The following is a 72,089-nucleotide window of genomic DNA, read 5'->3' on the forward strand; positions in this document are numbered from 1 at the left end:
AGGCCTTTTTCCACTCATTTTGGTGGTTAACTAATTCACAACTCTGGAGTTGTTTGCACAAAAAAACAATGGATGGTAACCGAGCAGAGCTGAGTGGCCAAACTGTGGTATTAGGCCAAAACTATTGGCTGGGTTAGATGCAGAAAAAAATTATTTTTAATTTGCAACCTGATGGAGGTCAGTATAGATGGACTAATAGACCAAGTCCCACACACCGCTAGAAGCCCAAATATTTTTTCAGAGCTAGATGCAGAATTTTTTTTTATTCAATTTGCAACCTGATGGAGGTCAGTATAGATGGACTAATAGACCAAGTCCCACACACTGCTAGAAGCCCAAATATTTTTTCAGAGCTAGATGCAGAAAAAAATTATTTTTAATTTGCAACCTGATGTAGGTCAGTATAGATGGACTAATAGACCAAGTCCCACACACTGCTAGAAGCCCAAATATTTTTTCAGAGCTAGATGCAGAGAAAAATTATTTTTAATTTGCAACCTGATGTAGGTCAGTATAGATGGACTAATAGACCAAGTCCCACACACTGCTAGAAGCCCAAATATTTTTTCAGAGGTAGATGCAGAAAAAAATTATTTTTAATTTTCAACCTGATGGAGGTCAGTATAGATGGACTAATAGACCAAGTCCCACACACCGCTAGAAGCCCAAATATTTTTTCAGAGCTAGATGCAGAAAACAATTATTTTTAATTTGCAACCTGATGGAGGTCAGTATAGATGGACTAATAGACCAAGTCCCACACACTGCTAGAAGCCCAAATATTTTTTCAGAGCTAGATGCAGAAAAAATTATTTTTAATTTGCAACCTGATGGAGGTCAGTATAGATGGACTAATAGACCAAGTCCCACACACTGCTAGAAGCCCAAATATTTTTTCAGAGCTAGATGCAGAAAAAAATTATTTTTAATTTGCAACCTGATGGAGGTCAGTATAGATGGACTAATAGACCAAGTCCCACACACCGCTAGAAGCCCAAATATTTTTTCAGAGCTAGATGCAGAAAAAAATTATTTTTAATTTGCAACCTGATGGAGGTCAGTATAGATGGACTAATAGACCAAGTCCCACACACCGCTAGAAGCCCAAATATTTTTTCAGAGCTAGATGCAGAAAAAAATTATTTTTAATTTGCAACCTGATGTAGGTCAGTATAGATGGACTAATAGACCAAGTCCCACACACTGCTAGAAGCCCAAATATTTTTTCAGAGGTAGATGCAGAAAAAAATTATTTTTAATTTGCAACCTGATGGAGGTCAGTATAGATGGACTAATAGACCAAGTCCCACACACCGCTAGAAGCCCAAATATTTTTTCAGAGCTAGATGCAGAAAAAAATTATATTCAGTTTGCAACCTGATGGAGGTCAGTATAGATGGACTAATAGAATGATGCTATGCCCAAAAGATTTTACTTCACTAGGTGCAGTAAAAAAATTGGTATTCTATACACAGGTGTTATATCTTGCAACACAGATAGGCTACTCCACTGACTAACACACTCTGCAATAGGCCAAAAAGGATTAGCTTTGCTAGATTCAGCCAAATGCTGTGAAAAAAACTTGCACAGCACTGGCACAGACCTGCCTGGCAAAAACTGATAGGAACTCATGTAACCTAGTCCTGAAAAGGACTCCAATTACAATTAGTCTTTACTCCCACAACCTATCTATTTAAGAGCACAGACCTCCCTGATAAAAGTCGTAGGAAATGCTGTAACCTAGTCCTTAAAAGGACTGCAATCACAACTATTCCCTACTCCCAAGCTATCTGTATATTTGTGCGAAAATTGGCTTGAAATTAACAAGGTATAGCGCACACAGCAACAGCGGTGCCGTCTAACACGCAGCTGCAGCAGTGAGAAAATGGTGGCGACGGGGAAAATGGCTTGGTCTTATAGGGCAAGGACATGTGACATACACTGCCAATCACACATGCCCTTGCTTGTGTGAAAAAAAGCACTTCGCTCCGTGTGTGCGCTGCTGATAGGCTGACAGATTGCACCTCCCCACTGCAAATGCGGGAAAGAGAAAAAAAAATGGAGATCTTCATTGTTCCTGCAGAGATCCATCCCCTGCCCCTCCCCCCGCCCCGCTGTACACTCAAACTGCGTATTAACATTAATTTTCATCATTACTGAGAAAAAATCCAGTTATGATTTTGGTGCACGAACAGTTATCGAACATAACCTCGAACAGCCGAATTTTTCTCAAATTGTTCGTGTTCGCCGACCGGCTCGAACACCGCCCAAAACAGCTCGAATTTGAGATTGGCGAACAGTTCGAGTAGAACAACGCTCATCTCTAGTCTTCAGTAAAATGGCACCGGATAGCACGCTATGCGCATGCGCTGAATCCGATGACGCGCCCCCTGGGCCGTGGGGTACCCAGAGCTGGGCCTGTAGATGCTGGGGGTTGTAGTCACCGTGGTGGTGACCCGGTCCGTGATGTGTATAGATTGTATAATGTCCGACTACGCCACCTGTGGAATGCCGTTATTGGGAACCGCCGCTGCGGAGCAGTCCGCTGAAGCTGGTGGTATGTGCAGCAAGGTGATGTAACTCCCCACAGGAAGAGTGGAGTTTCAGGGAAGGTGGTTATGGTGCAGGTAGTCAGTAATGACACGGAGTCAGATAATGCAGTCCCAGGTCTTTTACTCACGATTGTAGCAGTTCCAGATACAGGGCCAGTGTAGGGGCTACCGGCGTCCTGTGTTCACGCAGTGAGGGGCTCGGTCGACCCTGAGGTAACTCCGGAGCATATTACAGGACCCCCTTCTGTGTGTCCTCTCTCTGGCCTGCTCCCTTCACCTCACACCCAGCAGCACTTCTATCCGGTGTCCTCGGGCCTTGGCGGGCGACGTGTGTTCCGTCCCCTGGGTCCTATGCGGCTACCTTCTTAGTGCACTGGTGTGGACTTGTGGCCTACAGTACTTGAAATGCTGCAGCCTCCAGTTTCCCAGTTGAGCCTTGTAGCTCTGTGCTAGTTGAGGGACCAGTTCCCCTTTTCTGGCCTGACCCCTCTACCTCCTGGTAGCAGCAGGCATACGGGTGGCTTGCTGCATGGCCCGTACCCCTAGGGTCCCTTCGCTCCTCGTTCCTGGAGCCTCCCGCTCCCTCTCCTCCTCAGGCTCAGGCCTCCTGACTAGGCCCGCCTCTGCTCCTGTCACTTCTCCTCAGTCTGTCTGACTGGAACTGAACTGAACACTGACCTAAGATGGTTTCTCCCTCTTATACCTCCTTCTACATGTGCTCCCAGGATCTATGTCCTCCACCCATCCACTACATAGTTCCCCCTCTCTAAGTGGCTCCTCCCCACTCCAGACAGGGATCAGGGACTGTGCTCTCCCGTAGGAGCAATCTCGCCCTGTCCCCCGGAAATGTGTTGTAGTGGATGTAGTGTTAGGGTCCTGAGCCATACTCCTTCCTTACCTGAGAGTGACGCACTGTGGCGCCCCTGAGGGTTCAACCGCAACAGGGATGCCGCACTTCTTTAATGGAGTGTGGTGTTCCTCCTCTGAGGTAAGAACGGTGCAATGGTCAGGACCCCACCTCCACATCCAACACCACACTCCTCCCACCAGAGGGGGCTAGTAGGCACTAGAGTGCTGCCCCTACTGGAAATTGGGAGACTGGGGAACCGAGAGATAGGGGGAACCAATTAGTGGGTGAGGGTGGAGGACTCACATTTAGTGACACTTAATATTTGATATTTAATAAACAGCCATCTTGGCTCATGGTTCTTTGATTGTGATCTCCCTCCCTGAACGTGGCTTCTGGGAGAACCTGCAGCGGATGGGGACACGGCCCTCGTACCCTGGTCTTGGGTCGAGGGGCAGGTTGCAGATAACATATGTCTCAACCCGGTCAAGGACCATGACCAAGAAGGCCCAGAGCTTAAGAGTGCAGCTCCACTGCAAAAGGACCCCAGGGGAATGCAGACGGAGCGGTATACGCCACCTGTCCTCGCTATTTTGGCCCAGCCAGGGGGATTCCGGCTGCAAGAGGGGTACCGGCCCCTGACACCTGACCTTGCTACTCTACGTCCTGGTCAGGGAAGCCCGGTAGGCCCAGAGGATCCCACCGGGTAACGGACGGAGCGGAGCTGCCACCCGTACCCTTTTTCTGAGCTTAGTCCAGAGGGAGACCCGGCCTATCTACACACACACAGACAGGAAAGGACCCGGTCTGAAGTCTAGGAACACTCTGGTGTGGGGTCCTGATTGAGCACTTGCATCACTCGGAGGTTGTTGGACCCCCGTTCCTGGTGACCGCAGAACTCCACGAGGAGCAGGGAGAAGCCTTGCAGCTGTACTCTCCACCGTGAGTAAAAACCCTGAAAGTCGACCCCTATGGCCTCCGGACTCTTTATTCTGCACTGCACCGCACCACTTAGCACCAGACCTCCTACACTACAACCCTCTCCATCCTTGTCGCTGCCCTGAGGCCCTGCTCCGCCTGTGGGGAGTAGTATCAACTTTTGGCTGCCATAACACCCCGCCTCAGAGGACTGCTGCAGCGCTGGTGGCCTTCACCAGGCACCACAGGTGGCATAGTCGATAGCAACCACTCAGCCCTGATAAGCCCGTACCACCCTTTTTAATGTGAAGGCCCTTGGGCACGGAGCGGGACCGGGCCACGGCTGCACCCCATCGACAACATAGGACCCGGCTCCGAGTCCCCCATCTCCCAGGGTAGGGCTGCGAGCATCACACAGTACCACATCTCTGGATGAGATGTAATAACTCTGTGGCGACCGAACCCTCAGGGGCGCCACACCGACGCCTCACTCCTGCCCCGGTCTCCGGCGAAGAGAGGCGCCGCGGCAACACTCTTCCCGGTCAGGTAAGTATGTAAGTATGGCGTCGGAGATCGCGGTATGCGTTCAGTGTCTACGAATACCATGATCTCCGGCGCCATACACTCCTCTTACCTGTAACGGCTCCATGCGGTCTTCTGTCTGGAGCCAGGCTGCGCAGGCATGTTGCACTTGCGCAGTCTATAGAGGCTTCAGACAGAGACACCCATCTCCCATTATATTATAGATTTGTGAGTGTGTTATAGGTTGCATGGTACATAAATGGTTAATGCATAAGAGAATAGGTTTGTTCCGATCACTCTGGGAACTGCTCTTTATTGCCCTCTTTACAGTATCTCAAATATGAGAAATCACGATGAAAACATGGCCTCATACATTACATTGTGAAAAGAAAAGCTATGTGAGCAAAGTGATTATTAGATTGCTCTCTTGGTTACACAACAAACCAGCTTGAAACGTTACATTGCATGCATCCCTTGTTGCAACCTCTAAGACCCCTGGACCACCGTCCTCAAAGTTAAATTTCTGTTTGTCATCATATGAGGGAACAGGACATCTATGTCCAAACTCTTTGTTGTAAATGTAAACACATAAACCAAAGTCTCTTGCAAAATCTATGAAGAACCACAATAGTTGGGTAAAAGGTGCAGTTAGCACATATTCCAGAAAACTCAGTTCCTCTTTAATCCCTTTTTTATCCTTGCAATATTTGAATAAATAGAAGCATTAAAAAAACTTTCTGTTAAAGTAAATCCCCAATGGTCACTGAAATAACTTGAAACTGACAAAGTTAATTTTCAACTTAAATTTACTGAATGTCAACCAATGAAAATCAGACATTGCTTTTGAATTGTGGTTCAACAGAAAACTATTAAAAAAGTAATTAAAATGACCTGGGCAAAAATGATGGTACCCCAAGAAAAGATTAAAAAGAATTTGACCATAGAAACAAGTTATATTAAGATGTGTCCTGTAATTAACATCACAGATGTCTAAAAATTTGAACTCGGTCAATTTGCCTATTTATAGGGTGAAAAGTAATCACTGTGCTGCTTGGTATCATGATGTATACCACACTGGCCATTGACCAAGAAAGCTGAGGAGAGAGTTGTCCCAGGAGATTAGAAAGTAAATTATAGACAAACATGTTAAAGGTAAAGGCTATAAGACCATCTCTAAAAAACTTGATGTTCCTATTATTACAGTTGTACATGTTATTTAGAAGTTTAAGGTCTACGGGACTGTAGCCAACCTCCTAGGACTTGGCCGCAAGAGGAAAATTGATGACAAACTGAAGAGATGAATAATATGACTGGTAACCAAATGGTCCAGAACAATTTCCAAAGAGATTAGAGGTGAACTCCAAGGTCAAGGTACATCAGTGTCAGATCGCACCATCCGTTGCTGGCTTGACCAAAGTGGACTTCATGGATGACGACTGAGGAGGAAACCACTGTTGAAAGCAAAATCATAAAAATGTGATGCTGGAATTTGCCAAAATTAATATTGACAAGCCACAAAGCTTCTGGAAGAATGTCCATTGGACAGACAAGATAAAACTGGAACTTTTTGACAAGTCACATCAGCTCTATGTTCACAGACGCAAAAATGAAGCATATAAACATTGTACAAGAACATTGTACCTATTGTGACACATGGATGACGCTCGGTTATGTTTTGGGGCTGCTTTGCTGCATCTGGCGCAGGATGTCTTCAATCTGTGCAGGGTATAATGAAATCTCATGACTATCAAGGCGAAATGTGCTGCCCTTTGTCAGAAAGCTTGCTCTGAGTCGCAGGTCATGGGTCTTGGAACAGGATAATGATCCAAAACACACAGCTAAAAACATTCAAGAATGGCTAAGAGCAAGATTGGGCTCTTCTGAAGTGGCTTCAATGAGTCCTGATCTAAATCCTGTTGAACATCTGTGGAAGGAGCTGAAACCAGCAGTCTGGAGAATTACCCTTAGTACCCGTCAAACCTGAGACAGATGGGCCAAAACACCTGTGGACTGGCACGGAAGTTTCATTGAGAGTTACAAAAATAATTTGCTTGCAGTGATTGCCTCAAAGGGTTGTGCAACAAAATATTAAGTTAAGGGTACTTGTCACGCAAGGTGTGGGAAAGACCAAGTGCAACACGAAAGGAAGAGGGGGAGGAAGCCAAAACACTAGGGAAAGGGGGAGTGAAGACCCCTAGGCAGATCTAATAACACACCGCCTACCCTACAGTCTCTATATAGGTTCCAAACCTATCACCGAGCAGGAACCTAAACCCTGAATGTCCCTAGAGCTTGGCCCTAGATAGGGAGAGAGAGGGGTGAGCACTGGCCAGGCCCCACTACAAACTAAAGACAACAAGTTAGACAAACAAAGGTGATAAACATAGCTTGAGCAGACACCAGAAGAGTAACACCAACTGTCCGCCAAGGGCACCAGAGAAGAAGTCAGCCAACAGCTAGTGCTCCAAGCATACACAAAGGAACATAAAAGTATCATCGGCGATTGCCTGAAGCAAACTGAGTGTATTTAACTCCCATGCAAGGGTGTGTCAATCAGCAGCAGGAGGGAGGTCGCCGCTGGGTTTTAAAGGAAGAAGGCTTAAGAAGGTGTGTGCAATGACAAGGGAAGTGACCTTCTACAGCCAGATCCAGAGCGACTGTCTATTACACCTGAAAAGCAATGTCTAATTTTCATTAGGTGATATTTAGTAAATATAAATTGCAAATTACTTTTGTCAGTTTCAAGTTATTTCAGTAGCAGGAAGTGTGTAATAGCTGTTTATTAATGAAGAGATTTTCTTAGAATAAGTAGAAGAGATGTTTGCTAATTTCATGGTTTATAGGAAGTCTGGTAAATAGATTTCCTGTAAATGAATCATTGTCTGGTGAAATAATGAGAAATAAATAAGAAAATACTATAAAAAGAGATGTCTTAAGATAATGAGTACTTTTTAAGTGAAAAGTCAAAGGCACTATTAGGAAGGCTTTAGATAAAGTTTGTATTGTTAGGGCTAATGGACCTCAAAGAGGGGAATAGTCCTTTGCAAGGGACTTTTTCTATTAAACTTGCAAGTTTTTGCTTTATTACAAAGTCCAGTATATAATACCATCAAGAAAAATGTATGAGTGCTATCATGTCCCACAACTTGGGAATCATACAGTATTGTATTATCACATAGCTCCCAACCGTCCCGGATTCAACGGGACTGCCTCGATTTGAGAGATCAGTTCCTCCTCAGTGCTTTTGTTCCGGCTTCTAATACTCATCGCTCTCTGACGTCTTCATCGCTCTGTTGCTCCTCCTCCTGGGGGGTGGGGTTGTTTCTCTCTGCTCAGTGCATAAATTAAATTATTATATTCACTACTTCTCCTGTGATCGGGTCTCCCCAGGACGCAAACTCACGTCTCCATGTTTGCAACCCACAATGATATAGATAGGAGAATTTGATAATCTTGACCTGTATTGCAGGCAGTGAACCCAGAAGCAGACTATACACTACATGTCCATAGAGATACATTGTATATAACAATGCATTTCTATATTCCCTGTATACTAGAGGTGAAGAAAAAGACAGTTTTTTTTGCTCCTATAAAACTACTAAAAATAATAAAAAGCAATTACAAAAATGTAATTTCTTCTTTTTTGTGAGTCTCTTCGGTATTTCAACACACAACCTTCAACTTTGCAGGCAGGAGCTAAAGCAGTTGAGCCACAGGCTCTGGTGATGTAACAAAGAATTTTGTGTACTTGATAAGTATTGCAGACTTTGACTCCACAGGCAGATTGTACTAAATTGTACACAGCAGTATAGTTCTATGTATTTGTATTCTAGAATGAGAATAAAAGATTTTTTAATCCTATAAAATTACTAAAAAATTATGAAAAACAATTGATAATGAAAAAAATGTCATTTTTAATGTGCTTTTTTTAAAATAATAAATATCACAAATTAGCAAATAACAGACATATTTGGTGTCCTTGTAATCGTAGCGATCAGCACAGTGATCAGATTATTTATGGGGATCGGTAAATAACGTAAAAAAAATATTATTTATTTATATAGTGTTGATTCCATGGTGTTTTACATGTGGAGGGGCTACATACAAAATACAGATATCACTTACAGTAAATGAACTAACAATGATAGACTGGTACAGAGGGAAGAGGACCCTGGCCTTGCGGGCTTACATTCTACAGGAACGGGGAAGGAGACAATAGGTTGGGGGTTGCAGTAGCTCCGGTGTTGTTGAGGTGGCAGCAAGCAAGGTGGCAGGCTGTGAGCTTGTTTGAAGAGATGAGTTTTCAGGTTCCGTCTGAAGGATCCAGGTGTGGCGGATAATCGGACGTGTTGAAGCACAGAATTCCATAGGATGGGGGATATTCGAGAGAAATCTTGGAGGTGATAGGGCGAGGAACGAATAAGTGTGGAGGAGAGAAGTAGGTCTTGAGAGGACCGGAGATTACGTAAGGGAATGTATCGGGAGATTAATTCAGAGATATACGGAGGAGAGAGGTTATGGATGGCTTTGTAGGTCAGTGTTAGTAGTTTGAACTGGATACACTGGGCAATTGGGAGCCAGTGAAGGGATTTGCAAAGGGGGTTAGCAGAGGAGTAGCGAGGCGACAGATGGACCAGTCACGCAGCAGAGTTAAGGATGGACTGGAGGGGAGCAAGAGTGTTAGTAGGTAGGTCACAGAGGAGGATGTTGCAGTAGTCGAGGCGGGAGATGATGAGGGCATGCACAAGCAGTTTAATAGATTGAGGGTTGAGGAAAGGATGGATTCTGGAAATATTTTTGAGCTGGAAGCGACAGGAGGTGGCGAGAGCTTGGATGTGGGGTTTGAAGGACAGGGCAGAGTCAAGGGTTACTCCGAGGGAGCGGATTGCCAGTACAGGGGAAAGTGTGATGTCAGTTAGTGTGATAGAAAGATAAGGTGGGGAAGATATGCGAGATGGGGGAAAGATGATGAGTTCAGTTTTGTCCACATTGAGCTTGAGGAAGCGAGAGGAGAAGGAGGAGGATACGGCTGCTAGACATGCTGGGATTCTGGACAACAGAGAGGTGACATCTGGGCTAGAGAGGTAGATCTGGGTGTCATCAGCGTACAGATGGTAATGGAAGCCATGGGATTTTATGAGCTGTCCCAGGCCAAGGGTATAGATTGAGAAGAGTAGGGGTCCTAGGACAGAGCCTTGAGGGACTCCAACAAAAAGGGGGCGGGGTGAGGAGATAGTGTGGGAGTGGGAGACGCTAAATGTGCAGTTAGAAAGGTATGAGGAGATCCAAGATAGGGCAAGGTCTTTGACATCAAAGGAAGAGAGGATCTGTAGTAGGAGGCAGTGGTCAACTGTATCGAAAGCAGAGGACAGGTCAAGAAGGAGTACAGAGAATTGTCTGTTAGCTTTGGCTAGTAAGTCATTGGTGATTTTGTCAAGGGCAGTTTCGGTGGAATGGTGGGGGCAGAAACTGGATTGTCGGTTGTCGAAGAGAGAGTTAGATGAGAAGTAGGAGGAGAGTTCAGCGTGAACATGTTGCTCAAGTAGTTTGGAGGCAAATGAGAGCAGCGATATGGGGCAGTAGCTGGACAAGGCGGTGATTGATATTTTTTCTCTATTAAACCCATAAAAATGTTATAAAAATGTAATGCTGAGGCCGTATTTACATGTAGTGTAAACGCTGCTTTCTTTCTACTGCTTTTTTTCTGCAGGTGTGCACACCACAAGTCATAATAACAATCTTCTCTGATTATTCTGTGCTTGTTGCGCTTCTTTTATGCATTTTCCCCCTTATTTGATGTGATTTTTGGTGCAGATATGAAGCAGACTTTTTAACGCTTTTTTAATAGTACAGAAAAGCTTTGATTCTGCACTTAAAAACGTAACAGCATTTTTTTTTTTCATGTATTTTTTTAACAAGATGCCAATAGAGAAAAAATGCTTTAAAATCGCAGAGTTCAACAGCGTCTTTAGACCATGGGGGTGCAGTTTTCATGGAATCCCATCCACTTTGCTAGGACATTTAGGCAGTATTCACATGTAGCATAAATGTTGCATATTTTCTACTGCTTTTTTTTGCACAGAAATTCTGCTGTGTTTAACTGTCCAAGCAAAGTGGATGTGATTTCTTGAAAACTGCACCCGCTGTGGTCTAAAGATGCTGCTGAACTGTGTGATTTTGGTGCTTTTTTTTCTCTAGAGGCTTCTATAAGAAAAAAAAATGCACGTAAAAAACTGCAGGTGCTTTTTTAAGTGCAGAATCAAAGCTTTTCTGTACTATAAAAACACATTTAAAAAGTGTGTTCACATCTGCACCAAAAACGCATCAAATACCTTGGAAAAGACATAAAAATTACAGCAAAAATTTAATAGTCAGAGAAGATTGTTATTGTGTAGTTTGGTGCTGACATCTGCAGAAAACAAAAAACACAGTATTTATGCAATGTGTGAACGCAGACACAAAAAAGCCAGATGTCATATGAAAAAGTTCTGGCTGCTATGACAGTGAATGAAGGAACAAAGAGAAAAAACACAGGTCCCAACTAGAGATGAGAAGGACGCACAGATGAGGTCATGTTGCCCTGGCTAATCAAAAGCCGCACTGGGAACGCCGGAAGGTAAGAGATTCACGGCCTTTCATGCAGCCGCCTGGTACCACTGACCTGGACGCTGGACCAGAGTCCCGTGAATCGATCCGCTCATCTCTAGCCCCAACTGTCCCAGATACAGCAGACAGTCTGGATTTGGGTCTACACCCTGCAGTCTCGGCCGTCTGCTGAATTTTCCTAACTGCCACAGCCCCTCTGACATCTTCTCCTGCCAGCGTAGAAGAAAAAAATGGTAAATAGGTGTGTATTGGGGTGTGGCCAGGGGCGAAGACCAACATTTCTGTCCTCTTTCTGTTCTTCAAAAGTTGGATGGTATGTTATCATTGTATTGTAGTTGTTATACTGCTATTCAATTAAGTTTGCCCCTTATAGAAGTTTGTTCTTTCTCTCTCCCTGTCTCCAGCTCTGATTTAAGTAATCCCTCCCTTCTTCCCCAGTTAGTGTTTGCCAGCCATCATTGCCTGACATTCATCTCTGGTTCAGAATTATCTTTTCACCTGCTGCTGTTATTATTGTGCACAATACAAGAATTCAGCCACAGAATAAACTTCTTCTGGAATCTTCATACATTCCTCTGCAGTCGAGTCAAGCTATCTGATGAAGTTTATTGGTGCGAGTACTGGTTCAATACAGAAATCCATAGAAATGTTGTCTAAAGAGCCCCACACTTGCGGCCTAGTAATGGAGTCAGAATAAGTACACACATCTTAATCAACACATTCATATTTGTAATTAAAGGGAATTTATCAGCAGTTTTCTTGCTATGTAATCTGAGAGCAGCATCAGAGCTATTTCTGATCACTGCTGTGTCCTTTCTTAAAAGGTTTTCCAAGCTCAAAAAAGTGGTCCCCATAAGATGGGAAAAATACAGAAAAACAAATATCAGAAGAGCTCCTGATTGGTGTTACGTTTCATGTGCGCTGTAGTTATGATGTTGACGCGCCCCTGGGCCTGCCGCGTCGCGCGGAATCGCGCACGGGGGAGCTTACCCGGATCCGGATCAGATGGGGGTAGTAGTCTCGTGGCGGTGACCCGGTCCGTGCCCAGGGAGTCAAGCTGAGCGGCAGTGTCTTGAATAGTAGGGTGTTGTACGACTACGCCACCCGTTGAATGCAGCTTTAGGGCTGCTGCTGCAGGACAGTCCGCTGAGGCCTTTGATTTGGTTGTGCAGCGTAGATGGTATAACCCCCAACGGGAGGGGTACGGCCTCAGGGCAGCAAGTGTAGATGATGGTGGTAGCGATGGTGCAGCAAGAAAGTTCAGAGACATGTGATGCAGATTCAGGGTTTTTACTCACAGGTGTTGCCCCGGTTACTCCGGCCTTGAGTGACCACCCGAGTCGTGCTGCGTCCACCAGGTGTGGGACTCGGCCAACTCCCAGGCAGCTCCAGAGCGTGGTCCTGAGCTCCCCTCTCTTCCTTCCTACTGGCCGTTCCCACCAGGGACCCACCTTTGTCCGGCTCCCTCGGGCCTCTTGGTGGCAAAACCTTCTCTGGCTTTCCTGACCCTATTCGTGGTGTGCCTTCCTGGTGGGTGTGGTGAGGGTCGTGCCAAAGCTTGACCACGACCTCCGGTTCCTGGTTAAGGATATCTTGCCTCTGCCAGTTTGGGATCCGGTACCCTTTTCTGCCAACCCTTCACCCGTTAACTTGTGGGATCTCAGGGTTCCCTCTTGTCCTGCGTCTCTGGGCCTTTCTTCCTCCTCCTCTCCACTACAGGCCTGGCCCTGGAGCTGGGCCCAGCCGGAGCCACAGCTCCCTGTCAGCCCTCTCTGGCTGAGCTCCTCTCTGAACAGACCTGGACTCTCCGCTGTCCTAAGATGGTGCCCACCTTATATACTCCCTCTATGTGTGAGCCCAGGTGACTAGCACCCAATGGGCTCCTACTTCTATGCCCAGAGTCCCTCCCCTACCTGCCCCTACACTACTGGGATGTTCCTCCCCCCCCCACTCCAGCCAGGGACAGACGCTATCGTACCTGCACATCTATTTGGTGGGAGTACCGTTGTTCTGTCCCCCGGAAATGGGGTGAGTGTAGTGCATGCAGCTAGCTGAGCTCAGTCCCACACTCCATCCTTACCCGGGAGTGGAATACCACACCTCTGGTTTGAGGTGCAATACCCCTGTAGCAGCCGAGCCCTCAGGGTGCTACATTCCCCCCCGGTAAACCACAGCACGTCCTCGGGCTGTAAAAGAATAAAACATACCAAAACATACAAACTTTTTTTTTTAAAACATACACTAACATATAAAACATTATAAAACATCATCAGAAAATATAACATGACAGGTAACTTCTTATATATTATTCTAGCAGCATAAACTTTTGATATAAAACTTTTCCTTATTAAACGTTCTTAATCTTCTGGCCACGGTGCAACTTGTGACCAGGTAAAGTGCCACAGTCACTGTTAGAAAAAACAGTTCTCCTATAAAACCGGTAGGGGGCGCTTTAGGAAGCGCAACTATTTACAGGGTATGGCCGCTCTCAGTCCTCGGCCAGTGGGGATAAGGGATGGCTGCTCACAGTCCTCAGCCTGATTAGGGATAGGGACACACAGATAAACAGTTCACACTAGTCCCAATGGGGACCACACTTAAATTGGCAGCATGACAAGTACCCCTACGGGTAACTATATACAGTTTCAGTTTATGCTACTTCCCTTCAGCAGCGGTGTCCTCCCCTTGTCTCCTCCTGAGGGTAATCTTCAGACCCGTCCGGGTCCTCTTGTTCCTCCTCATACCGCAGCTCTTCCTCCGTCAGCCGGTGCACATGAAGGGCGTATGGTCCTTTTGCACACTGATGCCGGGTGAAGGTGACCTCGTCACCCAGGTAAACGTCACGTCCACGGTGTCCCTCTGGCAGATGGGACTCAACATCCCTGCGGGTAACAAAGACGTCGCCGGGGGTTCTGTGATCCCTGATAAAGCCCCAACCGTGCTCCAGTTGGAACTTGATTACAGTCCCGGTGGCGCGGGGACCGTGGGCTGCACGGGGGTTTCGCCGGGTCCGGCTTTTCTGCTCCGCACTTTGGACCTGCAGCCGCTCCTCGCGGACCCGCCTCTCTCGCCGTTCTTTGTTGAAGACCTCTAGTTGTTGTCGGCAGCACTCCGCACGCTGGGCTGCGGCCGCCCGGGTCTCTTGGGTGAACCCCATGAGGTTTTCACCGGTGGGGTCCCATGCGAACTGCGCCTCCTCCAACGGGAGTGGGGTGATCTTGCCGGGCGCTGGAGCCGGGATCAGGGGCTCACACAGGGGCCTTTCCTTCCGGAGTCGGGGACTGAGGTACTCCGGTGGCCATTCAAAGGGCTGCCCATCCGGGCAAGTATGCTGTGCGAACAGGTCTTCACCTAAGGGCAGCACTGTGGAGGTCGAGGGCGCGGTGGTGGTAGCGGCGCCCGGATTCACCAGGCCTTGCGACCAGGCCGGTGGCACTCTGAAGGTGAAGGGCACTGTGGATACGGCGGCGCCCGGGGGTACTCGGCCTTGCGACCAGGCCGGTGGCGTTTCCTGCTTGGCCGCGCTCTGGATTAAGGTGCGTGACATCACAAGGGGCGTGGCCGCGGCTCCTGCCGCTTGAGGCCTAGTTTGGAGCGGTGGCGGTGCAGCAACGGGCACGGTAAGGGGGATTTTTGGCTCTGCGACGGGGAGCTGGGGCAGGCTCACGGCTACTAGGCCTGGGGTGGTGACGTCCCCTTTACCTGCTTCCATCTCTTCAGCTCCTTCCACGGCGTCGTCTCCGGCCTTCGTCCCTCCTGCACCATCCTCAGAGGCAGACAGACTCCTCGTCCCATGTGGCGTCCTTTGCTGGCGGGTTCCAGCCTGCAGGGCCATTTCTCTGCTCCACTCGGCCAGCACTTCTTGCTGCACTTGGGCCATCTTCCGAGCCAAGCCCTCCAGAGCGGTCTGTGCATGCTCCCGATCTTTGGGGAGCTGTGCCAGGATCTCCACCAGGCCTTCTGGGGTGGCGGCCTGCAACAGGCTCCTGACCAGAGGGTCGGTGCTGCCTGACTCTCCCTCCATCTCCGGGTGCGATCTTTCCAGACTTCTCCAGGCTGCACCCATCCTCTCCCTTTTGTTCTTGATCCGCCCACACTGAGGGTGGTCTCGGGGCAACTTGGTGATCGTCAGTTTCAGGGGCAGCCCCCTCACGCTGATGGACATTTCTACCATTGCAGTCTCTGCTGGTGGGGGCGGTTTCCGCTTTTGGCGCCATTCCTGGGCCTGGCCCACGATGGGAGGTGGCCTCTTGCCACCCTCCGGCACGCCCACAATGGCGTCCGCTCTGCCAGGGCGGGAAATCGTCTCAGATGGCGGGAATCGTCTCTCTATGGCGGGAAACTCCGTGGATGGCGGGAAAAGGCTGCAGATGGCGGGCAAACGGCGGGAAACGATCCGAGATGGCGTCCGATGGCGGGGACCCTCCGGAATTGGCGGGAGACTCCTTTTTACGGTAAATGTGAACTTTTCTTCAGGCACGCAGTACCCGGTGGTTGCGGGCACGTTATCCTGCCGACTACGCCAAAGCTGACGCGCCCCTGGGCCTGCTGCGTCGCGCGGCATCGCGCGCACGGGGGAGCTTACCCGGATCCGGATCAGATGGGGGTAGTAGTCTCGTGGCGGTGACCCGGTCCGTGCCCAGGGAGTCAAGCTGAGCGGCAGTGTCTTGAATAGTAGGGTGTTGTACGACTAGGCACCCGTTGAATGCAGCTTTAGGGCTGCTGCTGCAGGACAGTCCGCTGAGGCCGGTGATTTGGTTGTGCAGCGTAGATGGTATAACCCCCAACGGGAGGGGTACGGCCTCAGGGCAGCAAGTGTAGATGATGGTGGTAGCGATGGTGCAGCAAGAAAGTTCAGAGACATGTGATGCAGATTCAGGGTTTTTACTCACAGGTGTTGCCCCGGTCACTCCGGCCTTGAGTGACCACCCGAGTCGTGCTGCGTCCACCAGGTGTGGGACTCGGCCAACTCCCAGGCAGCTCCAGAGCGTGGTCCTGAGCTCCCCTCTCTTCCTTCCTACTGGCCGTTCCCACCAGGGACCCACCTTTGTCCGGCTCCCTCGGGCCTCTTGGTGGCAAAACCTTCTCTGGCTTTCCTGACCCTATTCGTGGTGTGCCTTCCTGGTGGGTGTGGTGAGGGTCGTGCCAAAGCTTGACCACGACCTCCGGTTCCTGGTTAAGGATATCTTGCCTCTGCCAGTTTGGGATCCGGTACCCTTTTCTGCCAACCCTTCACCCGTTAACTTGTGGGATATCAGGGTTCCCTCTTGTCCTGCGTCTCTGGGCCTTTCTTCCTCCTCCTCTCCACTACAGGCCTGGCCCTGGAGCTGGGCCCAGCCGGAGCCACAGCTCCCTGTCAGCCCTCTCTGGCTGAGCTCCTCTCTGAACAGACCTGGACTCTCCGCTGTCCTAAGATGGTGCCCACCTTATATACTCCCTCTATGTGTGAGCCCAGGTGACTAGCACCCAATGGGCTCCTACTTCTATGCCCAGAGTCCCTCCCCTATCTGCCCCTACACTACTGGGATGTTCCTCCCCCCCCCCACTCCAGCCAGGGACAGACGCTATCGTACCTGCACATCTATTTGGTGGGAGTACCGTTGTTCTGTCCCCCGGAAATGGGGTGAGTGTAGTGCATGCAGCTAGCTGAGCTCAGTCCCACACTCCATCCTTACCCGGGAGTGGAATACCACACCTCTGGTTTGAGGTGCAATACCCCTGTAGCAGCCGAGCCCTCAGGGTGCTACAATGTTACCGCTGTAGTTATGATGTTACCGCTGTAGTTATGATGTTACCGCTGCAGCTAAAACACAAAGATTGGAGCAGCGATGGAAAGTCTGCACTGGACTTGAAGAGAATGAGTACCGTCCAATTACCAATTTCTTGAAAGTAAAAAACCCTTCTTAATGCCACTATCAATTACTGACTGCAGCATTTAAGTTGCACAATCCCAGTGGCACCTCTATTTCGGTGACCACTGTGATTTGATTACTGGGTGCTAATAGATTGCCATAGCATTACCACAGTCTCAGCTTTATAGGAAACTGTGATTTTTCACTATATATTGCAATACAGAAGAATTGCATATATGGTAGTAGAAGTGACTAAAACATTCAAGACCCCTATTTAGTACTATGGATAATAAAAAAAAAAACAATGCAAAGTTAAATATAGTTTTTAAAAGTATTAAAACCAGTATTTAAAAAAATATGAAAATTTTAATTCCCCTCCTTTGAAATTAATTCATGAGTTGCTGGTTTTGTTCATTTTGCCCAGCAAAATTGGGGAAAAAAAGCAACAGCAAAAAAATGTTATGTAGTCAAATTGGTACCAATAAAATCTTCATCTCATCCCACAACAAAAATAAACCCCCCCACACAGCTCTGCCAGCTGAAAAATAATATATATATAAATTATAGCTCTCAGAATATGGTGATGCAAAAAAAAATACTTTCAAAAAAAGTTTAGTTCGCAAAAATAGTAAAATCTAAAAAATACTATATAAGTCTGGTATTGCGGTAATCCTATTGAATTGAAGGATAAAGTTGTCTTATCACTGTTACCGCATGATAAAAAAATTTAAAAAAAATAAAGATAGTTCCTGAATTAGTGTTTATTTGTTAATTCTGTTACACCAAACATCAGAAAAAAAATGTATTAAAAATGTAATGTACTTCCAAATAGAACCAATAAAAACTTATCTGGCAAAAAAACAAATATTAAATAATATATTATAAATATTTACTAATCCGTTTATAAAACCAAGGAGAGGATGGTAGGTAAACAACGTATATATAACAAATACAATGACAGCAGTTACTCTAAATAATACTGACTAAGACTATACACAGGTACAGTTAACAGAATCAACAGTTATATGCGAGCAAAAATACATGCGATTAACCCTTTCTATGCGTATATCCATAAAACGACAGTGTTGTGCCAGTGCTCTAGTAATCGACTACTCTGAGCAGTTTTTTTGAAATGTCTCTTACAGAAAAAGCCTTTTCTCCTAACTAGACCTCCATAAAGTTAGTTATATATGCGCATATATAGTCAGTTGTAAATGGTACTGGCATGTCATGAGACTGAAGTGTCCTTGCTGAGTCCCGAATAATCTGAAACTTGAGTCTCTTATAGAATGCCGATCTCTCTAATGCAAGGCTTCTCTAAGTTTTTAGAAATAAGGTCACACATGGCCTTGCCCAAGATGCTGTGCCCTTGGTTGTCCTCACCGAGTTTGCTCATGTCAAGCCGAACAACGCGTCCCAGAGTCACCAAAAACAGATCAGAGTTGCACCGCTCTAACCAGACCTTTTTCCAGTGATGGGTAGCTTCACTATCTTCTTGAGCTCCCCTAGCAACAGTTGGCAACTGCCAAACCCCTGCCCTGCAACTCTGGCCTCTCCGCTGCCCTATACTGGCCAGATCATGTATTATATCGCAAATCTCCAACAATACAGTAAACTGTGATTAACTCTTACACCTTGCTTAGATCTGCACATTGCCAGGTAATTTTTCAGTTCATCGTTGGGATATCTAATCCCCACCAACCTCATTGAAATAAGTCAAAAATTGTTAGGTCCTGGGCAACCTGCTTATTAATTTATGATGTGCATGTTTCCAGAAACACCATCTGGTAACTATATAAAATGTTATATGTACAATTTTCACTCTGCAACACCCACTGCGCGGGAATTTCTGGAAAATGTCAGTGGGGTCAAGATAGTTACTACACCTGTTGATAAATTACTTGAGATTAACTTGAAAACTTTTGGGGGATTTCTGCTGTTCTGGCACATTAGGGCCTCTTCAAATGGCGCCCACAAACTACTTGATAAAAAATAGCTCATTGGCACTATACACTTAGAAGGACACCATCAGGTAAGATTGGTCTTCTTTTTAGTGTACAGTGTCGATGGGCGGCGCATACGCAGTGGCATGCTTAAAGCTAGTGCACTCAGTAGGGCAACTTACGGTGAAGTTGTGGGGACCGCAATGTGATCAAGATTTCTTGCCCAGCAAGACATCCAGCTATGAATCAAAAGAGGGAGCCAGGGGCTAAATATGTAAATGACCTAGGGAGATAGTTTTTCTTTGGGTGCTCTGGGTGGGACAAAGCATCTAATGCTTAATTTGCATATTTATAAAATCATGGATTTCTCAGGAATACCCCAACAGATCGCAAATACAAAGGTATTAATGCATTTATTTTTCAAATGGTTATGGTGGTGTAAACTTGTTGAAAGATTCCTTTTAAGGAAGGTACAATTTATTGTAAATGTGTGGGTTTTCCACAGCATAAAATAAAATACGTGGGACGATTTTTGCTGATCTATGGTTACACTGGACGTGTGTCTATACTGTTAAATGAGTATTACTGTAAAAAGACCTTGGTTAATTTCACAATGAATCACTACATTGCAACACACCTTCAGCTATAAAGCATGATGCTGTGAGTGGCACAGCACAGTGCAGGCTGAGTACTCTGACTGCCACCATGATGCAAGTACATTGCTTGGTCCTGATTTCACTGTGTTATGGCAGTCTTGCCATGCCAAGACCCCAAAACAATGCAGACGTCAGTTCTTCCGATCAGAATTTTGCAGAGGTATGTTTCTTTATTATAATGACATAAAACTTGAAAAGAGTAACGTAGTTTCATCAATTAAGAGAATTTATTGTATAATGAAAGGTTACAAAATGTACTAATATATACATTAATTTGTAACAATTTTCAAGATTTGCTGTTGTACAATAGAAACATTCATTGTTGACTTTTTACAAGGCACAGTTGTGCTGCCTGTACTGTAAATGTAACCAGTCCTGCATCTGTGTATTAATCACGTGACTGGTGTAGTTTTTTATTTTATAGGTGTAAACAATAAAGGTTGAATGAACGAAAGCAGAGTTGAAAAATGTGAGGAAATTATACAGATAGTAAAATGGAAAATTGTGTAAATTTTGGCCAAGAAACACTACCCCTGTGAGCTATTAATAATGTCACTCAGATGGGTTTTTCAGTTTATGTAAAAGTTCTAAAACTTTCTAATCTGCCTCATTTTAATTTATGAGCATTATCAATATAGTTTTGCTGTCAGTAAATAGGAACTCTCTTGTCTAAATTCAGAGGCTGAAAGTGTGCATTGCTAGTTCTGAATACATTTGCAACCAATCTAAGCAATGCTCTGAGAGCTAAATATATTAGCACCACATAAAAATATCTCCATGGTAACAGACTACAAACAAACTCTTTGTAGTCTGATTCCGCTATCATTTTTGTTTCTTTATGTTCCTTACTTATTACCAACATAACAAATATAAATTAGTAAGATATAAGGAACAGATAGAATAAAGTATAGTTGCTTAGTCAGTGTAAATGATGTTTGTAGTCTGTTAAACAATTAAGTCTGTCTAAGGTGCTGTACACAAAATTACATGAGATTGTTAAAGAGAATTTGTCACAATATCAATTCCTCCAAACCGCATATACAGCTGGTGAAATAAGAATTGAACATGTCACCAATTTTCTAAGTAAATATATTTCTAAAGGTGCTATTGACATGCAATTCTCACCAGATGTTGGTAACAACCCATCCAATCCACACAGGCAATGAAATCAAGCGATAGATGTCAATAATAATAATAATGATGAGAAATGACACAGGAAAGAAGTATTGAATGCGCTTATGAAATTTAATTAATACTTTTTACAAAAGCCTTGGTTGGTGATGAAGCTTCAAGACGACCCCTGAATGGACAAACCAGTCACATGCATCACTCAGGTGTGATATTCGTCCGTGGCCTCCTTCTATTATCTCTTAGCTTTAGTTCCTTTCATAAATTTTCTGTTGGAATCAGGACTGGTGATTAGCTCGGCCATTCTAGCAGCTTTATTTTCTTTCTCTGAAACCAATTGAGAGCTTCCTTGGCTGTGTGTTTGGGATCACGGTCTTGCTAAAATGTCCACCCTCATTTCTACTTCATCACCCTGGTAGAGGGCAGCATATATTTTTTTTAAGAATGTCTCAGTAAATTTGTTCATTCATCTTTCCTTCAATTATATGAAGTTTGCCAGTGCCGTATGCTGAAAAACAGCCCCACATCATGATGTTCCCACCTCCACACTTCACTGTTTGTATGTTTTTTTGGGATGATATGCAGTGCCTTTTGGCCTGCAAACATGGTGTGTATTATACCATCCAAAGAGTTCAATTTTGGTCTCGTCTGACCAGACTATATTCTCTGTGTATTTCACAGCCTTGTCTAAATGTTGTTGTGCAAACTTTAAATGCGCTTGAACATGCATTTTGTTCAGCAGTGGAGTCTTGCGTGGTCATTGTGGATAAAGGTCATGGAGGTTGAGTGCATCACTTCCACTTCTTTCTGTAGCTCTCTACAGATGGTCCTTGGCTCTTGAACAACTCTTTTGATAATTCTTTCCATTCATCTGTCTGAAATCTTGCGGGGAGCACCTTTTGGTGACCGGTTTATAATGAAATTATGTTCTTTCCATTCCCAGATTATGGCTCCTAACAGTGCTCACTGGAACCTTCAGTAGTTCAGAAATTCTTCGGTAACCAATGCTAACATTATGTTTTGCAACAATAATGTTGCAAAGGTCTTAATACAGCTCACTGGTTTTACCCATCATGAGATGTTTCTTGTGTAGCACCTTGGTAATGAGACACTTTTTTATAGGCCATGAGTTGCACTAGCTGATATTATTTTTCATTAAGTGACAGGATTGCTTTCTAATTACTGATAGATTTTAGCCTGTATCACGACTTTCCATGGCTTTTTGCACCTCTTTTTCTTCATCTGTTCAATACTTTTTCATTGTGTCACGTCTCATTATTACACATAATTCATGGACATCTTTGGTTTGATTTCTTTGCCTGTGTGGATTGGATGGGTTGTTACCGACATCTGGTGAGAATTTCATGTCAATGGTACCTTTAGAAATATATTTACTTAGAAAATTGGTGATGTGTTCAATACTTACTTCACCTACTGTATGGTTATGCAGCTCTTTAAAATGTAAATCCTTCAAAACCTTTATATCTTCTAGCTGCTGCTGCATTCCCAAGTATTTAGCATTTTCATCCTTATGCAAAATGAGGCTTTAAGTGCACTGGGGTAACACAGTACTTCCTGAGAATCTGCCTCCAGAGGTTGTGTCCTCCTCCTTCACCAGCCTCTTTAGCTTGATTAATATCTGTTATGTCTTGTCTTATTTGGTTCACCGGTGCCTGACAGTGCTATTAGGGGAAACAACCTCAGGAGTTAGAGACTCAAGAAGTGCTCCATCACACCCAGAGCACTTAATGTATTGTGGATGAAAATGCTATTTTATTGGTAATGCAGCAACAGATAGAAAGAAAATATAAAGGTGTCAATGAATGTCCATTTCAAAGACCTGCCTGTCCATATAGGTGGTTTAGGGGTTGATTTTACTGACAGATTCTCTTGAATTAAGATATTTTCCAAAGTGGATTCATTTTATAAGTTACATGCCCTGTAACAAAAAAGTTGCGAACGTGAGCTACTGCCACACTCCATGCAATGAGACATTTTTATTATTATAAAGGAACACTAAACCTCGAAATGAAAGTTTACATAAAACAAGAATTCTAGTTGTTCTTACTCTTTAATAGACTCTAGCATTTTTTACATGATCTTGAAACAGCCAATCCTTTAGTAATCATGCGGTGAAGAGTACCATCTTCAGCTAGTGGCCAGTTTAAGCCCCACCCTATTAGCTAAGAGGTGGGACTTATCAATGTTTTTTTTTTTACTGCAGACAGGGCAGGGCGGGAAACAGAAGGCATCTGCTGCAGTGAGTTGTCTTACAGCAACACACAGGAAAGTGAAGAGAAGGAGGAGGCACATGGAAGATTATTATGTATTTCTCAGTTTTTATTGTGATATGAGGGAAATTAGATTAAAGAAAAGTAAGAGATTAAAAGAGCAAGTACTGTATATGTGATATTCCAGTTCTTCCTCTTTTAATCTCTTCCTTTTCTTTAACCTCATTTTCCCTCATATCACAATTTAAACTGAGAAATATACATATACACATATATACAGTTGAAACCAGAAATTTACATACACTATATAAAAAGACAAATATGCATGTTTTTCTCAATATCAGTACTTAATAAAAATGCCTTAAAACAGTCTCGCTCTCTCATTATTCTGGCATTTGGCAAATATTATAAATTATGATAATCCTAATTGACCTAAAACGGGAAAGGTTTATTCTGATTTCATGTCAGATATTGAGAAAAACATGCAGATGTGTCTTTTTATATAGTGTATGTAAACTTCAGGTTTCAACTGTATATTGACTCATTACAGAAAGCCTAATTTATTTAAGTGGAATTGAATTCTACCTGAATTTTACAACAAATTTTAATTTGCTCCATGCAACTTCTGCAAAATGGCATCCAGCCACCATTTTGAAAAATCTTTGAGGGCAGCAAAAGGTTAAAAAAAAATAATACTCACCTCTCTACTCACCGCCCCGTAGCTTGCTTCAAGGTCCTCCAGAGTGCTTCTTTACCCCATCATACATTGCATCTCCGGTGTCTTCACTCTAGAATGGTCCACAGAGTATTCTTCCAAAAGTCTTGGTGATCATCAAGATGTTTTCTGGCAAAACTGAGACGAGCCTTTATATTATTTTTGCTCAGCAGTGGTTTTCGTCTTGGAACTCTGACAGGCATGCCATTTTTGCCCAGTCTCTTTTTTATGGTGGAGTCATGAACACTGACCTTACGTGAGGCAAGTGAGGGCTGCAGATCTTTGGATGTTATTGTGGGGTCTTTTGTGACCTCTTGGATTAGTCGTCACTGCGCTCCTGGGGTAATTTTGGTCAGCCGGACACTCCTGGGAAGGTTTGCCACTGTTCCATGTTTTTGCCATTTGTGGATAATGGCTCACTGTTGTTCGCTGGAGTCCCAAAGCTTTAGAAATGGCTTTATAAACTTTTGCAGACTGATAGATCTCAATTACTTTGTTTCTCACTTGTTCCTGAATTTCTTTGAATCACAGCCTAATGTCTAGTTTTTCAGGATATTTTGGTCTACTTAATTTTGTCAGGCAGGTCCTATTTAAGTGACTTCTTGATTGAGAACAGGTGTGACAGTAATCAGGCCTGCGTTTGGCTAGGGAAATTGAACTCAGCTTCCCAAAGATGTGCTAAACCAAAGTTAATTTATGACTTAGGGGGGGGCAATCACTTTTTCACACAGGTCCCTGTAGGTTTGGATTTCTGTTTCCCTTGATAATAAAGATCTTCATATAAAAACTGCATTTTGTGTTTACTTGTGTTATCTTTGTCTAATATTTACATTTGTTTGTGATCTGAAACATTTAAGTGTGACAAACATGCAAAAGAATAAGAAATCAGGACGGGGGCAAACACTTTTTTACGCCACTGTATATGTATTTAGAAAAAACATAATATCAAGTAGTATACTCTTTTTCATTAACCAATCTCTGTATCTTTGATATTTCTCCCAGAAATATTTAAACAAATTTTATTCCTCCAACGCTAAAGAAAAAAGTTCATTTAGAGAAAGGCTTGAGGAAATGCAAAGATTCTTCAGGATGAAAATAACGGGAAAGTTGGACACAAGCACAATGGATATGATGAAAGCACCAAGATGTGGCATGCCAGATGTGGCAGAGTTCTCAACATTTAATGGAAGACCAAGATGGCAGAAAAATTCTATTACCTACAGGTAGGTTCCATGGATCAGGACATATCTGTAAAAGCTGGGGCCCAAAAATTTTTTTTTCTTAATTCCTACCTAAATAATCATTATAGAGCATGTCTTATTCTGGAAGTCTTAGCATGCTCATTTTCTTTGTTCTTTTTTTGCACATTTTCTTAAAGGGCATTTTCTTAAAATCTACCCAAAACTAGAAATATAATCAAAACAATTCAATGATATCATATTAGTAAATTACAAATTTAGTAAAAATTTAAAGGGGTTGCCCAGGACTTTTACATTGATGTCCCATCCTTATGATAGGTCATCAATATAGGACACCAGTCACCCCCACCAATTAACTGTTCCCGTTGCCAGAAGTGCTCAATTGCCCAGCTGCGCAGCTCAACTCCGTCAACTGTAACCATGTACCTCACGTTTTGATTCAAATCAATCGGGGGCGGATGTGCAGTACCTGGTCACGGCCACTATCTGTGCCGCAGCCATCACTGGAATGGGTGGAAGTGTAGGGTGTCGCACCCCCACAAATCAGATATTGATGACCTATCCTAAGAATAAGCCATCATTGTAAAAGTTCCAGACAACCCCTTTAAAACATAATTATTATTTAGTTACAGAGATTATGACTTAATAACTCTTTTTTATAGACAAGTTTAGAAAATGAGGAAGGTGCAAAAAGTGTCTAATACACACAAAACAAAAATTGCCACACTCCATGCACTCAACTTTCTGGGCAAATCTTGTTTCTGAATTTTCCTGTATTTTGCTTAGTAAACCTCCTCACTGCGTAGATCGGTTTTACTACATATTAGCTGCCAAGTACAATGCTTATGTTTTTCTTTGAATTACTCTAAAAATAGAGGGTTAAATTAAGGAGATATATTGTCTTCTTGCACAGAATTGTGAATTACACCCCAGATCTTCCAGCCGGTGTGGTTGACGATTCGATCCAGAGGGCATTCAATGTCTGGAGCCAAGTCACTCCCCTGAGGTTCACTAAAGTGAACCGTGGAGAAGCAGATATCTTCATCCAGTTCAGTGCACGATGTAAGTTCTTTTGGATAATTTTTAACAAAATCAGAGTAGAATATATTACAGCTCTCTTAACATTTTCTAGAGATTGTCTGTGTTTTCATTGAGATTTTAGTATTTTTGCTACAAAATACCAAAGCCCCAATATGCACCATTAAAGTAAAAAACAAAATGACTTTATTTTATACATTTTTTTTGCAGCACATGGTGATCAGAATCCATTTGATGGCTCCAACGGTGTACTTGCTCATGCCTATGCTCCTGGTGCTAGAATTGGTGGTGATGCCCACTTTGATGAAGATGAAAGATGGACAAACAGCCGAGCAGGTAGACTTCTACACAATTATAATCTCTCACATCTAAATTGATTTTTTTAAAAATAATGTAAAAGTGCAGAAATATTTCTCAATAGCCAGAAAAGAATGTATCATATATTTAGTTTTAGCTTCATAAATTAGAAGAGAAATTGTTTATTTTATTTTTTTTAATTTTTCAAAAATCCTATTGCAGGAACAGACTTCCTTCCTGTATTCCCTACAGTGCAGTATGTGAATGCTTTAAGTCAGCTACAATAATTGGAATTTCCTTAAAAAATTAGCCCAATGTGGTGTAAAATTTAGAAAAAACAAAACAAGAATAAAATGTTTGGTTACAACAATCACATTGTTGTCCTCGCTGAAAGAGGAAGCGACAAGACTGGTGGTGTGGCCTGGGCTGCTGAATGAAGGAGAGGAGGGGAATTGATAGGTGAAAATATTTATTTTTTACATACTTTTAGACTATGTTGGGCTCATTTTTTAATTAGAAAAGTGGACAACCCTTTTAAATGACAGAGGAACATTATCTATTATAGTGTTCAGGATATAATGGGGCATAGCCCCTCACCCAAAGACCGGGTATTTACAGGGCAACTTAATACATAATGTTATTATCCTGTTTTTTTTTAAATCCATCTCTACAATACAGAATTCATTAAAATCTGTTGATTCTGTCCCAGTCTACACAGTAAAGCTATCAGTTGAGCTGCGGAAAGCAAGAGATGTCAGCCTATTGTGTGCTCCAATGTCCAGTGTGAAAACTGGAATATCTCAAGATTTTGTAACATGCATAGTCTCATTAAGAAAAAAAAAACTTTAAAGGGGTTTTACCACACTAGTTTTAATTTTAAAAGCAAACGAGAATTACCTAAACAATTGTTGCAAAGTCTCCTATCGATCCTTCGCTATTCTTCTCCTTGAAGTGCTCAGGTGCACTGTCTTCTTGCTTCCTTCCTTTCAAAAAAGCAAACATCTGTCTATGATCATACAAGAAGTCACGTACATCTGCTTAATATATCACATTTTAACCTACATAAACCTTTTCTCTAGGCTTCAATCTGTTTCTGGTGGCTGCACATGAGTTTGGCCATTCCTTGGGACTCAATCACTCCCAAGATCCGCAGGCCCTGATGTTTCCAACCTACCGCTATACAAACACAGACAATTACCGGCTGCCACGAGATGACGTCAATGGAATACAGTCGCTGTATGGTCGAAGGCGCAAGTAACTCCTTAAGAAAGCAGCCAGAGGGCATTTTATCCAAGTGCGAAAATGCTAATTGTTGGTATAATTATGCAATAAATAATATATAAATATAAGACTATCTGAAAGTACAACATAGATTACAGCGATAGCAAATATTAGCGTGCTGCATTTGCAATATAACAATACCTATTGTGCTAATGATTTGTATAAGGTAGTTCTCTACTTATGTTGTATCTAGAAGACATGAAAATGAAGGTTCAATGGTATAAATTTGTGCCTTGCATAAAAGGCTAAACCAAAATGTACCAATAACATGACAAAAAAGCATTTCCCTTGGGACTGTCCAGCACAGAATAAAACTATGAGTTTTAAAGGAGTTTTTGGAGCAGTATCTGAACTCTCCAAATCTGAAAACACCTCAAAAACTTTGAGTTTCAGCCTAAGAGTTTAGCTCTTTTTCCAGGAACAGCACCACTTTTGTCCGTAGGCTGTGACTGATATTGCAGCTCAGCCTAATTCAAGGGAATAAGGATGAATTGCAATACCATGGACATATCATGTGCACTGGAAAATACAAACCCCATCTCCTAATCCGTTACAACCGTTTGAAACGTAAAAAAAAAGTAACTACAGTAAAATTCCAGTACAAATTAAAAAAATAAAAATTAAAAAATTAAAGCTGGTACCACTGCCCATCTAATCCTGGGTATAGAGTTATGGGACTCTTATAAAACATAGGTCAATGACTACCCGTAGTGCAACCAGAGTGACATTTCAGAACTAATCTAATTTTACAATCTCAAATTCACAATGGCTTTCTTTATTCTTAGAGGAATTTGTTCTGAAAAAATCTGCTTTGGTTTTCTGTGCAAATGCAATAATAAAATTAATTAATAAAATATTCCTCTGTTACTCTGTCTTGAATCTGTACCTACACTTTAGTACTCCTGCATGGTCTGACCATCTTGCGTGATGTGATGCTTCTGTACACTGGGCGGTCCAACTGTGCTACAACTGGACAGTGTCAGGCATGAAAGTCTCCTTTAACCACCCAAGGTGCCGGATGTTCTCGCCACACTAGAAGGCTTAAATTCACAGGACAAGAGAAGAGCGCACAATTTTTTATGTGACTGCCTTGGCCCTCTCAAGGCCTGCACTACACATAACACAATGGGGAAGTCTTACTAATCCAGTATTATTTAGACAGTGCCATCTAATGTGCACAAAATTTTTCACAGTGATTTATGCTGGATAATATGGAAATTCTAGTCCTCTATCTCTGAAAAGACAATTTGCATATTTAATTTCCCAGAGGAGCATGCAGGGCTTCTAAGTCTCCTCACTCTGACATGCCAGGCTTGGCTTGTCACTCTCCACAAGGAGAAACGTTACCCCTTAGAATCCATGCTGGGTAATAAAAATTTTGCACATCTTTAGACACTGATGTCTAACTTTATACCACCTCTTGGCTTACCTTATACTACCTTTTTGCATCTACATTTTTCTGCAAATTGGTGCAAGTTGCACTTTTTTTTTAATAAGCTGAAAAGAGAATCTATAACACACAGTAAATAAAGGTGTAAATAAAGCTAAAACATAATGTGTTTTTTACGCCAAAATGTGGCAAAGTTTGAGGCATGCAAGGGTACCCTAAGGGCTCGTGCACCTATATGGTTGTGTCATTATAGTCAACTCCTTAAAAAATACTGCTACAGTGCTGATCAGCTAATCGAAACTCTTTGCAAAAAAATGAGTTGTTGAGAGACGTCATAGCCAGTCAAACATTTTTAAATGCAGAGGCCAATGTAGTATTGTATGTCAGATATAAGTGGTTGTCTATGTAATACAAGGATGACTCAAGTTCACCTGAACAGGAGCCATTTCTACATGTCAGGTCTCTGTTTTGGCTCATAGAGGGGGGTCTTCAATGGAGGACCCTTCTATATGATGTCCATATGCACTCCTAGGCATATGGACAGGAGTTGCTTTAATGGAATGTAAGAGAAAAATTAAAATCCATAAAGACATCTCCAGAGAGTGGACGTATCCCCCCTCACATTAAACATCTGGGATTAATTATAGCTAGGGAAGAGAGAAAACTAATTATAATAGAGAAAGAGAGACAGAAAGCTGACACCTCCATCTCAATTGAAGTAGAGATCCCCTGCAGTGACGAGATAATTACAGCGGGAAGTTTTCCTATGAAAAAGACATCAAGTCTGACATTTGCTTACGCAGAGGGGAAATACATTTCCAAACCATAGAGCTTCTTCTGTTCAAAGGTTCTTTCATAGACATGTCGGAGCCACTGGTAAGTGATGAATATTGGGGTCTGCATTGATCCGATAATTATGGGAGATATATTTTTGGTGTCATAGCAAAGGGACAACCAGAATTCACCGTAAGTCCAGCAGAACTCCTCCAACTTGGTCCAAACGGAGGGTGATATGTTTCATTTTTAAAAAAAGATAAAATCACAATACAAAACATGACAACAATATTTATTGTCTGGGACCTCCAGAGTTAAAGATATCCTGTAAGTTAGGGATCTCCTAAAATTGTAACAGACCTAGAACATTCCACAATCTGCCCCTTCATGAGGTCATCAAGGGGAGGTATGTGGGCGTAACTTTGCTCTAATGAAAAGCTGAAATTGAGTTTGGTCATTGTTCATTCTGGAAGTCATAACTTTTCATTTTTCCAATTGGAGTTCTTCCCTCCATAAAGATAAGAGCCATTCCTGCAACATCAGGTTTAGTAATTCTTTTTCATTATTCCTTTTTATTTTATGTCATTGTATATATTGTTTTGTTTTCATTTTGTATCATCTTTGTATTTTTTTTTATAAACACTGCGTACCTTTCTGGATTAAATATATAAAATGTAATAGCTCTGCTCCTCTTGCTCTGTAAACAACACTAGTGATGAGCGAGCATGCTCGCCACTGCTCGGTACACGCCTGAGCATCTCAGTACTCGAGATGCTCGGAGCTCGCCGAGTACTTTCGAGGTGCTCGGGCGGGAGCTCGGATCCCCGTCCTGCATGTTTGGCGCTATTTAGATCACCAATCATGCAGGGATCGTCTGCCACTCACTGTAATGTCACAGCCATGGTGGTTGTGGCATTACAGTGATTGCCAAAATCGATGGGAACAGTGCTCACAGTGAAACATGAAAAGCCGGCAATTCATCAGTGGCATACACCGGTACCCGACAATTTAGAGCAGAAAGAATAAAGCATCACACATAGATTAGATAGATAGAAACATGTCAGTCACATATATAATAAGTACAGTGACAGTGTTGGTTACTGTACTTTTTATTTAGTGTTAAAATAAAGGATTTATTTAAAAAAATAATAGTGTTTTCATGCACCCGTCTCTTTAAAAAAGCCGGCCGGCAATTCCTTAGCGGCATACATCGGTACCCGACAATTTAGAACAGAAAGAATAGAGCATCACACATAGATTAGATAGATAGAAACATGTCAGTCACATATATAATAAGTACAGTGACAGTGTTGGTTACCGTACTTGTCATTTAGTGTTAAAATAAAGGATTTATTAAAAAAAAAATAAGCGTAGTGTTCCCCGTAATTTTAATCTCTAGCGGAGGTTAAGCAGAAGGCTGGGGCAGATGTTTGAAGCCTGGGAAGGGGGTAATACCCACGGAGCTTCCCAGGCTACTAATATCAGCCCCCAGCTGAATACCTAGCCTTTACCAGCTATTAAAATGGGGTACCCAAAAAAAAAATGACGTGGGGTCCCCCCTCTTTTAATAGCTAGCAAAGGCTAGGCAGACAGCTGGGGGCGGATATTAATAGCCCAGGAAGGGTGCCATGAATATTGGCCCCCTCACAGGCTAGAAACACCAGACGTCAGCCGCCCCAGAAATGGCGCATCCATAGGATGTGCCAATTCTGGCACTTAGCCTCGCTCTTCCCACTGCCCTGTGGCGGTGGCAGTGGGGTAATAGGGTTGGGGTTGATGTCAGCTTATAATGCCAGCTGACATCAAGCCCAGGTTAGTAATGGAGAGGCGTCTATAAGACACCCCCATTACTAACCCCATAGTGAAAGTTAAAAAAAAAACACAAACACCCAGAATAAAGTCCTTTAATTGAAATAAAGACACAATTCTTTAATGTTCTAAATTAAACTCTACTTACCGTCATGCCCTACAGTAGTTTTTTTTTAACTTTCACTATGGGGTTAGTAATGGGGGTGTCTTATAGACGCCTCTCCATTACTAACCGGGGTTTGATGTCAGCTGGCATTATAAGCTGACATCAACCCCAACCCTATTACCCCACTGCCACAGCTACAGGGCAGTGGGAAGAGCGAGGTTAAGTGCCAGAATTGGCACATCCTATGGATGTTCTGGGGCGGCTGACGTCTGGTGTTTCTAGCCTGTGAGGGGGCCAATATTCATGGCACCCTTCCTGGGCTATTAATATCAGCCCCCAGCTGTCTGCCTAGCCTTTGCTAGCTATTAAAATAGGAGGGAACCCACGTCATATATTTTTTTTGGGTCCCCCATTTTAATAGCTAGTAAAGGCTAGGTATTCAGCTGAGGGATGATATTAGTAGCCTGGGAAGCTCCGTGGGTATTACCCCCTTCCCAGGCTTCAAACATCTGTCCCAGCCGTCTGCTTAACCTCCGCTAGAGACTAAAATTACGGGGAACCCCATGCCAATTTTTTTTTTAATAAATCCTTTATTTTAACACTAAATGACAAGTACAGTAACCAACACTGTCACTGTACTTATTATATATGTGACTGACATGTTTCGATCTATCTAATCTATGTGTGATGCTCTATTCTTTCTGTTCTAAATTGTCTGGTACCGATGTATGCCGCTGATGAATTGCCGACCGGCTTTTTTAAGGAGACAGGTGCATGAAAATCGGAGGGCACTAGTGTGTTCCAAGTGCCCTGCTATGTTTTTCATGCACCCTCCTATATACCCTGCCTGCCTGTCTGCCTATATATTCTGCCTGAATGACGTTTAATTGAGCACTGTTCCCATCGATTTGAGCAATTTTTGACCTTCTGCAGACCGCCTGGGGGGACCGCCAGAAAAATGCTCGAGTTTCCCATAGACTTACATTATACTCGGGTGCTTGGGTCGAGCACCCGAGTATTCCAATGTGCTCGACCCGAGCTTCGAGCACCCGAGCATTTTAGTGCTCGTTCATCACTAAACAGCACCCCTAAAGCCATATGCTACCTATAATGGGTGTCCAATCGGCCTGTATAAACAATTGGTGGTGGCAACTAGTAGTTCCTTTTGTTATTGTGTAGCTGCCAGTGATCATACTGGGGTATATATATATTCCATGCGTTGGACTCGGAGATGTATATATCATAAGCTCACTGTGAGTTCCCCAATAACTGGCCTAGTAGTAGAAGCATTCCTGGCCTCGTCCATCACTTGTCAGCCAATTGCGTAATTGCCCTGATGATTGGAGGCAGCGGAGTTGCGTCCCCTGACAAACTGATAGCAACGGTGAGATCTGTGTGATCCCTCTGATGTCATCTGTGACAAAGTGGTAACAGCGGTGGGATCTGAGCAACCTCCTGGCTGGTATCCTTGAAATGAGACAGCTCCTTCAAGGTTGGTGGAGCCCCAAGGGCAAAAAGATTGTGGACAGCTCTGCCAAAATTTTGTACGGTAACAAACACTGTATGACCAAAAGAATTGGGACACCTACACGATACACCCACAGAAGCTTTTATGGCCTCCCATTCTACATCCAAAGGCATTAATATGGAGTTGATTCTCTCTTTGCATTATATTAGCTCCTGCTCTTTTGGGAAGGTTTTATACAACATTCTGGAGGTGTCTGGGAATTTTTACATCTTCATCCAGAAAAGCATTAATGAGGCAAGACACTGTTGTTGGATGAGAGGTAGGACTCACAATTAGTGTTGAGCCACCCCCGTAGTGTTCGAGTTCGGTTTGGTTCGTCGAACACCCGTGTGTTCGCCGAACTGTTCGTCGAACTGTTCGTCGAACACCTTCGAACACCGTTAAAACCAATGGCAGGCAAACAAAAACACATAGAAACACATAGAAAACACCTTCAAAGGTGTCCAAAAGCTGACAAACTGCTCAGAAGACACAACTAACACATGGAAAAGTGACAAGTACATATAGTCATGCGAAAAGAAAAGAGGTGGAGGAGTAAAAGGAGGGGGAGACACAGATATAGGCATGTCATGCCCTTCTAAAATCCAAAAAGTGAGAAGCCGAGACGGCCAGTCCGCTCCTGCCCGTGCCACCTCCGTGTCGCCGGGTTTGTGCCAGAGCCGCGGTGAACCCTGACGGCCAGCCCCCCTCTCCCAATACTGGTGCCTGTCCGCTGGTGGGTCGAGAGAGCCCCCCTGTGGTGGAGGCAGCTCTAAGCTTTTTAATTTAAATTGTCCCTCTAATTTGAATGAATACACTTTAAATCCATTTACAAGGATCTATTGGAGGGCAAGTCTCATGCCAGCAGCCGCGTAATTCCAGCTCCAGTAGCCTCCACTAAAGCTGCTGCAGTTAAAAAGCTTTTATAAGGATCGAGCTCGGCTGTCCACCGCAAGGCATCCTAGTGCCAGTCCCAGCCCCTATGCCTTGGGGTGCCTCCTGATGCTCTTCACTAAGTATCCCGTGGTCCCGAAGCATTTCCTTTGAAAAAATTAAGTGTCCAAACTACAGGTGGTGTAGCTTGCTTAACAGCCGGGATAATCCGCTGACTAGCAGACACTGCTACTAGGCACAAAGTATTTCCTGGGCTAGATGCAGTTAAAAATTTGTAAGTAGATACTCTCGTTGGATGCTGAGAAAGCATTCCATAGAGTCTCCTGGCACGCCATATATGATTCTCTTAAAAAGCTTGGGGTAGGGGTCTAGGGGACCCTTTTATAGCCAAAATCACGGCCCTGTATCACAATACGTCACCTAGGCTGAAGATAAATGGAACTGTAGCACCGAGGGCTCGGTTGCTACAGACGTATTGCACCTCACCCAGAGGTGTGATATCTCACTCTCAGATAAGGATGGAGTGTGGATCAGGACCCGACACCTGCATGCATTACACCACATTGCCGTGGGGCAGGGCGACCAATATGCCCCTGAGATGGGCACGACAGTCCCTGTCCCTGGCTGGAGTGGGGGGAGGGAACACTGAGGAAGGGGAACCCTGCAGTGCAGGAGCAGGGAGGAAGCAGTTCCTGGGTGCATTGAGAAGGGAGTATAAAAGGTGGGCACCATCTTAGTTCAGTGCAGAGAAGTCTGAGCAGAAGTGGCAGGGAGCAGGGGCTCTGCATGAGCTCTGCTCCGGAGGTGGGCCTAGTAACAGAGGCCCAGGCCTGCAAGAGGGAGAAGGAAGGAAGAGGAGCGGAGAAGGCTCCAGGAACGAGGAATGAAGGGATCCCAGGGGTGCGGACGGGCGAGTCGCCACCGCACGCCCGAATCCACCTGCGTGGAGGGGTCAGGCCAAAGGGGGAGACCGGTCCCCGAAACTAGTGGAGGCAGGAAACGACCCTCAGCTAGAAACCGGAGGCTCTGACATTTTATGTGGCGCAGCCCCTTGCTCCACCCGCTAGGAAGGCACCACATAGGGTCAGGGAAACTGGCGCCAAGTTTACCAAGAGGAGGCCCGAGGCAGCCGGACAGAAGTGTTGGTAAGAAAGGCCAGACAAAGGACACACAAAGGGGGTCCTGTGAAGCGCTCCAAAGTTATCTGGGAGTTGTCTGAGCCCCTCACCTGGTGAGCACAGTACGACGTGGGCAGCCGTTACCTGCAGACGTGGTCTGGATAATAAGAACTGTGAGTAAAGGCCCTGAACTGCATCACTGACTCCGTGTCGTTACTGCTGCTGCCCTGCACCATCACCCCCATCCTCCGCATACACTGCCCTGAGGCTATACTCCTCCCGTGGGGAGTTATGCTACGCTCTGCTGCACCCACAACACCAGCCTTAGCGGTCTGCCCTGTAGCGGCGGTTCACTCTGACCGCAATCCACGGGTGGCGTAGTCGGACATTTAAACATCAAAACCACATAAATAGTTCCGCCACTGGTTTGACCGCCCTGAGCCACGGAACCGGATCGCCGCCACGAAGACTACAACCACCAGCATCCACCAAAAAGGGTCCGGCTCCGGGTGTCCCAAGGCCCAGGGGGTGCGTCAGAACATTTTCATCACCTTTCACAATCACCAATGGGACAAGGCAGGGATGTCCTCTGTCCCCTCTCTTATACATCCTAGTGACGGAGCACCTGCTCTCATCAATTCGCCATAACCCCAATATTAGGTGGATTGAGGTGGGAGGCACCGAGTACAAGTGCTCTCTATTTGCTGATGATGTCCTAGTATATATCACTCAATCACATATATCCATCCCTGCTGTTATGGCTGAAATAGATCACTTTGTTACATGGTAAAATTTTAAAATCAATGCAGCGAAGTCTGAGGCCCTCGATGTCTCCCTCCCTAAATCCATATAGGATTCCATCCAGTCCAACTTTCCCTTTGCCTGGCCCTCACAGGGTATCAAATACTTAGGAATTCCTATTCATAGAGACCTCTCCCATCTATGTTATCTTAATTTTGGGCCCTTTATTGAACAATTCCATACAGACCACGGTTGGCAAGTTAGAACTGTAAGATTCACTACGTGAACCACTGGTGTTTTGTGGAAAAGCACATGTACACTGCGTTCCAAATTATTATGCAAAAAGTGTTTAGGAGTGATAAGGGAAGAATTTGTTTGTTTGTCAGTTAAACTAATTGATGGTGATGTGTGTCAGGGCTCTTTATATCACTGTAAGCAATTGCAGACACCTGTGCTAATTAGTTTGGCAGGTGTGTCCAATGAAAGGCAAGACTACTTAAGAAGGCTCTCTCACATTATTAAGCAGCCTACATTTTCTGCCAAAATGGGAAAGTAAAAGGATGTGTCGGCTGCTGAGAAGCAACAAATTGTGGAGTGTTTAGGTCAAGGCATGACTACAATCAACATTGTGCGATGATCAGGATGAAGTGTCTTGGCAATCAAGAAGTATGTAGCTGATTCACAGTACACACGTGTGCGTGCTGATAAGGGCAAATTGAGGACTCTTTCCTACAGGCAATTACGTCAGGTTGAAACAGCAGCGGCAAAAAAGCCTTGTCATAGCAGCATACAAGTTTTTGAAGCTGCTTGTGCCTCCAACGTCCCCCGAACAACAAGATGCAGGGTCCTTCAGAGGTTTGCAGCTGTGCATATGCCATCCTGTCGACCTCCTCTATCCACTTCACACAAGCAGAAACGGCTCCAGTGGGCCAAACATTACATGAAGACTGATTTCAAAACTGTTTTGTTCACGGATGAGTGCCGTGCAGCGCTCGATGGTCCAGATGAATGGAGTGGAGGATGGCTGGTTGATGGACACCCCACGCAAACACGGCTACAGCGCCAACAAGGAGGAGGTGGAGTAATGTTTTGGGCTGGAATCATGGGGAGAGAGATTGTCGGCCCCTTTAGGATCCCTGAAGGCGCTAAAGATGAACTCCATAATGTATGTGGATTTTCTCAAACAGCACTTCCTGCCATGGTTCAAGAAGAAGAACCGTGTATTTCACAGCAAGATCATTTTTCTGCATGATAATGCACCATCTCATGCTGCACATAAAACATCTGCATCTCTGGCTGATATAGGCATAAAAGGGGACAAACTTATGGTGTGACCCCCATGCTCCCCTGACCTCTACCCCATTCAGAACCTTTGGAGCATCATTAAAAGGAGTGTCTATGATGGCGGGAGGCAGTTCACATCTAAGCAACAGCTCTGGGAGGGTATTCTGTCCTCATGCAAAACAATTGAAGCAGAAACCATCCAAAACCTGACAAATTCAATGGACGAGAGAGTTCAGAAGCTCCTTTCGAACAAGGGGTCCTATGTGAAAATGTAACATCACCTAGAATAAAGTTTTGAGTTGAAAACTGTTTGATTTCAGTTTCTAACAACCTGCTAATGCTTATAATTTCAAAAATGACCATTTTTTTGGTCTTTATTAAAATGAAAAGGTTGATCGAAAAGTTTGGGGGATCTAAGAGTGTGGCAACCCAGTAGTCATGATTACTTCGAATTCTGACAATATGAGGGTCATGCTGCAGGTAGTGCAGCAAGAAGGCACTTATGTGTCTTGCGCATCTCGGAGCCCCAAAATTATTTTCCGGGCTAGATGCAGCTAAAAATTATTTTTAATTTTAAATCTGGTGAAGCTTATTATAGATGGCCTAATAGGATCAGTGCTGCACACTGCTACAAAGCCCAAATTATTTTCCAGTCAAGATACAGATAAACATGATTAGTAATTTGAAAGCTTAAAACGGTTGGTAGGGTGATTTTAACCAATCATCAAGCTTTTACTCTCCCCAGGATGACACAGGGGTAGAAAAGTCGTTTCGGATCCATGATTTGTTCATCTTTATGAACGTGAGTCTGTCTACATTATCAGTGGAGAGCCGCGTGCGCTTATCTGTCAGCACACCACCAGCAGCGCTGAACACACGTTCAGACAGAACGCTGGCTGCGGGGCATGACAAGATCTCCAAGGCGTAAGTGGCTAGCTCCGGCCATTTATCCAGATTGGAAGCCCAAAAAGAGCAAGGGTCCAGTGACACAGTCGTGGCTTCAATGTTTACTTGGAGATACTCCTGTACCATCGTCTCTAGGCGTTGACTATGTGTCAGACTTCTTGTCTCCTGTGGCCTTGCAAAGGATGGGCTAAAAAAGTGGTGAAATGATTCCGCAAAATTGATGTTACCAGCAGATACTGTGGTTCTGTTACGGTTTGAGTGCTGAACACTTGACGGTCCCACGGTTGGCAAGTTGGAACTGTGAGATTCACTACGTGCACCACTGGTATTTTGTGGAAAAGCACATGTAAGATTCTGCAACAGTCTCTGCTGATACTCCTGCATGCGTGCATCCCTTTCTATGGCAGGAATAATTTCTGCAAATTTACTTTTGTACCGGGGATCTAACAGTGTGGCAACCCAGTAGTCAGGATTATTTCTAATTCTCACAATTCGAGGGTCATGTTGCAGGTAGTGCAGCAAGAAGGCACTCATGTGTGTTGCGCATCCAGGAGCACCAAGTCCCTGTTGTGTTGGTGGCGAGGTAACAATCATGCTTCCTTCCTCTGTCCTCTCCCCCCAACCTCGCACAACAGAAATGTGATCAAGGTCTCCCTCATCTGATGAGTCTTCCATCAGTTCGTCCTCCACTTCTTCCTGGGCTCCTGCACCTTCCTCACTAGTTTGGCTGCTACCATGCGCCCTGGTAAAACCATCTCCCCCACCCTCACATGCCTGCCGCCTTGGTGCTGCCGACCGTCTGGACCTTGCAGATGTTAGCCCTTCCGCATACAACTCCTCCTCCTCTACTTCCTCCACCTCCTCTTGTGCCACCACCTGACTCCGAATTCTGTTTAACATGTGCTCCAGCATGTAAATCACCGGAATAGTCATGCTGATAATGACATCGTCAGCACTAAACATCTTCGTCGCCATTTCAAAACTGTGCAGAAGGGTGCATAGGTTCCTGATCTGAGACCACTCCTCCAGCGTGATTTGCCCCACCTCTGAATCTCGTTGGCCCAGGCTATACGTCAGAACGTATTGCACCAGGGCTTGTCGGTGCTGCCACAGTCGCTGCAACATGTGCAGAGTTGAATTCCACCGGGTAGGCACATCGCATTTTAGCCGGTGAAGTGGCAGGCCCAACGACTTCTGTAGAGATGTAAGTCGCTGAGCTGCGGGATGCGAACGGCGGAAGTGAGCACACAGCGACCGTGCCCTCTGCAGAAGGCCATCTAGTCTGGGATAGTGGGCTAAAAATTGCTGGACAACCAGGTTCAACACGTGAGCCATACAAGGCACGTGTGTGACATTGCCCCGGCGAAGGGCCGCACCCAGGTTTGCAGCATTGTCGCACACGGCCTTCCCTGGTTTCAGGTCCAGTGGAGACAACCATTCATGAAATTGGTTCTCCAGAGCTGACCACAACTCCTCAGCTGTGTGACTCACATTTCCCAGACATTTCAATGTAAAAACCGCCTGATGACGTTGAGCCCTACTGCCAGCATAGTAAGGAGGTGTGCAGGATCCCTTCTGCGCAGTTAGAAAGCTTGTGGCATGACCAGACAGGCTTTGGGTGCAGGTGGAAGACCGAGAGGAGGTTGAGGAGGCAGAAGCAGTGGAGGAACTTTGACATAAAGAGGATTGACGCACAACTCGTGGGGACGGCAAGACTTGGACAGCAGCCCCTTGTCCTGCTGTCACCATAGTTACCCAGTGCCCAGTCAGCGACATGTAACGCCCCTGTCCATGCCTACTCGTCCAAGTGTCTGTGGTGAAATGCACCCTGTCACACACAGAGTTTCTCAAAGAAGCGGTGATGTTGTGTGCGACATGCTGGTGGAGCGCAGGCACACCTTTCTTTGAGAAGTAGTGCCGACTGGGCATCTGGTACTGGGGCACTGCGACGGACATAAGGTCTCGAAAATCCTCTGTGTCCACCAGGCGGAAAGGCAGCATTTCTGTAGCCAAGAGCTTGCAGATGGTGAAATTCAACCTCTTAGCTTTCTCATGGCTAGGAGGAAATGGTCTTTTACTTGTCCACATCTGAGGGACCGAGGGCTGGCTATTGTGCTTAGACGGGGTTGATAAGGGTGTCCCCGGCAAACTGCCGGTCTGTGAGGAAGATGCAGGCGGACATGTTAGGTTGCCTTGATCCAAAGGTGGTGCTATCGATGTCGGACAGCGCTCAACACCAGCTGGTGTTACCACCTCCAAAGAAAATGATGACCTGCCAATCACGCTGGCTGTTGCGGGTAAAGAGGTGGCAGGTCTGCGCCCCAAAACAGGTGTGACTGCTGTCCCCCCAGTCACAGAGGATGAAGAGGCCGCGGATGCACAAGATATGGCAGACGGTGATTGGCCCGGCCGGCTAGGCCGCATTGTAGCACACTGAGCTTCCCACTGCAACTTATGCTTCATGTCCATGTGCCGGTTCATGCATGAAGTACTCAAACTATGTATTTTTTGGCCTCTACTTAGCTTTTGCTGACAAATGTTACAGATAACACGAGTTGGGTCATCTTTATCGATCTGAAAAAATGCCCAGGCTATGCAAGGCTTAGCACCCATGCGACCTGAAGAGCCACCACGACTTGTGGTGAGAGGCAGAGTTGTGTTTGAGGATGCAGTTGTTGACGTGCTTCCAGTACTACGTCTCTGTCCAGGAAGGCGCAACCTGACCTCGTCGTCACTAGCATCTTCCTCCACCTCCTCTGCTGACCTCATCTCTTGGCTGACTGTGGGTTGACAGTAAGTGGGATCTCCGACCTCATCATCATCACCCTGTGCGTTATCACACCCGTCGTCCTCAGAGCCAACCTGTTCCTGCCCTGACAAAAAACTAAAGTTGTCGCTCCAATCAGGTATTTGAGTCTTATCATCGTCTTCCTCATTGTCTCCACCAACAGGAGTTACAGTTTGGGAATGAGGGTCTACATTATGGTCAGAACCTTCTGCGTCTGGTCCTGGATCCGACTCATAAAGATTCTGGGCATCAGTGCAGATCATTTCCTCGTCTGGATTCACAGAAGCGCTGGAGTCGACCTCTGATTCCCAGGCTATAGTATGAGTAAACAGCTCTGCAGACTCAACCATCTGTTCTACCTCATACTCAGACGGGCAGCTGGAGATTTCGGAGCTGTGAGGAAGCAAGTGCGATTTGGGTGACACCTTTGAGGACTGGAGTATTTGTGATGTTGAAGTTGATGTGGAGGAGAGCCCACTTAAAGGAGCACTTGATATCCGTTGAAGCACCTGCTGTTTTTGTGCCTCATCTGGAATTTGTAGCGATTGGCGTGGCCGTAAGAAAGGGATCTTATCACATTGTCCGCTAAAAGAAGTAGACATTTTAGTTTGGCTGGAAGATGGTCTTTCTTCTGCACCTACCCCACGGACACAACCTTTTTTCCCCTTCCCAACACGCCTATTCCCCTTTCCACCAGCAGCAGGCCTTTTTCCACTCATTTTGGTGGTTAACTAATTCACAACTCTGGAGTTGTTTGCACAAAAAAACAATGGATGGTAACCGAGCAGAGCTGAGTGGCCAAACTGTGGTATTAGGCCAAAACTATTGGCTGGGCTAGATGCAGAAAAAAATTATTTTTAATTTGCAACCTGATGGAGGTCAGTATAGATGGACTAATAGAACAAGTCCCACACGCTGCTAGAAGCCCAAATATTTTTTCAGAGATAAATGAAGAAAAAAATTATTTTTAATTTGCAACCTGATGGAGGTCAGTATAGATGGACTAATAGACCAAGTCCCACACACTGCTAGAAGCCCAAATATTTTTTCAGAGCTAGATGCAGAAAAAAATTATTTTTAATTTGCAACCTGATGGAGGTCAGTATAGATGGACTAATAGACCAAGTCCCACACACTGCTAGAAGCCCAAATATTTTTTCAGAGCTAGATGCAGAAAAAAATTATTTTTAATTTGCAACCTGATGGAGGTCAGTATAGATGGACTAATAGACCAAGTCCCACACACCGCTAGAAGCCCAAATATTTTTTCAGAGCTAGATGCAGAAAAAAATTATTTTTAATTTGCAACCTGATGGAGGTCAGTATAGATGGACTAATAGACCAAGTCCCACACACTGCTAGAAGCCCAAATATTTTTTCAGAGCTAGATGCAGAAAAAAATTATTTTTAATTTGCAACCTGATGGAGGTCAGTATAGATGGACTAATAGAACAAGTCCCACACGCTGCTAGAAGCCCAAATATTTTTTCAGAGATAAATGAAGAAAAAAATTATTTTTAATTTGCAACCTGATGGAGGTCAGTATAGATGGACTAATAGACCAAGTCCCACACACTGCTAGAAGCCCAAATATTTTTTCAGAGCTAGATGCAGAAAAAAATTATTTTTAATTTGCAACCTTATGGAGGTCAGTATAGATGGACTAATAGACCAAGTCCCACACACTGCTAGAAGCCCAAATATTTTTTCAGAGCTAGATGCAGAAAAAAATTATTTTTAATTTGCAACCTGATGGAGGTCAGTATAGATGGACTAATAGACCAAGTCCCACACACTGCTAGAAGCCCAAATATTTTTTCAGAGCTAGATGCAGAAAAAAATTATTTTTAATTTGCAACCTGATGGAGGTCAGTATAGATGGACTAATAGACCAAGTCCCACACACTGCTAGAAGCCCAAATATTTTTTCAGAGCTAGATGCAGAAAAAAATTATTTTTAATTTGCAACCTGATGGAGGTCAGTATAGATGGACTAATAGACCAAGTCCCACACACTGCTAGAAGCCCAAATATTTTTTCAGAGCTAGATGCAGAAAAAAATTATTTTTAATTTGCAACCTGATGGAGGTCAGTATAGATGGACTAATAGAACAAGTCCCACACGCTGCTAGAAGCCCAAATATTTTTTCAGAGATAAATGAAGAAAAAAATTATTTTTAATTTGCAACCTGATGGAGGTCAGTATAGATGGACTAATAGACCAAGTCCCACACACTGCTAGAAGCCCAAATATTTTTTCAGAGCTAGATGCAGAAAAAAATTATTTTTAATTTGCAACCTGATGGAGGTCAGTATAGATGGACTAATAGACCAAGTCCCACACACCGCTAGAAGCCCAAATATTTTTTCAGAGCTAGATGCAGAAATTTTTTTTATTCAATTTGCAACCTGATGGAGGTCAGTATAGATGGACTAATAGACCAAGTCCCACACACTGCTAGAAGCCCAAATATTTTTTCAGAGCTAGATGCAGAAAATTTTTTTATTCAATTTGCAACCTGATGGAGGTCAGTATAGATGGACTAATAGACCAAGTCCCACACACTGCTAGAAGCCCAAATATTTTTTCAGAGCTAGATGCAGAAAAAAATTATTTTTAATTTGCAACCTGATGGAGGTCAGTATAGATGGACTAATAGACCAAGTCCCACACGCTGCTAGAAGCCCAAATATTTTTTCAGAGATAAATGAAGAAAAAAATTATTTTTAATTTGCAACCTGATGGAGGTCAGTATAGATGGACTAATAGACCAAGTCCCACACACTGCTAGAAGCCCAAATATTTTTTCAGAGCTAGATGCAGAAAAAAATTATTTTTAATTTGCAACCTGATGGAGGTCAGTATAGATGGACTAATAGACCAAGTCCCACACACTGCTAGAAGCCCAAATATTTTTTCAGAGCTAGATGCAGAAAAAAATTATTTTTAATTTGCAACCTGATGGAGGTCAGTATATATGGACTAATAGAACAAGTCCCACACGCTGCTAGAAGCCCAAATATTTTTTCAGAGATAAATGAAGAAAAAAATTATTTTTAATTTGCAACCTGATGGAGGTCAGTATAGATGGACTAATAGAACAAGTCCCACACGCTGCTAGAAGCCCAAATATTTTTTCAGAGATAAATGAAGAAAAAAATTATTTTTAATTTGCAACCTGATGGAGGTCAGTATAGATGGACTAATAGACCAAGTCCCACACACCGCTAGAAGCCCAAATATTTTTTCAGAGCTAGATGCAGAAAAAAATTATTTTTAATTTGCAACCTGATGGAGGTCAGTATAGATGGACTAATAGACCAAGTCCCACACACTGCTAGAAGCCCAAATATTTTTTCACAGCTAGATGCAGAAAAAAATTATTTTTAATTTGCAACCTGATGGAGGTCAGTATAGATGGACTAATAGAACAAGTCCCACACGCTGCTAGAAGCCCAAATATTTTTTCAGAGATAAATGAAGAAAAAAATTATTTTTAATTTGCAACCTGATGGAGGTCAGTATAGATGGACTAATAGAACAAGTCCCACACGCTGCTAGAAGCCCAAATATTTTTTCAGAGATAAATGAAGAAAAAAATTATTTTTAATTTGCAACCTGATGGAGGTCAGTATAGATGGACTAATAGACCAAGTCCCACACACCGCTAGAAGCCCAAATATTTTTTCAGAGCTAGATGCAGAAAAAAATTATATTCAGTTTGCAACCTGATGGAGGTCAGTATAGATGGACTAATAGAATGATGCTATGCCCAAAAGATTTTACTTCACTAGGTGCAGTAAAAAAATTGGTATTCTATACACAGGTGGTATATCTTGCAACACAGATAGGCTACTCCACTGACTAACACACTCTGCAATAGGCCAAAAAGGATTAGCTTTGCTAGATTCAGCCAAATGCTGTGAAAAAAACTTGCACAGCACTGGCACACACCTGCCTGGCAAAAACTGATAGGAACTGATGTAACCTAGTCCTGAAAAGGACTCCAATTACAATTAGTCTTTACTCCCACAACCTATCTATTTAAGAGCACAGACCTGCCTGATAAAAGTCGTAGGAAATGCTGTAACCTAGTCCTTAAAAGGACTGCAATCACAACTATTCCCTACTCCCAAGCTATCTGTATATTTGTGCGAAAATTGGCTTGAAATTAACAAGGTATAGCGCACACAGCAACAGCGGTGCCGTCTAACACGCAGCTGCAGCAGTGAGAAAATGGTGGCGACGGGGAAAATGGCTTGGTCTTATAGGGCAAGGACATGTGACATACACTGCCAATGACACATGCCCTTGCTTGTGTGAAAAAAAGCACTTCGCTCCGTGTGTGCGCTGCTGATAGGCTGACAGATTGCACCTCCCCACTGCAAATGCGGGAAAGAGAAAAAAAAATGGAGATCTTCATTGTTCCTGCAGAGATCCATCCCCTGCCCCTCCCCCCGCCCCGCTGTACACTCAAACTGCATATTAACATTAATTTTCATCATTACTGAGAAAAAATCCAGTTATGATTTTGGTGCACGAACAGTTATCGAACATAACCTCGAACAGCCGAATTTTTCTAAAATTGTTCGTGTTCGCCGACCGGCTCGAACACCGCCCAAAACAGCTCGAATTTGAGATTGGCGAACAGTTCAAGTAGAACAACGCTCATCTCTACTCACAATCTCCGTTCTAGTTCATCTCAAAGGTGTTGTATGGGGTTGAGGTAAAGGTTCTGTGTGGTCAGTCATGTTCTTCCACACTAAACTCTCCCAACCATGCCTTTATTGGACCTTGTGCTGTGGGCTACACTTGATGATTAATGCCTAATACAGCAGTGATTTCCGTTTATCTTTTCAGGCTAAGCCTTTTCAAGTTACAGCTATTCCTTCTATAAAACAATGAGTTGTTGTCTTTATTGATGCTTCGCCTCTTTTCAACCATTATACTAATGTAAGGTTCTGCTCATACCTCAATTCTCTTCCCATTTGTTATTTGCACTGGGAAAACACTTGGCATCTGTTATGCATTTCACAGAGGGACCCAGTAAGACTGGCACCAAACAAGCAAAGGCGCAGCAGCAGATGCACTTGGCACAAGCTGCCCAGCTAGGTGAGCCCTTGAGGGCTGAGAGTTCTCTTCACCCAGCTCCCAGTAAATGGATGGGGGACTTTGGCAGAGCCCTTCCCAGGCCCACTGTCACCGGACAGCTGTCGTCTGGTGACGCGGCTGGGGCCTAGCCAAGAACCAGGTGAGTACCTCTGCAAGAACCCCAGGAAATGAAACCAGAAGAGAAAATGAGAAAACTCCTGAAAGATAGCAACACTAATGCTAACACCACTCACCACCAACCACATAGGGAACTGCAATAAATAGCAAAGAACTGAGCAGGGAGCAGGATTATATAGCCTGCCTATTTATCAGGTGTTGATTATCTCCCAATCATCCACAGACAGCCACTCCCTGCTAGGTTCAACAGTAGGCTGGACAAAATCCCACCATTGCTTATTTCTAAACAAAGTACCGTCCTGTATTGCTTGGCAACCGGGGAAGACAGCGTCCCATCTTCCCCAGGCAGAGAAATCAGTGAGGGACATGGCGTCCCACATCCTCATACATTCCACAACACCAGAACTCGACTCTCCACAAGATTGGGAAAATTTCCCTGCACGCGTGGTAACGCCACCTCCAGGGTCAGGACAATGCTGGCGCTTGTGATCGCCACAATTCGTAACAGCATCTGCACCAAATGTGTTTATGGCAGGACCGGGACAAAGTTTTTTTTGGCAAATTAAGCCAATGGTCCCCCCCCCACCCCAAAGCAAAGGAATGGCTCAGAAAATAAGGTAACAGGACCCCTAATGCACCTCAACCCTTCCCCTCCAATGAGTTAGGTAGAAAACGCTGATGACCGCTTCCACTAGAATTGTTACCTTTCTTAGCAAAAAATTTATCGAAAGTAAAAAAGAAAAAGTGGTGTACTTTAGGCATGTGACTTAGCAGGGAGTGCAATTTCAAACTTAGATATAGAATAAATCATTTTTTGTGGACCATTTACACAAAACAGGGGAAAAAAGCGATATTCATCCCTGACATCCGATATTTTAAATGGAGAAGGATAGTTATGGAAATTAATAAAGTGTAACTATAATCAGGGCTGTTTGGTTTCAATTAACCGGTCCAACATTTGGTAGATACGCTAATGGAAAATAAACAGACCCCCATTATAGATAATGGGATACATCTGATGGTTTTGCATCCGTCATGCGACATATATAGCTTGCACAAAACTGATGGTGGTTCTGGTGATATATTCCAGTTCTAGTGTCATATTCATGTAGTGATGGTTATTTTGGTGCTGTATTCATGTAGTGGTGATGATTCTGGTAATATATTCATCACCAGAACCATTATCAGTACATAATTAGAGCACCAGAGCCATCAATAGTACGCGAATAAGACACCCAAAACATCGTTAGTAAATAAATAAGTAATCAGAACCACCATTAGTACTTGAATACGTCACCAGAATCACCATCAGTATATGAATACGTCACCAGAACCACCATTACTACATGAATACATCACTAGATCCACCATCAGTACATTAATACTTCAACAGACCCACGGTCAGTACTTGACTGTGTCACCAGAACCACCATCAATAAATAAATATATCACCAGAACCTCCATCAGTAAATGAATGCATCACCAGAACCTCCATCAGTACATGAATACGTCACCAGAACCATCATTACTACATGAATACATCACTAGATCCACCATCAGTACATTAATACTTCAACAGACCCACCGTCAGTACTTGACTGTTTCACCAGAGCTACCATCAATAAATTAATACATCACCAGAACCTCCATCAGTACATGAAAACGTCTCCAAAACCACCATAAGTATATGAATAAATGACCAGAACAAAGAGTACTTGAATACAAGAACCATGCTTAGTACAATGATCAAATTTAATGTCAAGTCAGCCAGATAAACAATTGTATTGCATGAACCCTCAACCGTACAACTCCCAATATGTCCTTAACAATGGTAAAAAGATATTGGGAGTTGTTATTAACAGCCGTCATCAGACTGCAGACCATACAGGAACCACAGTACTGACGAGAATTAGTTAGAATCACCAATAAACATTTACATCCAGGTACCTTATAGATTACATCTTCTCTGGAGTCGTCTCTTTCGTTTCATCTCCATCTTATCTAGATGACATGATGACTATTCACATCCACAGCTAGTCTCTGCAGACCTCCATCTTCTCCGTTTTTTTGTAGCACATCTCCACACAGTGCCCTTAAACATAAGTGTGTTATTAAAATGCCCCCTGCATAAAATTATATGTTCATATTATGACCTAAATAAGCCTCTTATGGTACTTGGCCTCCACACTGTCTACCACTATTAGTTATAACCCCCACACCATCCGCCCTTATGAACCACGGCCTATACCATGGCTGTCCCCTCTCTAATTTTCCATTACATTTTATATAGAGTGTATCACAAAAGTGAGTACACCCCTCAAATTTTAGTAAATGTTTTATTATATCTTTCAGGGGACAACACTGAAGATATGACACTTTGATACAATGTAAAGTAATCAGTGTACTGCTTGTATAACAGTGTAAATTTGGTATGCCCTATAAATAACTCAACACGCAGCCATTAATGTGTAAACCGCAGGCAACAAAAGTGAGTACACCCTTAAGTTAAAATGGCTAAATTGTGCCTAATTATCCATTTTCCCTTCCCAGTGTCATGCGACTCATTAGTGTTATAAGGTCTCAGGTGTGAATGGGGAGCAGTTGTGTTAAATTTGGTGCTATCACTCTCACACTTTCTCATGCAGGCTCCTCAAGGCAAAAACTCTATGAGAATCTGAAAAAAAGAACCCTTGCTCTGCATAAAGCTGGCTTAGGCTATAAGAAGATTGCCAACACCCTGAAACTGAGCTGCTGTTCATACAGTGGTTTAACAAGACAGGTTCCACTCAGAACAGGCCTCGCCATGGTCGACTAGAGAAGTTGAGTGCACATGCTTAGCGTCATATCAAGAGGTTGTCTTTTCAAAATAGACATACAGTATGAGTGCTGCCAGCATTGTTGCAGAGGTTAAAGAGATCAGTGGGCAGTCAGCCTGTCAGAGCTGAAGCATACTGCATCAAATTAGTCTGCATTGCTGTCATCCCAGAAGGAAGCCTCTTCTAAAGATGATGCTTGCTGAAGACAAACAGACTAAGGACATGGATTACTGGAACCATGTCGTGTGGTCTGATGAGACCAAGATAAACTTATGTGGTTCAGATGGTGTCAAGCAACCAGGGGAGGAGTACAAAGACAAGTGTGTCTTCCTACAGTCAAGCAAGGTGGTGGGAGTGTCATGGTTTGGGGCTGCATGAGTGCAGCCGGCTGTGGAGAGCTACAGTTCATTGAGGGAATCATGAATGCCAACATGTACTATGACATTCTGAAGCTGAGTATGATCCCCCCCTTCAGAAACTGGGCCACAGGGCAGTATTCCAACATGATAACGACCCCAAACACAGCTCCAAGACGACCACTGCCTTGCTAAAAAAACTGAGGGTACAGGTGCTGGACTGGCTAAGCATGTCTCCAGACCTTAACCCTATTGGGCATCTGTGGGGAATCCTCAAATGGAAGGTGGAGGAGCACAAGGTCTCTAACATCCACCAGATCTGTGATGTCATCAGAGAGAAGTGGAAGAGGATTCTAATAGCAAACTGTGAATCTCTAGTAAACTCCATGCCCAAGAGAGGTAAAGAAGTTGTCCACTACTTTCACATTGATGCCCTATCCTTAGGATAGGACATCAATGTATGATCGACCGGGATCCTGCACGCAGCACCCCCGCCTATCAGCTGGTATCGGCGCCGGCGGAGGCTGCAGGCCAGAAGTTCTTACCTGCGCTACTTGGCCGTCCATCTGTAGTGGCCGCAGCGGGGTACTGCACATCCGCCTCCCATTCAATTGAATAGGAGGCGGATGTGCAGTAACAAGCGCCGGACACTACAACTTGACGGCCAAGCAGCGCAGGCAAGCACTTCCAGCCTGCGGCCGCCGCCACTGGCAGCGGTAACAGCTGATCGGCGGGGTGCCGATCATACATTGATGCCCTATCCTAAGGATAAGGCATCAATGTGAAAGTAGTGGACAACTCCTTTAAGGCAGTACTTGAAAATAATGGTGGCCACACAAAAAATTTACACTTTGGACACAATTTGGTCATTTTCACTTAGGGGTGTATTCACTTTTGTTGCCAGCTGTTTAGACATTAATAGCTGTGTGTTGAGTTATTTAGAGGACACACCACATTTACCCTGTTATACAAGCTGTACACTGACTACTTTACATTGTATCAAAGTGTCATATCTTCAGTGTTGTCCCATGAAAAGACATAAAATATTTACAAAAATGGGAGGGGTGTACTCACTTTTGTGCTATAACGTATCTCCACACTGTCACCCCGCCATGCTAACCACTCTCCATACTGTGCCTCCATTTCACGCTGTCCCCACTCCATATCCATTCTGTGCCCCTTTTCACACTATGCCTGTTACGACTCTGTTGTCGGGTATCCCGGGACTAGGGGCTCCTTCCCTGTCCCTAATGCTAGGGGGTGCCCTAGCTATCCCTGTTCCCCGGATGACTTCTAAAGGTGAAGATGCTGGGGCCACATACCTTTCTGAGCTCCTGAATCCGTACTCAGTCTGTTCCCTCCCCCCACCCAGGGAAGAGGGGAGTAGTAGTGTATGGCAATACACCAACCAGACTAACAAAGTAAAATGAACAGGGATAAAGGAAAATACCAATCATACAAATATGCACACAAAAACAACAGAGGAAATCTCCAGGGAGTGAAAGATGGGGGAAAACCAAAGTAGGAGAGGATTTGCACACAACCAAAACCAAGCAACAGCCTTAGATAAATCCACCAAACGCCTTCTCAAACAACAACTCCCCACCAACTCCTGAACCATGCAGCATTGAAGCTAGCTCTAGCAATGCCAGCTTGCCAGAGTCAGTATATACAGTTGAAATCAGAAGTTTACATACACTATATAAAAATACACATAATAATTCTAATATTCATCCACCTGGCTTTCTTTAAAAGGATTCTATAAGTGCAAAGCTTGTCTGTATGCAGATAACAGAAAGAGTAAATTTCAATCAGCGGTCTTTAAACAACAATTTAATATCCGGAGTTTTATTAATTGTTGCTCCACGGGAGTTATTTACCTAGTGGATTGCACTCATTGTGCAGTCCAATATGTGGGCTGCACAATAGGACCGCTTAAGAAAAGAATACGGAGACACCTCCCAGACTGTTAATTCAGCAGCATTTAATATTTCGACAGTTTCCAGACACTTTTCTTCAGTTCATAAAGGTGATCTCAGTTCCTTTAAATTTGCAGGGATCGAGAAGGTCTATCGACCCCCATAGAGGAGGTAATTAAAAAAAAATATTCACTAGAGAGAGTTTTTGAATATCTAAACTTCATACCAGAGTGCCCGAAGGTCTGAACACACGCCAGGATCTAATTTTGCAATATAACTAGTTTCTTGTAATAGTGATAATGCAATGGTTTTTTTAAGATTTCTTGGTTTTGTTTTGATTCTAATCCATCAGGTTCTGTGGATAGGTATGGGTTAATTTTCAGGTGTATCTAATTGTTGTTACTGACCCCACCTCTCCTTAGTTCACTTGCATCTCTATAAGATATCCTAATGTATTTGTGTACACTTACAATGAATAAGGCATTCTGCTGAAACGCGTCGGTCGGTGTTTCATGGATTTCTAGTGGTGTCAGTATGTTTTTAACCATCTCCTTATGGAATAATAAAGATTTGCTATTTTTAAAGAATTTTTTCGCTAGAGGGTCTTTTCCTGTTTTTTGCTTCATTAATACCTACATCCCAAACTAGGACGTTTCCAGGCGAACAGCACTCCTGAGTTCAAGCCTTCAAGTAACAAGTTAATGTGGTGAGCTGACCTTCAATTCCCCCCCCATCCTATAGTTATATGCATGTTTTCCTCAATATCTGATATGAAATCAGAATAAACCTTTCCAGTTTTAGGTCAATTATGATTACCATAATTTTTAATATTTGCCAAACGCTAGAATAATGAGAGAGAATTTTTTAGACATTTTTATTACTTACTGCTAAGTCAAAGTTTACATACTGTACACTAAGATTACTATGCCTTTAAACAATTCTGGACTACCCATATGAGGATATCATGTGTTTGGAAGCTTCTGATATTTTTTGGGGAAGCATCTGAGTTAATTAGAGACACACCTGTGGATGTATTTTAATGCACACCTGAAACACACTGCTTCTTTGTGTAGCATCATGGGAAAATCTAAAGAAATCAGCCAAGATATCAGGAAGAGAATTGTGGATTGCACAAGTCTGGCTCATCCTTGGGTACAATTTCAATGTACCTGAAAGTGCTTAGTTCATTTGTACAAACAATTTTACGCAAGTACAAACAAGATGGGAATGTCCAGCCATCATACCGCTCAGAAAGAAGGAGATGGGTTCTGTGTCCCAGAGATGAACGTGCTTTGGTCCGACATGTGCATATCAACCCAAGGACAAAAGCAAAAGACCTTGTGAAGATGGTGGCGAAAGCTGGTAAGATTGTGTCAATAACCACAGTGAAACGTGTACTGTACCAACATGGTCTAAAAGGCCACTCTGCCAGGAAGAAGCCATTACGCCAAAAGAAACATAAAAAAGCCAGATTAATGTTTGCAAATGCACACAGGAACAAAGACCTTCATTTTTGGAGACATGTCCTGTGGTCTGATGAAACTAAAATTGAACTTTTTGGGGCATAATGACCATCATTACCTTTGGAGGAAAAAGGGAGAAACTTGGAAGCCTAAGAACACCATCACAACTGTGAAACACGGGGGTGGCAGCATCATGTTGTGGGGTTGTTTTGCTGCAGGAGGGACTGGTGCACTTCATAAAATAGATAGCATCATGAGAAAAGAAGATTATGTGGCAATACTGAAGCAACATCTCAAGACATCAGCCAGAAAGTTAAAGCTTGGGCAGAAATAGGTCTTCCAAATGCACAATGACCCGAAGCATACTGCCAAAATGGTAACAAAGTGGCTTAAGGATAATAAAGTCAATGCTTTGGAGTGACCATCACAAAGCCCTGATCTCAATCAGATTGAAAATTTAAGGGCAAAGCTGAAAAGGCAGGTGTAAGCAAGGCGACCTACAAACCTGGATCAGTTACACCAGTTTTGTCAGGAGGAATGGGTCCAAATTTCAACCAACTATTGTGAGAAGCTTGTGGAAGGATATCCCAAACGTTTGACCCAAGTCATTCAGTTTAAGGGCAATGGTACCAAATACTAATGAAATGTATGTAAACTTTTGACTTTGCAGTAAGTGATACAGTAAAAATGCCTTAAAACATTCTCTCTCTCTCTTTCTTTCTCTCATTATTCTGGCATTTGGCAAATATTAAAAATGAATCCTAATTGACCTAAAACGTGAAAGGTTTATTCTGATTTCATGTCAGATATTGAGAAACACATGCAGATGTGTCTTTTTATATAGTGTAGGCAAACTTCTGGTTTCAAATGTATAGGAGAGGGGGGGTGGCCAACACTGAACAGCTGAGAGCCTTAATGCAGGTAAGCTTGCAGGAGCTTTTAACTGAACAGATTAACCCGTGCACTGCTAGAAGAAACCTGCACCGTTTAATATGAAGGAGCAGGGCTTCTAGTCAGTGAAGGAGTAGGAGAAATCAGACAGCGCAGCCTTCTGGCTCCTCTCTGTCGCGGTAAACCCGTGACAATGCCCTCATATTGCCCACCACGCTGCTCTCTTCAAACTGTAACCACTCCTCACATTGTCCCCCTACACAGTATGATGGTCACGACAGCCGCCCATATGATATGATATCCACAACAAGCCGCCAATATATAGTATGGTCACCACCACAGCCCTACATATATAGTATGATGTCCACCACAGACTCCCATAAATAGTATGATGTCCAAAACAGCCCCCATGTATACTATGATGTGCCCTACAGCCCCAAGTATAATGTCCTCCACAGCCCCATATACAGTATGGTCACCACAGCTCATCATATACTTTGCTGTCCCCCCGCACAGCCCCTCATTTCATGGCCCAAACACACAGCCCCTCATTTCATGCCCCCCCGCACAGCCCCTCATTTTTAATTTCATGGCCCACCGCCGTACTGCCTCTTATTCACGCCCCCCTGCACAGTCCCTCATTTTATGCCCACCTGCACAGCTCCTTATTTTATTCCCCCCATCTGCACAGCGCCTCAGTTAATTCCCCATCTGCAGAGCCCTTCATTTTATCCCCCCCTCATCTGCACAGCCCCTCATTTTATGCCCGAATGCACAGTAATATTAGAAAAATATAAAAAAAATCTTATACACACCTAATCCGGACTCCCGTCCACTGCCTCCTCTTCTGTGAAGTGCAGCAGTGGACACTGAAAGGCGAGATGAAGTCACTCCATTGCACCATCCAATGTTCCCTGCGTGCGCCTTCTCTAACAAGGCGCAGGCTGGAAGTGGCCTGCGTCTTGCTTGAGATTCCGGTGAAGCAAGGGAGATTACAGTTCCTGTGCTTGTGTCCAGGGCGGCGCACACAGCAATTGCAGTGTGCAATGGCTGGAATAGGTGTATGCATACATATACATACAGAGATATGCATGCACAGGCACATATATACAGAAGTGACGCGCCCCCAGGGCAGTGGGGTACTCGGTGTCCGGGCCTATGGATGCTGGGGGGGATATGTCACAGTGGCTGGCCCGGTCCATGGCCCAGGGCGGTCAACAAAAAGGGGATAGTTTACATGGGATTTGTAGTTTGATCGTGACGCCACCTGTGGTTTCTGGTAATTTATACCAGCGCTGCTGCAGACCTCTGAGGCAGTTGATAGGCAGCTAGGATGGAACAGCTCCCCACAGGTGGAGCGGGCCTCAGGGCAGTGTAGAGTTTGACGGTGGGTGGTGATGCTGGGGCTTGTAGTGCAATCGGGAAGGCGCAGCAGGAGTAACTGACAGAGACAGGGGATTCACTTCAATACCTTTACTGGTGCGGATGTCAGGTACGGTCCAGGGTACTCGGTAGGAAGGGTGCACTTCAGAACTTCTCCCCAGTGAGCGGGTATAGGGCCTCCTGGTCCGTGTCTCCCTCTCTCTAAGCTCCTGGCCAACCTGCAACTGGGCCTAGCTTCTGTGTCGTGTTGCTCTCTTCACCTGTCGCTTGGTAGTAGGACCTTCCGCTGGCAACCACTATCCCTGGGCGCTGGGGCCTTCGTGGTTCCTGGTCCTGTAATGGGTTTAGCTTCAGGTCGGCCAGGGACTTGTAGTCCTCCTGGTATGCCGATGATCCCTACTGGGTATAAAGGGATCCTGTAGGCGCGGACCCGGTGTCCGGTTTGTATACTCGGGGTGAGTCTATGATGCTCCTCTGCCCACTCAACTCCTCTCTCCTCTCCTCTTTTCCTTCGGCACACTCGGGGCCCTCAATACAGCAGCAGACGTGCTGCGTCTTTGCTGCTCTCAGCGTCAGCACGCTCTCCTCAGACTAACTGAACTTCTGACTGACTCCTGGCTCCACCCTCCATATATATATCCCTAACGGGCTCCCTCTGGTGGTATGAGGTGGAAGGGTGGAGGTGTTTGTATGCAATGAGGGCCTCTTGTGGAGAAGTCCGTCCATGCACCCTTTTGGGTCCTGTGAACAGCAGGGTGCCACATTCCCCCCTAGTACAATTCAGTACTCCTGGACTGAAGCATTTTATAACAGGTTACAACAATAACAACAATTATAATAACAATAATAGAGTTACAATATGTCCCGTAACCAGGTGTCCATTTCACCTATGAAAATGTAACAACAGGAGAAACATGAGGGACCCGCCTGAAAACCCTCAACGTAGGCCCTGGGCGTGGCTACAGGGCATAAGTGATCCAGGTGCTGGGCCACGTCTTCGGCCACGCCAAACGGGTTTTCTTTCAGTGGTCAAATTAGGGGCACTTTTGATGAGTGCAACTATTTACAAGGACAGTTTTTGGCTGCTCACAGTCCTCAGCCTACAAGTCTTTATACCCTTACGGGTAACTAAATACACATATTATTTCAGTTCATACAATAAACAATAGGCAATACCCAACTGGGTAACTATTTATAATGTAGGCACTTCGTACTTATTCCCTAAACCTGGCAGGGATTTGTCCTTGTGTGCTGCGTGTGGACCTTCGTAGCACTGGGGTGTTACTAGTGTCTGTGCATGCACTTTCTGTTAATCTAGCAGGTGTACGTGCTGGTAGATTATAAAACTGCCTTAATCTCTCTATGGGACTGGCAAGTGCACTGTCCACTGGGCCTTCAGGCTCTGTCTCAATGGGTGATCCTCCTCTTACTGGGGACTCTTCCTGTTCCTGAGCAGGTTCTTCCAGAGCGCTCACAGGTTCTTCCTGTGGCTGATAGAAGTGTATTATGGGTATAATAACAGCTCCATCAAGTTGAGGCCAGTTCGCAGGGAAATCTCCTAGAACTGTGTGAAGCACTTCTTCCTTGGGTTCTTCCGGTGCTATAGGAGGTACTTCTTCCTCCGTTGTCTTCAGTAGACCTGGGCACACTTTCAAATGGTCTCTTGAGACTGTTGCGGTCGTTTTACCTCCATCTTTACTGATCAGAAAGGTTTTACTGTTGTCAAATCTGGAGTTTAGCACAGTGTAGGGTTCTCTTTCCCACTGGTCATCGAGCTTGTGACCTCTTCTTTTCCGCTTTAGCACTATCTCTCCAGGTGCCAAGGGTTCTGCTGGCGCATGTTTATTGTACTGTTTTTCCTGTTTTCCCCTTACTCTGTTTAGACTGTTTTGACACAGGCCTGTACTCTCCTGTACTGCTCTTGCCGATTTGTATCCCAGTCTTCAGTGGACATATCTGCTGCAGGTTCTACCACTCCGAGTTCCAGGTCCATGGGCAACTTTCTGGGTCTTGCTCTCATGAGGTACGCTGGGGTACAATTAGTAGAACTCACAGGTATGTGATTGTACCGATCTACCAGGTCAGGTAGTTTGTCTGGCCACTGGTTCCTTTCTTCCAAGGGTAAGGTTTTCAGCAGGTCTATGACGATGTTGTTCATTTTCTCACACAAACCATTGGTCTGAGGGTGATACGGCGTAGTCCGGATCTTCTTGCACCCATACAGATGACAGAATTCTTTAAACAGCTCGGCTTCAAAGGCAGGGCCTTGATCCGTCAGCACTTTGTCCGGGTATCCATGGGGCCTGCAGAAGTATGCTTGGAACGTTCTTGCTGCAGTTTCTGCTGTCAGATCCTTGACAGGGGCTACCACCAGGAACCGGGAATAATGATCCACCATGGTCAGTGCATAGGAATAGCCTGACCTGCTGGGTGACAGCTTGACGTGATCCAGAGCGACATTCTCCAGGGGCTGGGTTGTTTTGATGGACTGCAAGGGTGCTTTCTGGCTGCTGTAGTCTTTTCTTCTGAGGCTACAGGGCCCATAATTCCGGCACCACCTCTCTATGGAACTCCGCATTCCAACCCAATAGAACTGGTCCTTCAGCAGGGTTTCCAGCTTCTTCCAGCCAAAGTGACCTGCTTGATCGTGGTAGGCCTCTAACACCATCTGGATATCTGTCCTGGGTACAACAATCTGCCACACCATTTCATGGGTCTTGGGGTTGACATATCTCCTGCACAGCTTCTCTCTGTAGATGAACAGCCGGCTTCTTTCATTCCACAGGTGTTTAGCTTGTGGGGGAGCATCCTTCTCCAGGTGAGAACCTTCTTGGGTGATCAGTCTTTTGATGAGGCTGACAACCGGGTCACTGTCCTGGGTCTCCTTCCAGCTGTGATGAGGTAGAGGGTTCAGCGTCCTTCCATGACGTCTTCTGGTGGCGTGTTGCTTGTGGACCACTCCGCTTCGGTGGAAAGCAGGTAATTCCACTTCCTCTAAATCATCCACTTCATCCTCGGTGTCTGACTGGTGGGGCATCCTTGACAGGGCATCGGCATTGGTGTTCTTGTGACCTGCCCGATACTTAATGGTGAACTGATAATTCGAAAGTCTGGCAACCCAACGCTGTTCCATGGCTCCCAACCTGGCTGTCTCCAGGTGTGTCAAGGGATTATTGTCAGTAAAGGCTGTGAATTTCGTTGAGGCTAGGTAATGCTTGAACCTTTCAGTGATAGCCCAGACCAAGGCCAGGAACTTCAGCTTGAAGGAACTGTAATTCTCCGGGTTCCTCTCAGTAGGGCGAAGCTTCCTACTGGCATACGCAATTACCTTTTCTCTGCCATTTTGCTTCTGGGACAACACAGCTCCCAGTCCCTCGTTTCTGGCGTCGGTGTACAACAGGGAAGACTGGCTGTAGTCAGGGTAAGCCAGGATTTCTTCACCAGTTAGGACTTCCTTCATTTCTGCAAAGGATTCAGCCTGTTCCTTACCCCACTGGAATGGGGGACTTTTACCTCTCTTGGACTGTCCTACCAGGAGATCTTGCAGAGGTGCTACCTTTTTGGTATAGTCCTTTATGAACCTCCGGTAGTACCTGACCTGCCCAGGAATTGCCGTACTTCTTTGATGCTTCTCGGTTCAGGCCACTTCTGGATGGCAGTGACCTTCTCCGGGTCTGGTGCTACTCCCTCTGAGCTGACTACGTGTCCCAGGTACTGAACCTTCTGCTTGAGCAGGTGGCACTTAGAAGGTTTTAGTTTCATCCCATACCGGGACAATGCTTCAAATACCTCCGCCAAGTGCTTCAGATGGTCTTCATACGTCCTCGAGTACACGATAATGTCATCCAGGTACAGCAGCACTGTCTCAAAGTTCCGGTGTCCCAAGCAACACTCCATCAGCCTCTGGAAGGTTCCGGGTGCGTTGCAGAGCCCAAACGGCATACTGTTGAACTCATATAATCCCATCGGGGTGGTGAAGGCTGTCTTCTCCCGGTCTTCCTCATCAACAGAGACTTGCCAGTATCCGCTAGTGAGATCCAATGTAGAGAAGTAATTGGCAGATTTTAGGGCAGCCAGGGATTCCTCTATACGGGGCAAAGGGTATGCATCTTTATGTGTTATTCGATTAATTTGTCTATAATCTACACACATCCTCATGCTACCGTCCTTCTTTCTGACCAGGAACAGGGGAGCTGCCAAGGGCTACAGCTATCCCTTACTACCCCTGCCTTTTTCATATCATGCAACATTTCCTTGGCTTTTTGGTAATGTGCTGGTGGTACGGGTCTGTAACGTTCTTTAATGGGTGAATGGCTACCGGTTGGTATGTGATGTTGTACCCCTTTAACCCTTCCAAAATCAAGTGGGTGTTTATTAAACACTTGTTCATATTCCTGAACCACTCTGTGGACATCGTGTTTTTGATGGACAGGAGTGGCGTCAGTTCCAACATGGAGTTGACACCAATCCTCCAGCTGAGCTTCGGAGTCATTGTCCTCCACTGTATCTGGTGGGGTCAAGGATTTCACTGTGTGTATAGCATCATTATCCACAGTATACAATTTGGCAACAGTGGCGTATCTTGGCAATTAAACTTCCTCCAAATCAGCATTTCTGTCACCCATACATTACCAATCTCACCACCTGTTAGCTTTACCTGTTGCTGGTACAGGAGGGCTCGAATCTCTCTCTGGAGCACCTTCCTCTGCCCTAGTTTGGCAGTGTCAGCAATCTGTTGGAGTAAAAACAACACTTCTCTCAAACAGTTACCAACAATATTTGTACCAAGTATCATATACGGATTGGTATCACCAGGGTTAGATTCTATAACAATTAGTCCTTGGTCCTTTAGTTCCACTCTCTCCACCTTCACTGTCACGTCCTTAACCCCTACTAGGTTAAGAGGAAGGCCGTTAGAGGCATACACAGAGAGGTTCGGGGCTGGCGGGTGGAGTTCATCTATGGACCAGTACCTTTTGTAGAGGACATCAGGTATGATGGTTACCTGTGAGCCGGTGTCCAGTAACGCAGGTGTTGCTATGCCGTCCAGCACGATGGACAAGAAAGGCCTTCCTCCTACGAACCGGTCGTACCAGCTTGATGGGCCTGGTTGAGTTAGTCCTGGGTGTCAGCCCTCGGCCCCAGGGTTTGCCCATTTAAAGGACAGTTCCGCGCGGTGTGGCCTGCCTTGTGGCAACGGTAGCAGAAGAAATCTCCTGGAGGGCGACGTTGGTCGTTGGTCCTCCCACGGGGTGGCGTTGTCCTCCTACGGGGTGGCGTTGTGCTCCTTCTTCTCCTCATCCAGGGGACATCCTCAGAGCTGTCGGCGAGTAGGATCCTTCCTTCCGGCTCGGGCTCTGTCTGTAGCTGCAGGGTGCTCAGGACAGTGGCCAGGGTTTTACTTAGCTGAAGCACTTCAGAGCGCAGGCTGTCCAGCTCGCTAGGGGGCACTGTTTGCATCTTTGTTTCAGCCGTTAATGAAGGAGCAGTGGGTGCTGCAGGCACTGGGGTGGCCCCACCCTGGTAATGCTGGATAGCAGTCCCTGATGTTTCCAGGGGCTGAATGCCCTTAATAGCCATGTCCTTCAGGGTGTCAAAGGTGGCATTTGGATGATCTAAGGCCCACCACTGTACGGTTCTGCTCTCCTCCTGGGACCTCAACCCCCGGATGAACTGTTCTGTCAGCATTTTATTCTCATCTTGTATGCTGGCTGGACTAACCTGTTTCAGGGTCTACAGGGCTTCCTGTAAGTGCCAGGCATAGTCCCGGATACTGTCCTCATGTTTCTGGGTATAGTGGTAGAACCTCATCCGGAGATCTGTCTCAGTGCGGTTTTCAAAGACAGTTTGCAGTCTCTTAAAGATAATGGATACTGATTCCTGGTCTGCGGCAGGCCAGGTTTCAACTTCCCGCTCTGTGGCACCAGTCAATTGTCCCAGCACAACAGCGGCTCTCTGCTTACCAGTCATTGAATATATGTCCAATACACCGCATATCTTTCTCTTGAATCCAGACAGGGTGTCTGGTTTGCCATCATACTGGGGAAGCCATTTTGCTCCAGGGATATACGGCAGGGCCATGGGTATTAACGGAGTCACGACCCCTGCTGGTGGGGTGGCCGCTCCGGCCTGAGCAGCGCCGGGTGCAAGTTGAGCATCAGGAGCGTTATCTGGCGCTCCGGCGTCTCGCTGGTCGTCGGCCATGGTTGCGCCCCCCTAGTGAACCGAAGCCTACCTCCTGTTTCTTTAATCGGGTAGGCCGCAGCTCCGCAGACGATGGTCTCCTTCCAGGACCTGACGCTTCCAGGTGCTGCGTCAGAGCGCTAGGCGGGGCTTGAGCTTCACGCGCTTCTAACAGTCACGCCTCTCCGATTCCCGCGCTTACACCCCTCTTCTTCCCGGGCGGCGACGGGGTAATGGCAGCGACGTTCACCACAGTTTAAACACAGTTCAAATACGGCACACAGTACCCGGTGGCAATGGGCACGAAATCCTGCTCGTGATGCCAGAGATGACGCGCCCCCAGGGCAGTGGGGTACTCGGTGTCCGGGCCTATGGATGCTGGGGGGGAATATGTCACAGTGGCTGGCCCGGTCCATGGCCCAGGTCGGTCAACAAAAAGGGGATAGTTTATATGGGATTTGTAGTTTGATCGTGACGCCACCTGTGGTTTCTGGTAATTTGTGCCAGCGCTGCTGCAGACCTCTGAGGCAGTTGATAGGCAGCTAGGATGGAACAGCTCCCCACAGGTGGAGCGGGCCTCAGGGCAGTGCAGAGTTTGACGGTGGGTGGTGATGCTGGGGCTTGTAGTGCCGTCGGGATGGCGCAGCAGGAGTAACTGACAGAGACAGGAGATTCACTTCAATACCTTTACTGGTGCGGATGTCAGGTACGGTGTAGGGTACTAGGTAGGAAGGGTGCACTTCAGGACTTCTCCCCAGTGAGCGGGTATAGGGCCTCCTGGTCCGTGTCTCCCTCTCTCTAAGCTCCTGGCCAGCCTGCAACTGGGCCTAGCTTCTGTGTCGTGTTGCTCTCTTCATCTGTCGCTTGGTAGTAGGACCTTCCGCTGGCAACCACTATCCCTGGGCGCCGGGGCCTTCGTGGTTCCTGGTCCTGTAATGGGTTTAGCTTCAGGTCGGCCAGGAACTTGCAGTCCTCCTGGTATGCCGGTGATCCCTACTGGGTATAAAGGGACCCTTTAGGCACGGACCCGGTGTCCGGTTTGTATACTCGGGGTGAGTCTATGATGCTCCTCTGCCCACTCAACTCCTCTCTCCTCTCCTCTTTTCCTTCGGCACACTCGGGGCCCTCAATACAGCAGCAGACGTGCTGCGTCTTCGCTGCTCTCAGCGTCAGCACGCTCTCCTCAGACTAACTGAACTTCTGACTGACTCCTGGCTCCACCCTCCATATATATATATCCCTAACGAGCTCCCTCTTGTGGTATGAGGTGGAAGGGTGGAGGTGTTTGTATGTAATGAGGGCCTCTTGTGGAGAAGTCCGTCCATGCACCCTTTTGGGTCCTGTGGTACCTGTGAACAGCAGGGTGCCACAGATGCATGTATGCACATTCACAAACATACAGAGACATGCATGCACAGGCACAAACATACAGATTTGTGTGTGCACATACATACAGATACATGAACAAAAAGAGCCATGCATGCACAGGCAAATATTGTGTGTATAACATACAGTGTTTGTGTCACATACTACTGTGTGATAAATCCCAGCAGATCAGACGGGAGCTCATAGGTGTGAACATGTCGGAAATCGCCCAACGAACGAGCAAAATTCTGCCTATTCCTCTAGTGATTGTATTGTTTATGGCAGAACAAAAAATATTGTTCTCAGCAGCACATCGCCCGGTGTAAACTACAGATGTCACTGATAACATGATACTGTTTGGGGACAGATTGATCTACTAGTCATCGTTCTGTGTCCATCATTTTTTCTCAGCCGATGTGAAGAGTCTGGTAAACAAAGACCTGAATATTGCTGATCGTGCTCATTGAACTCAGCCCATATAAATGCAAATGTTTCTTTGTAATGCAATATGTAAGCATTTAGGGTCCCACTTTAAACTTTTGCCCAGGGCTTCACCTTGACTGAAACCGTAACTGCCTACATGGTACTTTTTTTTTCTTTTACTGTATGGGAAAGCAGTCTGCTAGTCAAGGGCTAAAGTATGCCACTGTATGCCTCTACTTTCTGCTTTCATATATGAATTAATTAAATGATCAAGTAATAGCTTTAGTTTAGTTATTATATTGTGCCCTTATAATGTATTAATATAATATTACAGTAATACAGTTTAGAATTACAGAAGAGAGTGGAAGAGGTATTGTCCATTGTACAGTTTACTGTCATTCCACTAGATGGCAGAATTGTGCCTTAATAGAGTTTTTTTCGGGAATGGAAAAATAAATAACAAAAGGAGAAAGTCATTATAAATTTTCTAAATACATTTAATTAGCAAATCACATTAGCTTTGTATAGAGACGAGAGGTAATCACTATTGAATTAAAATGGCCACCGCCTTGTTAGAAACCTGTATAAACAAAAACCTGAGTGCTAGCTCAGACCCAATGAGTGAGACAGATAATCCCTGCAATTTATATAAAATAGTTTAACTTTATTGAAGATAATTAAATAAAATGTCAATACATGTACAACCCATCTTCCCAAAAAGTTGTGATGCTGTGTAAAAAGTAGAGAAAATAAAAATGCACTGATTAAATCTCTTATAGCCATATTTTATTCACCACAGAATAATAGGACAGATCAAAAGGTGAACATTGGACATTTCTTCATTTCATTTGAAAAAAAAATGCACTTATTTCAAAATTGATGACAGCACATAAAAATAAATAGGGATAAGGTTAGCAAAAGCCTGGAATAGTAAATGGTACTGATGAAAAATAACTGGGGGTCATTTTTCAACTAAGTCACACGACTGTGTATGATAAGAGTATGTTAGAGAGGCAGAGTCTCTCAGAAGGAAAGATGGTCAGAGGTTCACCAATCTGTGAACAACTGCATCTATCAATTGTCAATTTCAGAAATATGTTCCTCAAAGTAAAAGGCTTCTAAGAGCCATAACGAGCCTTCTTCTAAGAGCCATAACTTTTTTTTATTATTTTCATCAGTATAGCCGTATGAAGTTGTTTTTTGTTTTTTGAGGGACGAGTTGTACTTTGGAATGGCATCATTCAGTTTATTATGTGATGCACTGGAAAGCGGGAAAAAAAATTGAAATTGCAAAAAAAGGGCAATAGGAGGGAAGGGTATTTACCATGTTCACTATATGGTAAAAATGACCTGTCATTATGATTCTCCAGGTCAATAAAAGTACGCCGATACCAAACATGCATAGTTTTTCTTTATTTAACTGGTGAAAAATATTTTGACAATTTGTAATAAAAAAGAATTCATTTGTGTTGCCATTTTCCAAGACCTATAACATTTTTATTTTTTTGGGCATCTAGGGCTGTGTGAGGGGTTATTTTCTGTGCCCTGAGCAGATGTTTTACTGATATCATTTTGGGTAGATAATATATTTTGATTGCCTAGTATTGCATTTTATTTCAATGTTGCTGAGGCCCAAAAAAATTTAATTCTGGCGTTTACCTAACGGATTAATTTATTTTATATTTTGATAGATCGGACATTTCTGAACATAGTAATACCAAATATATGTTTGGGGTTGTTTTTTTTTGTTTGTTTTTTCAATGTGGCAAAAGCGGGGTGATTTGTACTTTTGTGGGAGTTTTTTATTTTTTTCATATTTTTTAAAAACTTTGTTTCATTTTTTACTGTATTTGTACTTGAACGTGTGATCGCTTTTCCAATACATAGCAGTGCAGTGCAACTCATCGTCACCCTGCGATCACATCACCAGCGCGTTGATGGGAGCATGGAATACCGCACGCCAATGTCAGCGTGCGTTAAATGCCACTGTCAGAGATTGACAGCGGGATTTAACAGGTAACAGCAATGGGTGGAGCTCCACTCCACCTGCGGCTGACAAAGGCACATGATGGCTAATTAAATCAGTCATCATGTGTGAGGAAAGATGCGGGCTCAGTGTGCGAGTCTGCATCGAAAGCAGGGACATGACTTTTGATGTACAAGTATGTCATGAAGGGGTTAATTATCCCACCATTTAGAGTACATAATATCTTCAAAAGTTTCAGAGATTTTGGAGAAATCCTTGTGCGCAAGGGACAAGACCAATGATCAATATTGTAATATTGGATTCTTATCATTCAATATTCTTCTCAAAAATACTTCCAGAAATAATTATTCGTGAACAGGATTCACCGTTCAATCCACAAATGCAAGTTCAAGTTCTATCATTCAAAGATCGAGCCACATATCAATGCAATCCATAAACGCAGCAGTCTCCTCTAAGCCAAAGCTCATTTATAATGGGCTCAGGCAAAATGTAAAAACTGTTCTGCGGACAGATGAATCATTGAATTACAATGTGAAATTCTTTATGGAAACCTCAGATGCTGTATCCTGAGGACTCAAGAGAAGAGGGACCATCCAGCTTGTAATTGAGGAGAGGAACCATCCAGCTTGTTATTGAGGAGAGGGACCATCCAGCTTGTTATCAGCACACAGTTTCTGTATCTCTGGTGGTATGAAGTTCCATTAGTGCTTACAGCATGGACAGCTTACATATGAAAGGCACCATAAATGCTGAGCATTATATTAAGGTGCTAGAACAACGTATGTTCTATCCAGAAAAGGTCTATTTCAGAGAAGATCTTGCATATTTCAGCAAGACAATGGTAAACCATATAATGCATCCATCACAACAACATGGCTCTGCAGAAGAAGAGTTTGAGTGATGAAGACCCCGCAGGGATTGTGGAGTAGTGAGAATCCTACATCAGACAAGAATGGGAAAATGTTCCTCTCCCAAAACTCCAGCAGTTGGTCTACTCACTTCCCAGACATTTATAGACTTGTAAAGACGGGATGTCACACAATGGTAGACATGGCCCAGGCCAAAGTTTTTTGAGATGTGTCGCTGCTGTCTATTTCTAAATGATTGCATTTTTTTCAAATGAAATGGAAAAAATGTCCAACGTTCACCTTCTGACCTGTTCTATGTTCTGTGGTGAATAAAATATGGCTATAAGAGATTTCCAAATCATTGCATTTTTGTTTTCTTTACATTTTACACAGTGCCCCAAATTTGTGGAATTGGAGTTGTACATAAAAAAAGAGTAGGATAACAAAGTAGCTAAAATAATGGGACATTTTGTAGAAGAGAAAAAGTTTAGAAGCAGAATAAGTAATGAATATCTAATTGCAATATGGTCATCAGTTGATCCCATAGGGCATAATCATAGGGACATAAATATACCAAACAGTAACATACAGTGTGTACGGAAAGTATTCAGACCCGTTTAAATTTATCACTCTTTGTTTCATCGCAGCCATGTGGTAAATTCTCTGCCATTCTTCCTTGCAGATCCTCTCCAGTTCGGTCAGGTTGGATGGTGAACGTTGGTGGACAGCCATTTTCAGGTCTCTCCAGAGATGCTCAATTGGGTTTAGGTCAGGGTTCTGGCTGGGCCAGTCAACAATGGTCACAGAGTTGTTCAGAAGCCACTCTTTTGTTATTTTAGCTGTGTGCTTAGGGTCATTGTCTTGTTGGAAGGTGAACCTTTGGCCAAGTCTGAGGTCCAGAGCACTCTGGAAGAGGTTTTCATCCAGCATCCCTCTGTACTTGGCCACATTCATGTTTCCTTTAATTGCAACCAGTCGCACTGTCCCTGCAGCTGAAAAACATCCCCATAGCATGATGCTGCCACCACCATGTTTCACTGTTAGGATTGTATTGGGCAGGTGATGAGCAGTGCCTGGTTTTCTCCACACATACCGCTTAGAATTATCACCAAAAAGTTCTATCTTCGTCTCATCAGACCAGAGAATCTTATTTCTCATAGTCTGGGAGTTCTTCATGTGTTTTTGAGCAAACTCTATGCGGGCTTTCATATGTCTTGCACTGAGGAGAGGCTTCCGTCGGGCCACTCTGCCATAAAGGCCCGACTGGTGGAGGACTGCAGTGATAGTTGACTTTGTCAGCCTTGGTGAGAGAGGTAAAGAAGAACCCCAAGATCACTGTGGCTGAGCTCCAGAGATGCAGTAGGGAGATTGGATAAAGTTCCACATAGTCAACTATCACTGCAGTCCTCCACCAGTCGGGCCTTTATGGCAGAGTGGCCCGACGGAAGCCCCTCCTCACTGCAAGACATATGAAAGCCCGCATAGAGTTTGCTCAAAAACACATGAAGAACTCCCAGACTATGAGAAATAAGATTCTCTGGTCTGATGAGACGAAGATAGAACTTTTTGGTGATAATTCTAAGTGGTATGTGTGGAGAAAACCAGGCACTGCTCATCACCTGCCCAATACAATCCCAACAGTGAAACATGGTGGTGGCAGCATCATGCTATGGGGGTGTTTTTCAGCTACAGAGACAGTACGACTGGTTGCAATTAAAGGAAACATGAATGCGGCCAAGTACAGAGAGATGCTGGATGAAAACCTCTTCAAGAGTGTTCTGGACCTCAGACTTGGCCGAAGGTTCACCTTCCAACAAGACAATGATCCTAAGCACACAGCTAAAATAACAAAGGAGTGACTTCAGAACAACTCTGTGACCATTGTTGACTGGCCCAGCCAGAGCCCTGACCTAAACCCAAGTGAGCATCTCTGGAGAGACCTGAAAATGGCTGTCCACCAACTGACGGAACTGGAGAGGATCTGCAAGGAAGAATGGCAGAGGATCCCCAAATCCAGGTGTGAAAAACTTGTTGCATCATTCCCAAGAAGACTCATGGCTGTACTAGCTCAAAAGGGTTTTTCTACTCAATATTGAGCAAAGGGTCTGAATACTTATGACCATGTGATATTTCAGTTTTTCTTTTTTAATAAATCTGCAAAACTTTCTACATTTCTGTTTTTTTTCAGTCAAGATGGGGTGCATAGTGTACTTTAATGAGATAAAAAATAATTTACCAAATGGCTGCAATGAAAGAAAGAGTGAAAAATTTAAAGGGGTCTGAATAATTTCCGTACCCACTGTACTTTCTAATATAGCTAAATGTAATTCTGTTTTGTTTTTTTTTACTTAAAGGGAACCTTTTGCTCGATCAAATTATTGAAAAAATGACCAAGTATGCAATGGACCAGGCAACTGTTAGGTGGATTCATAACTGGCTTAGTGATCGGACTCAAAGGGTGGTTATAAATGGCTTCACATCCAGCTGGATGAATGTCTCAAGTGGGGTACCACAGGGCTCCGTCCTGGGACCTGTATTGTTCAACATCTTTATCAATGATTTAGATGAAGGAATTGAGGGTAAACTGATTAAATTTGCTGATGACACAAAGCTAGGAGGGATAGCTAATACTAGAGAAGAGAGAGAGAGGATTCAAAAAGACCTAAATAAACTGGAGCAGTGGGCAGCAACCAACAGAATGGTTTTTAACAGGGAAAAATGCAAAGTACTACATCTGGGCAATAAAAATTAAAAAAGCATATACAGAATGGGAGGAATAGATCTAAGCAACAGTACATGTGAAAAAGACTTAGGTATATTAATAGATCATAGACTGAACATGAGTCAACAGTGTGATGCAGCAGCAAAAAAGGCAAATACAATTCTGGGATGTATTAACAGAAGCATACAGTCTAGATCACGTGAAGTCATTATCGGTCTTTACTCCTCTTTGGTCAGACCTCATCTGGAATACTGTGTACAGTTTTGGGCATCACATTTTAAAAAAGACATAGACAAACTGGAGCAAGTTCAGAGAAGAGCGACCAGAATGGTGACTGGTCTGCAAACCATGTCCTATGAGGAACGGTTGCAGGATTTGGGAATGTTTAGCTTGCAAAAAAGAAGACTGAGAGGAGACTTAATAGCTGTCTACAAATATGTCAAGGGCTGTCACATTGTAGAAGGATCATCTTTATTCTCATTTGCACAAGGAAAGACTAGAAGCAATGGGATGAAACTAAATGGGAGGAGACACAGATTAGATATTAGAAAAAACTTTTTGACAGTTAGGGTGATTAATGAGTGGAACAGGCTGCCACGAGAGGTGGTGAGTTCCCCTTCAATGGACGTCTTCAAACAGAGGCTGGACAGACATCTGTCTGAGATGATCGAGTGAATCCTGCTTTGAGCAGGGGGTTGGACCAGATGACCCAGGAGGTCCCTTCCAACTCTACCATTCTATGATTCTATGATTCTATGAAATCAAAGCAAGGCTGCATAGACCGTACAGTGTACCCAGGAAAAGTACAAAAGAGAATGTCCAGGAAGAGTCAAGCACTCACTTCATCCATAAAAAAGAGATTTATTTCAGTAAAGACAAAATCAGCAACAGTTCACACAGCTGTATGCATGAGGCATAGAGGGAAACCATGAATAGATAAGGCAATGCGTTTTTGACCCTTGTGGTCCTTAATCACTGCCTGAAAGAGAATGTGTGTCAAGTAATGTATAAAAAAGCATATGTAACCACCCTGACGCGCGTTTTGGCATACCTTCGTCAGGGGGTGGAGTCTTCTGGGCTAAGCTGGTATAAATATACATTCCCAGCCAATAAAAGGTGTTTGGGGTGCGTGAGTGGTGCATGCACTCACAGAAGGCCCAGGAAGCCAACCGCCCCAGGGTCACGTGACCATGATGCTGGGGCAACAGGAGACTTGGCGACCAAAGCCATCAGGGCACAATGAGCACATGCGCTCCACTCCACCAGCTTCATTGGGGAGTAACAAATAAATGAGAACAGTGTATATAAATGAAGACAGACATCGGTGTGTTCTCAAAAGCGACCACAAGATGGCATTCGATCACAATGTATGAAGAGCGATATATAAATGGATCAGTCTGTATGAATAATAATTATTTATGAATAAAACGAAATGCAATAAGCTGAAGAAAATAATATTAAGAAACATATATATAATAAATATGTACTGTTTGTGTGTTAGTACATGTGTGAATCATGAAATCTGATGGGCTGAATGAATATATGGGTATGTATAATGAGAAAGCCGTGAAAAGAGAAGAAAAAAGTATAAGATATATATGCAAAAAATAGTGTGAAGTGGTAAGTGTGAATGGATAACCCAAATAAAATCCAGAGAAAACAAGAAAAATAATGATGATAAAAAGGTTTAAAATACTTATATTCAAATGTGAAAAAAACTAAGTAAAGTGCGATTGATGAAAATCACATCTGAAAGAGAAGTCAATCTGTAAACACAAGTAAACATGTGAATCCTTATATACACAGGGAATATCAGAAAGAAGCTCTAGATATATGGGAAAAGAAAAATACATATAAGGTGTTAGAACGTATATGTAGAACATATCACACCAATAAAGTGTAGAAGTGCAATAAGCAGCACAAATTATATATAAAATAAAATACAAACACCTAGGATGCAAGTGCTAATGTGCAAAAAAGGGTCAAAAGTGCAAAAATATTCATAAGTGCAAATGGAGTACAAATAAAGTGCAAACAACGTGCATATAAAGTGCAAATGTACAATAAAATAAAGAGGAGAGTGAAGTACGGAAAAAGAAAGTAATGGATGACATCTGAGATGTTAGATACAACCTTATCGAATCCTTCAGTCTGAGGTCTGGAATATGTGAGGGATGCAGCTGGTGTACTTACTTTGAAAAACCATGTTAGAATGGCTGTATAATTCTGATATTAAAATGAGCATTTTGAGTCCAGCTAAAGAGTGAGAGAGCCCATGATTGAGTCCAAGTGTATTTAATCTCTCTGCCTACTGAACCTGAGGGACAGCTTGTCGAGTACTGAGCAGTGTGAGATTTCAGCAGTATCAGTGATGATGGACATTGAGAAGCTGTCAATCAGGCAAGGTGGTCAGAGATTCAGCAGCAGGAGGGAGGATAGTCACTAAGGGGTTGTCAAGAAGGCAAGGTGTGAAGAAATTCATCAGCTTCATTAGGGAGGTGGGACACTCATGAGCTGTAAATCAGGCTGGGGGAGGCAGAAATTGAATTTAACCCCTTTACCCCCCAAGGCTGTTTGCATGTTAATGACCAGATCAATTTTTACAATTCTGACCAGTGTCAGTTTATGAGATAATAACTCTAGAACACTTCAACAGATCCCACTGATTCTGAGATTGTTTTTTCATCACTTATTTGTACTTTTTGTAATATTGCAATTTTCAAATTTTGAATTATCATGCCCTTAAATCAGAGAGATATAGCACACAAAATAATTAATAAATAACATTTCCCACATGTCTACTTTATATCACCACAATTTTTTAAACATTTTTTTTAGGAAGATATAAGGGTTAAAAGTTGACCAACAATTTCTCATTTTTCCAACAAATATTACAGAACCATTTTTTTAGGGACCACATCACATTTGAAGTGACTTTGATGGGTCTATGTGACAGAAAATACCCAAAAGTGACACCATTCTAAAAACTGAACCCCTTAAGGTGCTCAAAACCACCTTCTAATTTTTTTTATTTTTGCAAGGGTACATGGAAAAAATGGACCCCAAAATTTGTTGTGCAATTTCTCCTGAGCATGACGATATGTCATATGTGGGGGAAAACTAATATTTGAGCGCAAGGCAGGGCACCGAAGTGGAGGAGCGCCATTGTTGTGTTTGGAGAGCCCCTGATGTGCCTAAACAGTGGAAACCCCTCACATGCTCACCATAACTTATCTAGATGTATGGTGAGCACCTTGAACCCCCAGGTGCTTCACAGAAGTATGTAACATTGAGCCGTAAAAATAAAAATTTTATATTCTTCCCTCAAAAATGTTTTTGAGCAATTTCTCCTGAGTATGCCAATACCCAGTATGTGGAGGTAAACTACTGTTTGGGCGCAC

The 72,089-nt window shown here is 44.2% G+C and overlaps 1 protein-coding gene across 1 annotated transcript; it reads left to right on the forward strand.

The window, feature by feature from the left end:
• The first annotated feature begins 19,883 nt into the window (after window positions 1-19,883).
• On the forward strand, window positions 19,884-28,652 carry LOC141193305 (collagenase 3-like). The gene is made up of 5 exons (XM_073662122.1): window positions 19,884-20,056; window positions 24,973-25,193; window positions 26,083-26,231; window positions 26,418-26,543; window positions 27,584-28,652. The coding sequence occupies exons 1-5, from the start codon at window positions 19,946-19,948 to the stop codon at window positions 27,760-27,762; spliced, it is 786 nt and encodes a 261-aa protein (XP_073518223.1). The 5' UTR covers window positions 19,884-19,945; the 3' UTR covers window positions 27,763-28,652.
• Window positions 28,653-72,089: the final 43,437 nt, after the last annotated feature.

Source organism: Phyllobates terribilis, unplaced genomic scaffold (assembly GCF_046119375.1).
Source record: "Phyllobates terribilis strain yellow unplaced genomic scaffold, ASM4611937v1 Scaffold_2__4_contigs__length_985480577, whole genome shotgun sequence".
Lineage (NCBI taxonomy): Eukaryota > Metazoa > Chordata > Amphibia > Anura > Dendrobatidae > Phyllobates > Phyllobates terribilis.

Coding starts and splice junctions, on each gene's coding strand:
- LOC141193305 (XM_073662122.1), top strand. CDS start 19,946: ATGATGCAAGTACATTGCTTGGTCCTGATTTCACTGTGTTATGGCAGT. Junction 26,232..26,417: donor CATCCAGTTCAGTGCACGAT/GTAAGTTCTTTT, acceptor TTTTTTTTGCAG/CACATGGTGATCAGAATCCA. Junction 26,544..27,583: donor ATGGACAAACAGCCGAGCAG/GTAGACTTCTAC, acceptor CCTTTTCTCTAG/GCTTCAATCTGTTTCTGGTG.